At 43.6% G+C, this 72089-nt stretch overlaps 1 protein-coding gene and 1 pseudogene across 2 annotated transcripts; one reads left to right on the top strand and one right to left on the bottom strand.

Moving 5' to 3' along the window:
• Positions 1-805: 805 nt before the first annotated feature.
• CDC42 (cell division cycle 42) lies at positions 806-53663 on the bottom strand. 2 transcript variants are annotated; one of them, XM_049775067.1, is made up of 6 exons: positions 53577-53663; positions 23132-23280; positions 17821-17893; positions 8675-8784; positions 8357-8554; positions 806-1716 (listed from the first exon to the last, which is right to left on the bottom strand). In XM_049775067.1, exons 2-6 carry the CDS (start codon positions 23234-23236, stop codon positions 1627-1629), a joined length of 576 nt encoding a protein of 191 aa, XP_049631024.1. In that variant the 5' UTR covers positions 23237-23280; positions 53577-53663; the 3' UTR covers positions 806-1626. The 2 variants fall into 2 exon arrangements, with proteins under 2 accessions (XP_049631024.1, XP_049631023.1); XM_049775066.1 differs by lacking the exon at positions 806-1716 and adding an exon at positions 2351-3207.
• On the top strand, positions 19257-19350 carry LOC126012419 (uncharacterized; annotated as a pseudogene).
• Positions 53664-72089: the final 18426 nt, after the last annotated feature.

Below are 72089 nucleotides of genomic sequence, written 5' to 3' on the forward strand. Positions count from 1 at the left end.
CCTCAGGAGGCCTTGTGAAGGGTTTTTTGTTTAATACATCTGAGAAGAATGCATATACAAATAATCAAGACATGAGAAAGCATTTTTCAACAGTAGTAAGTCTACAAGAATTAGGATTGGGAAGATGGAAAAAATTATTGAGACATTTTTAAAAATTGAATATTGCAATCAAAATTAGCTGGTAAAACTATTAACACTTATTATAATAAAGAGACTTCAGAGGACTCTCTTCCTGGTGTTTTGTTTTGTATTTAATTAAACTAGAGCCCCAGTTGGCTATTCTAGGGTTCCTCAGAGGCAGAACAGAAATAAAGGATTCCTCTGACTGGTCCCCATGTTGTTAATTCTCCCTACCCCCACCCCATCTCTTGCTTCTTTTTTTTTTTTTTTTTTTTTTTTTTTTGGTTTTTGGGCCACACCCGGTAACGCTCAGGGGTTACTCCTGGCTATGCGCTCAGAAGTCGCTCCTGGCTTGGGGGACCATATGGGACGCCGGGGGATCGAACCGCGGTCCGTCTCCTAGGCTAGCGCAGGTAAGGCAGGCACCTTACCTCCAGCGCCACTGCCCGGCCCCATCTCTTGCTTCTTAATGAAGGTCTCCACCCTCATAACTTGGCAGAGGATGTGAATCATTGCAAGGACATCTGTCCTCTAACACCATCCTCATATATTTCCTCTATGAACCAGTTCTTTGCTTTGTTCCAGGAACACCGTATCATATACTATTAAACTGTTTATCTATGCTAAGTACAGAAGACAATGACTGACAAGGGAAAAATGCTTTTTTAATTATGTATTCAATCCATTTGGTGTATTTCAAAAGGTGCAATACTTTCCATTTATTAGCGAAGTTAGAAATTAACTTCAAGGAGGAAAAGAACGAAAACAAATGGCTAACAAATTTCCTTGAAAGTCACAGTCAACAGATAGTGCATCCTAGAAAAGAGGAGAGGCAAAACAGGTTCCACTTTCATGAGTTTCATCAAATACTGAACCTACTCAGGGGTGGAGAAAAAAGGCAACTTTCAAAAAGGAGTATGTTTATTAAACGAGTCATCTGCTATACTCCTTCCTAAGAGCACCAGGTGGGGAACATATTCTCTAAGCTAGACTTAGGAAGTAGAATGTGGAATCAATTCATCCTCTTCCCCTTAAGGGCTATCCAATGGTTACTGATTTTAAAAATAAAAATAAAAAGGACTAAATAAAAAGACCCCACATACACTCCCCCACCCCCCAAAAAAGAACAAAAACAAAAATAAAAATGACAATACTAGATGCCCCAGATAACTCTCCAGAGCAGCTTCGACAATTCGAATTAGTCTGTTACAGAGTCATCACAAGCATGCCTTGCTTTTAAACAAAAAATTTTTGAAACAACAAAAAAAACCTAGCACTGATCACTTTTCTGACAAATACACAATTACGCAAAATTAAGTAGTATTTGGAGGGGGAAAGGCCAGACCTATAGGCCTGGCCTGTCTTGCTTGAGTGTATGTGGGTAGGTGCAGGGCATTTGTCATTATTGCAAAAACGAATTTTAATTTTTAATCTTTAGTTTGATTTAAACATTTCTTTTAGCATGATGCCAACACCAGCTTTGCAGAAAGGACTCTGAAGAGATGTTCATAGCAGCACACACCTGCGGCTCTTCTTCGGTTCTGGGGGCTCCAGGGCAGCCAATATTGCTTCGTCAAATACATTCTTTAGGCCTTTCTGAAAAGGGGGCAAGGGGGAAAAAGAAAATGGGCAGTCTGATTTTCAGTATAACAAAGATGAATATTAAATTTTAAATATTCAAACATTTCCAAAGTTGGCAAAGAATGAAACATTATAAATAACCCTAAATCTCAATACGATCATCTGACTTCATCAAATTTTGTCCAGGTAGGGCAATGGAAGAATTCAGCACCTCAGGAACAGATGAGTAGATGCTCATGAATGAGTCCATGGTTCTTTGAGAAAGCAGTTTTGCAGACCAATGTATGTCACAAGGAGTAAAGAGGCACAGGTGCCTTTTGCTCACTCAATGAGTTTTATATTATGCTACTGAAAGTTTAAATTGAAAAAGAAAATAAAACATGTGAAGCTGCTCTGCAATTCAAAATGAAACCACTGAATATGAAACAGGACTAAGAAGACAGGTGCAGGAAATTAAGTCCTTATGGAAGGGGCAGCAAAGACGAGAAATAGAGTGGCTGCATCGAAGATAATCACTCTGAGCTCCCTTTAACCCACCAATTAGAACCTAGGGAACTTGAGGAAGCAAAAATGTAGCTTCCAAATACAAATGTAAAGCTAGAGCCAGTAAGTGCCAGTCAGTGCAATAGGAATAAAGCTCCATCAGGCATTTATACAAACAATTGTATATTTTTAATTTCAAAATTTGAAGGTAACCACAATTATGTTTCCCTCACAACAATAAAATCAGAAGCAGAAATATAAAGGTGGCAGCTTTACATCTCAAAATTAACAAACCTTAAGTCAACTGTTAAAATGGATGCTATTAAGATAATGTAATAAATGATCTCATAAAGCAGTAACAAATACATTAATCAATATCTTTCCCACCCCAGACAAATACTTCACTAAAGCACAGACAGCCAAAGCAATAATAGCAACACAAAGTTTCACTGCACAAAAGAATTCAGGAGAAGAATCCCCCTTCCCAATACACTCTACTAGCAGGTCACCCCTTTTCCCATAAAGTTTGTCATGCAATTACAATTAACAATTGATCATAAGAGCAAAATGATGTTTGTGTTATTTTCTCCATCTAGAACTAAGATCTAGATGTGTGAAACTCTTCTTTTCTATCAGAAAACAATCTTAATACCAGACCAAGTTCTCTTTTGCCATAGTATTCCAACCAAAAAGCCGAGCATCGGACAACTCAAGCAGTTAAAAGTTAAATAAATCCAACTTAACTACTAATCACAAAAAATGTTCTATTAAGATATTGCATTCTTGATTATAACTAATACATAGGTTGCTCTAAGGTGGAAAGTAAAAAACGCAGAGGCTTTCAAACAGGACAGTTTTATTCCTTTGTTTTAAACGATCTTTCTACAGTAGTGGGACAGGAAGCAGCAGCAAAGAAGGAAAGAAGAAAACAGTTTAGAATATACAGCACTTCCTTTTGGGTTGAGTTTCCGGAGGCTCGAGGGCAGCTAGGATAGCCTCATCAAACACATTCTTCAGACCTCTCTACAAGACAGAGGGGAGGAGAGAGAATAGCAGCCAGGTTAGAGGATTAGAAAGACTTGCAGATATAACAGCAGTCTGGATTAAATGGGCTGAATTCACAGAAGCAATGTCAATGAAAAACTGCCAGAAACTTCTATATTAAATCCATTATTAAGGAAATAGATAAGCAAACAGAAATTTCTTACCTAAAAATAAGTTTCCTCAACAACAACAAAAAAAATTTTTATGAAAATGCATTCCCTAACTTCTAAAACAGCATTTTTGTAATTCTACAGATATAATATTTTAATGAAAATGCCAGGAGAGGAAAAATATATATTTAAAGAGGGGAAGGGGAAGGGAGAGTTGAGGAGAGTTGAGTTCACCAAATATGGAATATATCAGTATTCCAAAGATTAAGTATAATATTTACATTCTGAAACAAATGTACAAAAATTTCACATTCCTGGGCTGGAGAAACTGCTACAATGGCTGAGTACCTGCTTGGCATGCTGTGGGTCTGGGTTTAATTCCCAATACAACATGGTCTCTCCAGGACTGTTAGGTGCAACCTCCTCAAACAGAGCCAGGAGTAGTTATTGAGCACTGTCAAGTCTGGGCTCAAACAATAAATATAAATAAATGCCAGGTTTCTTTCTGTGAATTCAGCCCCTGAATAACTGAAGGACACAAACAGCAAACTATCAAGCATGCTATAAGTTTCTAGACTTAACATCTGAGTAGGATTAATCAGGATTTTAGAGTGAACAGATTTCCCAAAGTATAAAGGCTCAATTAGAAAGTGTTAATTGTTCAACAGTACCAACAGGAATAAGTTTAAAGAGCAGACTCTAGAAACAGCTTACACTTCAGTTATTCAGCAATATTATTAGAACAAATAACTACCACCCAAGTCATGAGAAAAAGGATGGGTTCTGGAATGAGTTTCAGCAAGCAGTCAATGCTTTAAGATGTTTGCATGAATATCATAGCATAAAGCATAGAGTGAAAACAAAGAACTACCTATGAGGACTGATACAGATATACACATAAACTCAGTCAGAACTCGTATTAACCAGGTGAATTGGTAGTCCTGGAACCTTGGATGGTCTTACAGACTCAGCTAAGCTAAAGGCACCATTGACCAACCAAAGAATTCTAACTTTTATTTCAAAAGAGGGTGATAGGGATCAAACCCAGGGCCTCAAAAGTATAACAAATCTGTTCTACCCAGATATATCTACATATACTAGTAGAGCAGATATTTCCAGCCCCAAAAGGTTTGACATTCTTTCAGGTCCTTTTGATCCCAAGTACAAATTTTCTCAAAAGTCTCAGAACTCCAGAGCCAGGCTACCCCCTCCACACACACACACATTTTTTTTTTTCCCTTTCTTTACCTCACCAACAACAAAATCTGAAACCTGGCACAATTATACATGCCATTTTTCTTTTTTGTGTGTGTGGTTTTTGGGTCACACCCGGCAGTGCTCAGGGGGTAATTCCTGGCTCCAGGCTCAGAAATTGCTCCTGGCAGGCACGGGGGACCATATGGGACGCCAGGATTCGAACCAATGACCTCCTGCATGAAAGGCAAACGGCCTTACGTCCATGCTATCTCTCTGGCCCACATTCCATTTTTCTTTAAAAAAAAAGTTAAAAAATGAGGCCAGAAAGATAACACAGCAGGTCGGACATTTGCCTTGCATGTGGCCAACCTGGGTTTGATCCCTTGCATACCATATGGTCCTCCAAACCTGCCTAGAATAACCCGAGTGCTTCTGGGTGTGGCCCAAAAAACAAAACAACAAAAAGAAGTCAAAAGGTTTTTCTTCTTTTTATGTCTTTTATAACGTGTTAAACAAAATAAAACATCAATGTTCCTTTGAAATTCTTTCAGCATATCGTGGAGCAAAACACTGGAAGTCAAATAATATATAAAAGCAAGAATGAATGAAATAGGAAAATAAGAAAAAGGAGAAAAAGGAGGACACCAGAAACTAGTGCATCTCAAATTAAATTCTTGCTTATTAACAAAAATCAACTTATCTGAGTTAACAAGATTAATTTCTGCTTTACCCACACTGTCTAAATATATGCTGAGTTCTGTTCATAGGAGCTAAGAAACAGAATTTGGAGTCCCAACCATCTCAAATACAACCAGAAAACACAATTTCCTAACTTCTCTTTGGAGAAAAATTGTATTTGCTAATACCTTTTCAAACTCCCATTTTCTATAAAAATAATTTACTATAGGGCCAGAGAGACAGTACAGTGGTACGGCTTTTGCCTTGCACACAAGTAACCCAGGATAGACAGTAGTTGGGATCCCAGCGCCCCATATGGTCCCCTGAGCCTGCCAGGAGCAACTTTAAGCCCAGAGCCAGGAGTAACCCTGAGGGCTGCTCAGTGTGACCCCCCCCCCCAAAAAAAGATCATTTACTATATAAAACCATTAGCACTTAAAAATACTTATATGAGGGGCAGTACAACAGCACAATGGTAGGGCATTTGTTTGCATGTGGAGATTCGAGACAGACCCAGGTTCAATTCCTGGGATTCCCTATTGTCCCCTGAGCTTGCCACTAGTGACCCAAAAACCAAATCCCCACCCAAAAAAAAAAAAAAAAAAACCTTATATGGAAACATCCAATTCTTTAAATTAAGTTTTTAATTTCTTACAATTGGACCGAAAGGACAATCTGCCTCCATATCCCATATTTAGAGATAGTTATATGAAACTGATTTATATAGTTAGTTATAAAATGAAGCATGTAGCCTCCCCCAATGCATATATATAGACTCGCACACACAAGAACTTTATCCTGCGGTATCGAAACACACAGAAACAAGTAATTTATTTTTAAATATTTCATAGTTCTCTGTGTTAGAAGATACAATAAAAACTTCTGACCTTTTCTTTTTTGGGGGGGGGGGGGGAGGGTTTGGGTCACACCCAGCAGCGCTCAGAGGTTACTACTGGCTCTATGCTCAGAAATTGCTCCTTGAAGGCTCAGGGGACCATATGGGGTGCTGGGATTAGAACCACCGACCTTCTGTGTGCAAAGCAAATGCCTTTACCTCCATGCTATCTCTCCAGCCCCATTTTCTGACCTTTTTCCCCCCATCTTCTGACATTTTAAGCAACTTTTTTGTAGCAAAACTTTCAACAGCCAAGGAAAGTTAGTTTTGGGTTTTTTTTGGTTTTTTTTTTTTTTTTTTTTTTGGTTTTTTGGCCCACATCCGGTGACGCTCAGGGGTTACTCCTGGCTAATCCTTCAGAAATTGCTCCTGGCTTGGGGGACCATATGGGATGCCAGGGGATAGAACCATGGTCTGTCCTAGGCTGGCACGCACAAGGCAGATGCCTTACTAGGCTAGCACCACCGCTCTGGCCCCAAAAGCTAGATTTTGAAAATTATTTTGAAAAATAATGTTAGACCTTAAATCCACCTTTGAAGTATCTGGTTAACCAAGAGAGATACACAGAGGTTAAGATGTTTGCTCTGCATTTGGCCCAATCTCCTATACTGCACTAAGGACTCTGAGCAGCCTGAGTAGCCTGGAGCACAGTACCAAGAGTAGCCCTGAGCACCACCATGTAGGCTCAAATTTATTTTTATCTTTAATTATCTAATCTAGCACTAAATCAAGATGACTAACTTATATACAAGGCCCTACATACTAAATACTTTATAAAAGCATGCCATATAATTATGTCTACCATTTACCTTGTACTTAAAAATATGGATTTAGGGCCGGAGAGATAGCATGGAGGTAGGGCGTTTGCCTTACATGCAGAAGGACAGTGGTTCAAAACCGGCATCCCATATGGTCCCCGGCGCCTGCCAGGAGTGATTTCTGAGCATAGAGCCAGGAGTAACTCGAGTACTGCTGGGTGGGACCCAAAAGCCAGAAAACCAAAAAAAATAAAAATAAAAATAATAATAATAATAATAATAATATATATATATATATATATATATATATATATATGGATTTAAGGGCCAGAAAGACAGCACTACGGTAGGGCATTTGTCTTGCATGCAGATAGATGGTGGTTCAAATCCTGGTGTCCCATATGGTCCCCTGAACCTGCCAGGGGTGATTTCTGAGCACAGAGCCAGGAGTAACCCAACCCCTGAGCGCTGCCCGTGTGACAAAAAAAAAAAAAAAAAAAAAGAAAGAAAGAAAGAAAGAAAAAGCCTTAAGCACCACCTGATATGATGCAAAAACAAAAACAAAAATAAAGTAACAATATGGGTTTTTTTGAAGGTGAGATGGTGAAGGTCTATCGGTACATTATAATTCTTACTCTTAATACTCTAACACTGTTTTCTGTCCACAGAATAATGTTCTCCATCAAACTATAAGAATTCCAATAAATAAATGAGACAAAGAAAAAACTAATTAAGGAATGCCACCATAAAAACAAAGGAATAGGGGCCGGCAAGGTGGCGCTAGACGTAAGGTGCCTGCCTTGCAAGCGCTAGCCAAGGAAAGGACCACGGTTCGATCCCCGGCATCCCATATGGTCCCCCCAACCCAGGGGCAATTTCTGAGCCCTTAGCCAGGAGTAACCCCGAGCATCAAAAGGATGTGGCCCAAAAAAACAAAAACAAAACAAAACAAAAAAAAACAACAAAGGAATAAGTGTCATAATATAAGAAGCCTGCTTGAGATATATATAGGGCTCTCTGACATGAATGTTTAAATTGTGGAGATAAATTACCTATCTGCCACTGAATTAGCCCAAAATAATACCATCTCTCTGCCCCTCTTGAAACATTCCCCAAAAATTATAGCATCTAGTGTTATACAATTGAAAAATCAGAATATTTTGGGGAAAAATAAAACAAAAATAAGTTTAAGGAAAGGAGTGAGGGAATTGGGAATTCACATACTCTCATGAATATGTGCTAATCTAAAACTTTTCTATTTTCCTTCTATATAACACATGGAAGCTTACCAAGAAGTGCTTCACTTAAAATACTAATAATTTCCATAAAAGAGATTGCAAGCAAAGGGATATACATTACAAAGTTGATAGTAGCAGTAGTGTTTTTGGGCAGCTTTCCGGAGCACTGTGGACCTGTTAGAAATGATCTCTGAAACCGAAAAAATACACTATTCCATATAACAAAGGTAGGGGCTCCACATCAGTCCTCACCTGTGTGAGTGCAGAACACTCCACATACTTGACAGCTTTCAGGTCACGGGCCAGCTTTTCAGCAGTCTCTGGAGTAATAGGCTTCTGTTTGTTCTTGGCAAGTTTCTCAATAGTAGAGGGATCATCTCTAAGATCAATTTGGGTTCCAACAAGCAAGAAAGGAGTCTTTGGACAGTGGTGAGTTATCTCTGGCACCCACTAGGAAAAATAGATTTTTAAACATATACCTTTATTTTAAGCCACAAACCTCTAAAGTTATTTACAAGTCAACAGAAATTTAATAACCTTTTTCAGAGTAAAAACATAAGACAGACTCACCTTTTCTTTCACATTTTCAAATGAGGACGGAGAGACCACTGAAAAACAGACTAGAAATACATCTGTTTGTGGGTAACTCAGTGGCCGTAATCTATCATAATCCTCTTGTCCTAGAAAGAAAACAAATTGGAGAAATCAGCAGGGAAGGCAGGGATAGCACAGTGGATAAACTGCTTGCCTTACATGCAGCCAACCCAGGTTCAATCCCCAGGATAAAACAAAAAATTTAAAAAAAATTTGTTTTTGAATTTTGGGACAGGGGTTACTCCTGGCTCTGCATTCAGAAATCGTTCCTGGAAGGCTCAAGGGATCATATGGGATGCTGAGAATTGAACCAGGGTCCAAACAGGGTTGATGGTTCGTGCAAGGCAAACACTCTACCACTGTGCTATTGCTCCAGCTCAAAAAAATTTTTTTTAAATAATCAATGGGGCAGGAACAATAGTGCAGTGGGCAGGGCATTTGCCTTGCAAGCCAACTACCTTAAATTTGAATTCCCATATACCATATATACCCTAAACACTGCCCGAGCAGAGTGCAGAGCCAGGAGTAACAAACCCCAGAGTAGTGCCAAGTATGGCCCCAAAATAACTGCTGCTATATAGAAATAATTAATGATTGGGGACCAGAGCAATAGTACAGTGAATAGGGTGTGTGACACATTTGATTCCTGGCATCTCATATTGTATCACATGCCCTGCCACCCCCAACACTGCCAGGTGTACTCCTTAAGGGAGAGCTAAGAATAACCTTTGAGCACTGCCAGCTCTGGCCCAAAATGGGGAGAGGGCAAGGAGAGGATGTGAGGAGATCCACTTCATTCTAGGGCCCCAGAGTGATAGTAAAGTGTGTAGGGTGCTTGCTTTGCATGCTGTCACCATTGAGTATAGAGCCAGAAGTCAGTCCTGAGCTTTACTGGGAATGGCTCAAAGCAAACAAACAAAATCCTTGCATAAGCATAAATATACAACAAAAACTCTACATCAGAAGTATACAATAAAAACCTTTAAGACAGTACAGAAACTTAAGGTAAAGGGCTAAATCCAAATTAAGACTATAAAAAACTTAAAATCCAAGCTGGAGCAATCTAATACAGCGAGTAAGGTGCTTGCTTTACAGCTAACCCCAGTTTAGTTCCCAGAGCACTACTAGGAGCAATCCCAGAATACAGAGCCAGAAGAAAGTCCCAAGCATGACCATGTGTGGCCCAAACTCTTCTTATCCCAGTCCCCAAAATACATTAACCCTAACAAACGTTAGGTGCCTGGCAAAGAAATAGATTCATTTTTAATATAGTGAAATCAGGGAGCCCGGAGAGATAGCACAGCGGTGTTTGCCTCGCAAGCAGCCTATCCAGGACCAAAGGTGGTTGGTTCGAACCCCGGTGTCCCATATGGTCCCCCGTGCCTGCCAGGAGCTATTTCTGAGCAGACAGCCAGGAGTAACCCCTGAGCACCGCCGGCTGTGACCCAAAAACCAAAAAAAAAAAAAAAAAAAAATATATATATATATATATATAGTGAAATCAGTAATGATTAATATAATCTGTAATGAGCATCAAAATTGGATCCATGTCTAGATTCCTAAGTATCACCACTAAGAGATCTAAAAAATGTCAAATATGGGGCTGGACGGATAGCACAAATGTAGGGGTTAAAAAAAAAAAAGTAGGGGTTTTGCCTTGCATGGGCTGACCCAGGTTTGATCTCTGCCATCTCATGTGATCCCCCAAGCCTACCAGGAGTAACCTGAGCACCACTGGATGTGGCCCAAAAACAAACAAACAAAAAGAAAACTTATTGTACAACACAACCAACCTTCTATTCACATTGAATATTCACAAGAAACTATATAACCATTCTTTTATAATATCTAGTCTAGAGCAATAATAAGTCCATTTACATGTGATGAACAAGTCCTCCAAGAAATAAAAATATTTCTTCCTTCCAGGGGGGGAAAAATCAGAAGTAAAATTATTCATTTAACAAGAAAGAATATCCCAACTTGCTGCGTATGCTGCATGTAAGAAAATAAGAATAAATTCCTAGGATGAACATAACTCTTAATATTCAAATACAATTTACCAGCTAAAATTTAATCTCTAGGTGCACAAGTGCACACCAATCAGCACCAGAATACATAGTACCTCTTCTTTTGCTTTATGAGTTGTCTGTCTCCTTTTTTCTTCTCTCTTCTCTTTCCTTCTCCTCCCCCTCTCTCTCCCTCAATAAAACTGTTCACCTCATAAAAATGAAACAATTTAACCTCTAAATATCATGAACAGCTATTCTCAAGATAAAAGATAGCATTACTATTTATCATTCTTTAAAGTGTAATCAAATACATTTCACTCCATTAAAACTGGTTTTAGAGGGGGCTGGAGCAAGCAGTAAGGCGCCTGCCTTGCCTGTGCTAGCCTAGCATGGACACGATTCAATCCCCTGGCGTCCCATATGGTCCCCCATGCAGGAGCGATTTCTGAGCGCTTAGCTAGGAGTAACCCCTAAACATAACTGAGTGTGGCCTAAAAAACCAAAACCCCCTCAAAAAAGGGTTTTAGGAAATATTACTAAATTATATATACTGCAGGGGACTAGAGAGTAAGTAAAGCATGGTAGGGTACTTACTTGTCATGCACACAGCCAAACCGAGTTCAATTCCCAACAACCAGGATGTCCCCCAGCCCTCCAGGAATGATCCCTGAGCCAGTAACAAGCCCTAGACTCTGTTGGCTAGAACCCCCCCCCCCCAAAAAAAAAACTTATAGATCACAGCAACATATCAGCTCACTGCTTAAATTCTAACATTTGCTCCAAAAGCAAGTCTATTCCAAAAACAAAACACAAAAAATGTAGATACCTAGAAGATTCCTACCATTCATACCTCGCTAAGTAAAGAGTGTGCCTACGTAGTTAAAAATTTCTGTAAGGGGCATAATGAGAACTCACAAAATCAAAAAGCTCACCATAGATTGAAAGTTTAAAATGTTATATATGGGACCAGACCAATAGCATAGCAGGTAGAGCATCTGCCTTGAATGCGGCCAACTCCAGTTTAATCCTGGTTAAATCTCTGGTATCTCATAGCGTCCCCAAGTCTATCAAGGAGCAATTTCTGAGATCATAGCCTAGAGTAACCTTGAGCACTGCTGAATATGTCCCTGACCCCCAAAAGTTATAGATGTTAAATTTCCTCAATAGGATTAAGTACATAGTAGGTGAATAACCTGTGGCTCTTAAGAAATATATACTGGGGGGCTGGAGAGAGAACATGGGGGGAGGGCATTTGCCTTGCATGCTGAAGGACGGTGGTTCAAATCCCGATATCCCATATGGTCTCGCAAGCCTGCCAGGAGCAATTTCTGAGCAGAGAGCCCTGAGTGCTGATCCAAAAACCAAAAACCAATTTAAAAAAAGGAAAAAAAGAAATAAAATGAAAAGAAATATACTGGGAGGCTGGAGAGATAGCACAGCAGTAAGGCATTTGCATTGCAAGCAGCCGACCCAAGACCAAAGATGGTTGGAATCCAGGCAGGCATATGGTCTCCTATGCCTGCCAGGAGTGATTTATTTTTCTTTTCTTTTCTTTTCTCTGCCTTTCTTTCCCTCTCCTTTCTCTTCTTTCTCTTCTTTCTTTCTCTTTCCCTCTTCTTCCCCCCCCCCTTTGTTTTGTTTTGGGGTCACACCCGGTGATGCTCAGGGTTACTCCTGGCTTGAGAGACCATATGGGACGCCGGGGGATCGAACTACAATTCATACTAGCTAGTTAGTGTTTGCAAGGCAGACACCTTACTGCTAGCACCACCGCTCCGGCCCCCTAGGAGCAACTTCTGAGCAGAGAGCCAGGAGTAAACCCCGGAGTGCCACCAGGTGTGCCCCCCCCCCCACCAAAAAGAAATATATACTGGGTAGCTGGGGAGTTAGGACTAGGAATTCCATATTTCATTCTTGGTTCCATGTTGTAACTTGCACATTACTGAAAGTATTCTCCAGTACCACCAAAAAACCAAGAAATAAATTAAAATTAAAGTTCTAGAAAAGAAACATATCCTAGGACCTAGTTCAGGGATTTTAGAATGCTGCCCTGCAAGGATAGTGTTATGAGTTAAGTCCTGGGTGCTGCCATTTACGCTGAGCATGATCGTGGCAACAATACTGTCTGTACCTGGCAGCGTTGGTATCTTTAAGCCCCAGTAGCACTATTTTTGGCAATGTTAAAACCAAGTGTGTGAATAACACAGCTGAAAAATGATGTAAGCACCAGGGTCAGGAGATATAACTTCTGGCAAGAGCGGCAACAACACAGTAACCCCCAACGAGCATATATATATAAAACTATATATATACATATATATATCTAACTATATATATATATACATATAACTAAAGAGTACAACTCCTTGTCCCATAATGCATCACAACCAGGAGTGTGAACACCAAAATTAAATTGGGCGGATGGGGTCTGGAGCATTAATACGGCAGGTAAGGTGCTTGCCTTACACTCAGCCAACTTGAAACAATCCCCAGCATTCTCTATCGCTCCCCAAACCCACCAGGAGCGATCCCTGGTCATAGATCCAGGATCAACTCTTGAGCACAGCTGAATATGGCCAAAATAACAAAAATAGATGTGCTTGGGGGCCAGAGAGATAGCATGGAGCTAAGACATTTGCCTTGCATGCAGAAGGACAGTGGTTCAAATCCCGGCATCCCATACAGTCCCCCTGAGCCTGCCAGGAGCGATTTCTTTTTTGTTTGTTTGTTTTTTTGGGCCACACCTGTTTGATGCTCAGGAGTTACTCCTGGCTAAGCGCTCAGAAATTGCCCCTGGCTTGGGGGACCATATGGGACGCCGGGGTGATTGAACCGAGGTCCTTCCTTGGCTAGCACTTGCAAAGCAGACACCTTACCTCTAGTGCCACCTCACCAGCCCCGCCAGGAATGATTTCTGAGCATAGAGCCAGGAGTAAGGCCTGAGTACTGCTGGGTGTGACCCAAAAACAAAAAAACAAACAACAGCAACCAAAAAAAGATGTACTGTCCCCAAATACCACCCACCCAAGCACAACAAATTAAAGTGTAAAAGCCTCAGTTTGTGAGAGCCCCAGTTATCTAAACAGCAGCAAGAGGGATGGGAGAAAGGTAACAATAAGTCTCAAAGCCAAAGAAAGCCGAAAAACAAAGCAAAAACAAAAAAAACAATATTTAGAAATTCTGCTGCCCCAGAGTAAAGCAAGGAGAAAGAAACTGAGTGGAAGAGAAGAAACAAAAATATGAAAGGTTGGGGCAAAGAGACAGCAAAGCGGTAGGGCATTTGCCTTGCATGCAGCCGACCTGAGAGGGACCCGGTTTGATTCCAAGCATCCCAGCCTACCAGAGTAAGGGGTAACCCCTGAGCACCCCCAGGTGTGGCTCCAAAACAAACTAAAACAACAACAAAACCCCCATCTATTATGATAGAGATTGTTGTACTAGTTACCTATTTTCCAGGTTAAGGAACTGCCTTTCCTGTGGCTGGCCAGGCCTGGCTCAATCCCCAGAACTACATACTGGGGTCTCCCAGGCCCCCAATAAGAGTGATCTCTGACTAGGAAGTCAGAAAAACTGCACCCCCATCCACCACCGAAAAATAAAAGCCTGATTTATCATTAGAAAATCACTGATCTCCAGACCTGAATCCATTAAGTTCATTGAGAACATAGGCAGAACACTTCAAGACTTAGACCTCAAAGAAGTCTTCGATAATAGAATGCCAGTGGCAAGCTATAGCATCAGGGCAGAAGATATAGCATAGAGGTAAGGTGTTTGTCTTGCATGCAGAAGGACAGTGTTCGAATCCCAGCAATCCATATGGTCCCCTGAGCCTGCCAGGAGCTATTTCTTTTTTTTTTTTTTTTTTTTTTTGGGGGGGGGGTCACACCCATTTGATGCTCAGGAGTTACTCCTGGCTAAGCACTCAGAAATTGCCCCTGGCTTGGGGGGACCATATGGGACGCTGGGGGATCGAACCACGGTCCTTCCTTGGAGAGCACTTGCAAGGCAAACACCTTACCTCTAGCGCCACCTCACCGGCCCCCCAGGAGCTATTTCTGAGTGCAAAGCCAGGAGTAATTCCTGAGCACTGCCTGGTGTGCCCCCCCCCCAAAAGTTATAGCATCAAATTTAAATAAATGGGACTATATCAAACTAAAGTTTCTGTATGGCAAAAGAAACACAGGCTAAAATTAGAAGACAGCTGACTCACTGGGAGAAAATTTTTGCCTTCAACTCATCAGATAAAAACATCCTTTGATATCTAGGATATACAAAGAACTCACAAAGGTTAGCTCCACAGAACCTTAAAAAAAATCAAAAAATAGGGGCCGGGCGGTGGCGCTAAAGGTAAGGTGCCTGCCTTGCCTGCGCTAGCCTTGGACGGACCGCGGTTCGATCCCCCGGTGTCCCATATGGTCCCCCAAGCCAGGAGCAACTTCTGAGCACATAGCCAGGAGTAACCCCTGAGCGTTACTGGGTGTGGCCCAAAAACCAAAAAAAAAAAAAAAAAATCAAAAAATAGGGAGAGGAAATGAACAGATGCTTCTCTGAGGAAGGCCAACAGACACATGAAAAATATTCACCATCACTTATAATTAGGAAAATCCAAATCAAGACATCTTACACCAATAATGATGGCACATATCAAAAATAATGGAAACAATCTCTGTTGGCAGGGATGTGTTGAGAAAGGAACTTGCATCCACTGCTCTTGGGAATGGTGCCTGGTCCAAGCCCCAACAGAATGGAGTGTTCTCAGTAAACTCAAAATTGAGCTGCCATATAACCCACCAATCCTTCTCTTGGGTATCTATCCCCAGGACAAAAAAACATTCATCCAAAAGAATGTATGCACACCACTATTTATTGCAGCACTCAGTACAACAGCTAAGACAAAATCAACCTAGAGGGGTCCCCTGAGTTTGAATCCTGGCATCCCATATGAACCCCTGAGCCTGCCAGGATCAATTTCAGAGCATAGAGCCAGGAATAACCCCTGAGTGCTGCTGGGTGTGACCCAAAAAACAAAAAAACAAACAAACAAAAAGAACAAAAAAGAAAACATGACCTCTAAGGTTAACTATTTACAATTTTTTTGTTTGATCCTCCCAATTAAAACTGGAGAGGTCCTCAAAATAAGTAACACACTCCCTAGAGCAATAGGTAGAACCAGAAAAATTGTACAGAAAAGCAGGATAACATTTGCCTTACACACAGGAGACCAGTTCCATCCCCAGAACCACATATGATCTCTTGAGCACTGTAAGGAATGAACAGAGTCAGGAGTAAGGCTGTATACTACCAGGTGTAGTCCAAAAATGAAATAAATATATGTTTAAAAGAGTAATTTGTCAAAGAAGTGGGTGGTTGTAGCTCATAAGTATAGAATACGCCTTGCATTTCTAAGGTCCTGGGTTCAATCCACTGTGGGGATGTGGGATATGGCATTAAATGTCCCCTGATAGACATTAAGAGGGTAATTTATAAAAAGGATAAAGTTTAGAGGCCATAGAGATAGTACAAAGGTCAAGACAATAGCCTTGTATGCTGTCCTGTTTTATTTAATTCCTTGAACACTACCAGAAATGACATTTCAAGTCCCATCACCCCCCCCCCCCCAATAAAGCCCTGAGCAGCAATAAAAAAGGGCTGGAGAGAAAGTACAGTGAATAGGGCACTTGTTTTGCAAGTAGCCTACCTGGGTTTGATCTTTAGTAACCTTGGTGGGTTCCGAGCCCCACTAGGAATGATTCCAGGAGCAAAGCCAGAAGTAAGCCATGAGCCAGATGTGTCCCAAAATCCCTCCTCCCCAACAAAAAAGAGCCTGAAATATAGTACAGGGGTTAAAATTTAACCACGGATACCACATGTCCCTTCAAGCAGTTCCAGGAGTGATCCTTGAGCATCCCCTGTATGTATCCCATTCCAAAAGCACACATACCAAAAATATAAAAGTACAGAATTCCTACATGCTAGAAAAATGGCTTTCTGGAATCTTCCTTTGACTAATGATAAAGAAGTGTGAAGTCAGATATGCAGTCATTGTTATGGAGAGGAAGAGCTGGGGATATGGCTCAGTTGTAAAGTACATATCTTGCATATAAACTCAATTCCTAGCACACAAAAAAAATAAAAAATAAAATAAAGAGAGGCCAGAGAGACAGCACAGCAGTAGGGCATTTGCCTTGCATGCAGCCGATCCAGGACAGATGGTGGTTGAATCCGGCATCCCATATACCCCACACACACACCTGCCAGGAGTGATTTCTGAGCACAGAGCCAGGAGTAACCCCTGAGCTCTGCCAGTGGTGACCCAAAAACGAGAAAGGGTTTTGCTTTTTGGGCCACAGTGGGGATGAGACTTCAGGGGTTACTCCTGGCTCTGCTCTTAGAAATTTCTCCTGGCAGGGACCAAATAGGATGCAGAGGATTGAACTCATGTCAACCACAGGCAAGGTACATGCCCTACCTGCTGTGCTACTGCTCTGGCTCCCACAATATTAAGATTGTAAGCTACAAATTAGGGTGCCCTCAAATTATTTTCAGACAATCTGAAAAACTAGACACAATGTCAAGGTCATTAGCTATAACCTGGAGTGATCTTCAGTTGTTTTCTGATATAATGCAAAATATAACAAGCTATCTGGGGTTAGAAATATTAGTTCAGCAGGTAAGGAGCTTGCCTTGCAAGTAGTCAACCTCTAGGAGTAATTCCTATATTACAGAGCTCAGAGCTAGGTGTAACACCCCTAAAAATTATCAGGCATAACCTAAAACCAAAAAATAAGAAGTTAACTATCTATTATGACTATCCATACATGCATTATATAGACACACTTTATATAGCTTGTCTTAAATGCTATATTCTCTACTTAATTTCCTACCATCACACCACCCTCACTGGGTATTTCAAACTCCTAACTGCCGATCCAAATCTAAAATTATTACTTGGGTAAACATCAACCATGATAGCCAATCTTGCTAACTATTAAAGAAAAGAAAGTAGTTTGCTGATGTGCTAGTTTTCCAAAAGGTCAATAACAACAAATCAGACAACCTGTTAACTGTTATTAGTTACCAATCAAAATACTATAGAAAGTATAAAATTTTCACCTGCGGTATCAAAAAGTCCAAGAGTATATGGCTCTCCACCAATCATAACAGTGACTGCATAGTTGTCAAAAACCTAAAAACACAAAAATAAAACATTGTTAGTTTTCAGGGAGGTGGTCAAAATATGATGGGCCATCTCTTAAGAAACAGCACTGTTTCCTTTCTAAGACAACCCTCTACTAGTCACTGTTCCTTATATTTAACCATCTTGTCAACTAAAATTTACCATGTTGAGCTAAGAGGGTTTTTTTGTTTGTTTTGGTTTGGTTTGGTTTGGTTTTTGGGCCACACCCGGCAGTGCTCAGGGGTTACTCCTGGCTATCTGCTCAGAAATAGCTCCTGGCAGGCACGAGGGAGGACCATAAGGGTCACTGGGATTCATCCAACCACCTTAGGTCCTGGATCAGCTGCTGTGTTATCTATCTCTCCAGCCCCGAGCTAAGAGATTCTTTAGAAAAGTGGTATATGTTAATGCTACCTGCCCTACTCCATTAACCTGGGTAAAGTCACCGAAGGGTTAGAGATGTCCACAAGAGCAGAAACCCTTAAGTATATAAAAACAATTCTATTCAGGTTTACAAACTTAGAAATAGAACTGGATTTATAAATTTAACTCAACATTCAATCTGACTTGTTTTTGTTGTTATTGTTATTTGTTGGGGTTGTTTGTTTCTTGGGGCCCAACCCAGAGGTGCTCAAGGGTTACTTCTAGTTCTGCACTCAGAAATTACTCCCAGCAGACTCAGTTCTAAATGGGATGCAGGGGATCAAATCTGGGTTGGTTGTGAGCAAAGCAAATGCCCTACCTGCTATGCTATCACTTGGGCCCCATTCTAACTAATTTCTAAGTAATTCTTTTCTCACAGACAATTTTCTATCTATCTAAAATCAAAATCTTCTAAAACCACAATCATTGAATCAAGGTTCAAGATCTAAAGAGCCTTGTTTTTGCAAACAAGCCCATTAATTATTCCCCTCCCTCAAGGAGAATGTACTAGAAAAAGGGGGTGGATTATTTGTTAGGACTTCATGAATAAGACCCAAATGATAAGATATAAACTACATGATACAACATGTCTTATTATAGATGCTTTAATTGTATATAAACTCTCAAGGCACATGACAAATGTAATATATGCCATTAATCTTGTAGTAAGTTGTTTGTGGAAATGTGAGGTAATGGCAGGAAATGGAGAAAGACACAACACTAATTCATGGGTTCCTTTGGATTAATTTTAATTGAAAAAATAGGCATCCCATATGGTCATCCAGCTTGCCAGGGGCGATTTCTGAGTGCAGGTCCAGGAGTAACTCCTGAGCATTGCTGGATGTGGTCCAACAACCAACCAATCAATAAATAAAGTTAAAAAAAGAAAAAAGGAAGAAAATACTTTCCAACTAGGAAAAGGGTGCAACATTTAAGAAACAGCTGTATTGTGCTCGCTTCGGCAGTACACATACTAAAATTGGAACTAAAATTGGCCCCTGCGCAAGGATGACAGGCAAATTTGTGAAGTGTTCCATATTAAAAAAAAAGAAAAGAAACAGCTGTATTTAATCTTTCAGTTATCTAACACTTTCTTAGTAATATGCACATATTTCCTAGCTCATGTTTTAATGGGTTCTTGGAGGATTATTATTTGAATGTAAGGAAGAGTGGAAAAGGTTAAAGAAAATCGGTTCTCGATACTAAGAACAAGGAAATGTAAAGATGTAGGTAAACTTTCAAAATATGCTTATTTGTAAGACTTAATTCTCCCTTTTTAAGAGATCCACAAATATAAAACACCTTACAAAACATATACAAGCCCACCTTAAATACCTAATAACAAAAGCCATAAATAAAACAAGACTCATAAATCATGTTTTTAGTTTTTTGGTTTTGTTTTTGTTTGCTTTTTGGGCCACACCCTGTGATGCTCAGGGGTTACTCCTGGCTATGTGCTACTCAGAAATCGCTCTTGGCTCAGAGGACCTTAGGGGAGGGGATGCAGGGGGACAGAACCAAGGTCTGTCCTGGGTCAGCTGCGTACAAGGCAAACACCCTACTGCTGTGCTATGGCTCCAGCCCCTCATAAATCATGTTTTAGATTTAACTAAGGGGCCAGGGAGATAGTAAGCAGGTAAGGCATTTGCCTTGCAAACCCCAGCACCTTATTATACGATCTCCCAGACTCTGTCAGGAGTGATGTCTGAGCAGTCAGTCAGTCAGTCAGGCTTAAGCACTGACCACCACTAGGTATGGTCCTCAATATTTTTCCAATTCTTTTTTTTTTCCTTGGTCTTTGGGCCACACCCGGTCATGCATACTCAGAAATTACTCCTGCCATACTCAGGGGACATATGGGATGCCAGGAATTGAGCCCCATCCGTCCCATGCAAGGCAAGCAGATGCTGTGCTATCTAGCCAGCCCCTTTCAAATTCAAAAAAACTTTAATGGACTAGAGACAAAAATTCTGAATATCCTCTCTCTAAAATGTATCTGCATATGATCAGATCTCCCTTAGAGATTTTTTCACTTTACATTTTACAATTCTTTCCTCTTTCAAGAACCTTTTCTTTCTTCCCCTAGATAATTTTACCTGCCTTGGGAATAATGGCCAGTCAATTCCAATCCATGTAAATACCAGACTTTTAACTTGCATGCAATGCCCCTTAAATTATTAAGGAGCATTGTCTGGGGCCAGAGAGATAGTGTGGAGGTAGGGCACTTGCTTTTTTTTTTTTTTCCGGGCCACACTCGTTTGATGCTCAGAGGTTACTCCTGGCTAACCGCTCAGAAATTGCCCCTGGCTTGGGGGAACCATATGGGACACCTTTTTCCTTGGCTAGCACTTGCAAAGCACCTTATCTTTAGCGCCACCTCCACGGCCCAAAATGAGTTTAGTCATCTTTAGGGTTTTGTTTTTTTTTTTGACCGTCACGTGGCCTAGATTCCCCCATGACGTCATGGAAAACCAGAACCTTCTCGAGAGATTATAGATCCACTCTGAGATTATTCCAGAATTCTCAACAGGCAGGGCTGGGGAATCAAACTCGGGTCGGCAGTGTGCGAGGCAAACGCCCTCCCCTCCCCACCACACTACGCTCTAGGCCCGTTTTTTTTTTTTTTTTTCATTTATTAATTTATTTATTTTTGGGTTTTTTTGGGTCACACACGGCAGCGCTCAGGAGTTACTCCTGGCTCTATGCTCAGAAATCACCTCTGCCAGGCATAGGGGACCATATGGAATGCCGGGACCACCGTCCTTCTTCATGAAAGGCAAATGCCTGGGCCGGGCGGTGGCGCAAGAGGTAAGGTGCCTGCCTTGCCTGCGCTAGCCTTGGACGGACCGAGGTTCGATCCCCCGGTGTCCCATATGGTCCCCCAAGCCAGGAGCGACTTCTGAGCGCATAGCCAGGAGTAACCCCTGAGCGTTACCGGGTGTGGCCCAAAAACCAAAAAAAAAAAAGAAAGGCAAATGCCTTACCTCCATGCTATCTCTCCAGTCCCGGCATTTGCCTTTTATGCAGGAGGATGGTGGTTCAAATCCCAGCAACCCATATGGTCCCCCAAGCCTGCCAGGGGTGATTTCTGAGCAGAGAGCCAGGAGTAACCCCTGAGCGCTGCCGGGTGTGACCCAAACCCCCCCCCCCAAATGCTTATGTCTAAAGATTAATCTCGGGGTGGCGCAGTTGCGCTAGAGGTAAGGCATCTGCCTTGCAAGCGCTAGCCTAGAACAAACCACAGTTCAATCTCCTGGCATCACTTATGATCCCCCCACCAAGCCAGTAGTGATTTCTGAGCGCATAGCCAGGAGTAACCCCTGAGTGTCAACGGGTGTGGCCCCAAAACAAAAATATAAAGATTAATTTAAGGATTCAGACATTTTCCTCTTTTTTACTTCCAAAAACTAATCCCTAATTAAGTATATATAGGTGCTCCATAACAACTAACCGGGGTTGTAAGTAGTTGGCCAAGCCAACTCTTAACTCTCCTCTCACCACTAAATGGACACCCATGCTTAACATAATTATACCCCTGATTGGTCAATCAATAAAAAACAATTCACCCAAACAAGTCCTTTCACAAATGAATGTCACTTCAAATAACTCTCATCATTGTATTTGTTATTAATGTAATTATCTTTGTTATTCACATTTTCACTCTACTCTTCAAAGGAGCTGGTGAAAAGCATTGGTAGGAGAGGCTCCCTACAAAGGTTTCTTTTGGTGTTCACTTCAAAACAGGTAATCTCTTCCCAACTAAAAGCTAGTTTGGTAGGGGCAGGGAAGGTGGCGCTAGAGGTAAAGTGTTTGCCTTGCAAGTGCTACGGTAAGACCAGACCACGGTTCGATCCCCCGGCATCCCATATGGTTCCCCCAAGCCAGGAGCGACTTCTGAGCACATACCCAGGAGTAACCCATGAGCATCAAACAGGTGTGGCCCAAAAACCAAAAAAAAAAAGCTAGTTTGGCATTCCCCTATTACAAGGTAACTTTTTATGATTCTCTTTAATTAGCTAAGGAGAATAAGCAGAGACTTATTCTGAAGTTAAAGAATTTTTTCAAAAAATCCCAAAAGGAGCCCCTGACCGAGAGATAGCATGGAGGTAAGGCTTTCATGCAGAAGGTCATCGGTTCGAATCCCGGCATCCCATATGGTCGTCCCCCCCCCCCAGCCTGCCAGGAGCGATTTCTGAGCATAAAGCCAGGAGTAACCCCTGAGCACTGCCGGGTGTGACCCAAAAACAAAAAACAAAAACAAAAACAAAATCCCAAAAGACTTCCAAGCCCTCCTGATTAATCACTGGCCAAGATATTTAAAAAAGATGTTGCCCCATTCCAGGATGTATGATCTATTCTCCAAGAGACCATCACTCTTGAATCTTCTGGTACATAGAATCTTTTCTACCTCTTAGCACTTCCTGGAAACTCTTGTGTCACCCCTTCTGATGTTCAACTGATTTTTCAGCAGTTTAATTTTAAAGTATATAATTTACCCATGAAAAGTCAGTATCTTTAAAAACAGGAAAGGGGCTGGAGAGATAGCATGGAGGTAAGGCATTTGACTTTCATGCAGAAGGTAAGTGGTTCGAATCTCGGCATCCCATATGGTCCCCTGAGCCTGCCAGGTGTAACCCCTGAGCGCTGCCGGTTGTGACCCAAAAAAATCAAAAAAAAATAAAATTAAAAAAAAAAAAAAAAAAGAGGAAACAGGAAACAAAGGTAGACAACAGAAAATTTTCATTTTGCAGAGTTCCAAAAAGATTAAACTATAACATTTTACTAACAAATGTTAATATAAATGATAGGAATCTTTATACTTACCGTTGGTACATACTCAGATGGAAATTTGTTTGTTGTGTAGGAGATCAGGAGACATGTTTTACCAACAGCACCATCGCCCACAACAACACACTTAATTGTCTGCATTGCTGAAACAGTTTTATATCCACTGCTTTATTTTCAATGATGACCTGTAAAAGGAAGTTAAAGATATTTGTTTGTCCACCAGAGATAATACAAGTACTATCAATCTATGGTGCCCTGAGCCTGACTACATGTGGCCTGCAAAACAAAAACAAAAACAGATGTTCTTAGCACTTGCTTTTTTTTTTTCTTCAAGTAACAACAGTTTCACTCATTTTATTCAGGTGAGTAATAGAACTAGCACCCAAATATTACGGTTAAAAGAACTCATAATAAAAATAAATAAATTTTAAAAAATAATAAAAGAACCCATAAAGGGCCAGAGATAGTAGAGAGGTTAACATAAAGTTCTTGCTTTCAGTGTAGGCAACCCCCACAGCACTATGTGCTGCCAGGAATGACTCTAAACAGAATCAAGAGTATTAGTCCCAGAACAGTGCCAAGTGTAGCCCAAAAATAAAATAACCGATAGAAAGCCTTAAAAAAAAAAACCGTAACTCACCCAATATGTAATAAGTCAATTTTTTAAATTTCTGATCACTGGTCAAAATTTTTGACTTCTAAAGTGTCTTTGAGGGACCAGCAAGATAGCACAGGGGCAGGGTGTTTGCCTTGCAGGCAGCAGACCCGGGCTGGACCCAAGTTTGATTCCAGGGATCCCATATGGTCCCGAACCTGCCAGGAGTGATTTCTGAGAGCAGAGTCAAAAGTAACCCCTAAGCACCTCTGGGTGTGACCTAACAACCAAAAACAAAAGTGTCATTGAAAAATCCCAAGTAGGAACTAGGCTAATGTACTAGGACCAATCCCCAGAACAGGATCTCCCAAGCATCTCCAGAATTGGACACCTCTCCCAACTCCCAGCCAGCAATCCCCACAAAAGCATAAGTAGATAAAGCAGTTAGGTAAGGTTAAAAAAAAAAACAAAACATGCTAAATAATGTAATGTGGGGTCCTTAGAGATAGATAGTAATGCAGGTAAGGCACTTGCCTTGCATGTACCAAACAGGTGTTTGATCCCTAGTACTACATATGATCCCCAGAGGTTACCAAAAGCAATCTCAGCTCAGAGCCAAGATTAAAGCTTGGGCACAACCAGATGTAGCCTTAAAACAAAAAGTAATACAAGATGCAGTATATATATTTGTATAATAAAACTAAGAACTTATTTAAGAATAAATCATGGGGCCAGAGTGATAGCACAGCGGTAAGGCATTTGACTTGCACGAAGACGACCTGGGACAGGTCCAGGTTCGATCCCCGACATCCCATTATGATCCCTGAGCCTGCCAGGAGCGATTTCTCAGCACACAGCCAGGAGTAACCCCTGAAAACCAAAAGTGAATCCTATGAGGCATGGAACACTCATTTCAGTTATAGATACACAAGTGTGTATGTACAAGCAGCAGGATACCACCAGTATGTCTCTATCCTGAAGAATAACAAAGATCGGGGAGGTTATGATTATCAGTGGCTGTTTTAAATCTGAGTAGACTAAGTTACTAAATCAAATGCATAACATGGAGCTGGAGCTGTGGCACAGCAGTAGGGTGTTTGCCTTGCACGAGGCTGACCTAGTATGGACCACAGTTTGATCCCCCCAGCATCTCATGGTCCCCCAAACCAGGAGCTATTTCTGAACGCATAGCCAGGAATAACCCCTGAGAATCACAGGTGTGGCCAAAAAAAAAAAAAAAAAAAGGAAAAAAAGGCATAACATGACAGGTCAAGACTTATCATTTTATACTGAAATTTTTGTGCATGTACACAAGACAATTTATCAGTTGGGGGCCATAAAATCTCCTGGATATTCCAAGAGGGCCACAGATAAAAAGCATGTAAGTGGGAAGTAAGCCACAACAAAACTAGAACAACAAGGTAGGACAGAAAGGAAACGAGGTCAGAAGTGAGCCACAGTCTTCCACAGTCTTAAAGGACTGAGAAACAGTGTACTATATATACTGCCTTTTTTTTTTTTTTTTTTTTTTTTATGGTCCTGGGGCCAGAGCAATAGTATAGAAGGCAGGGCATTTGCTAAACCGGTTTCAATCCCCAGCTTCCCAGACTTGGTCTTCCAAGACCACCAGGAGTAATTCCTGAGCACAGAGCCATGAGTAACCACTGCACACAACCAGGTGTGGTACAAAAACTAGTAATAATTAGTTAATGGCCAAAGAGATTGTACAGGGGTTAAGGAGCCTGCCTTGGGGGTAGGGGAGAAAAAAAGATGCAGTACATATTTTGCCTTGCATTTAGCTGCCCTAGTCCTATCCCCAACACTGCCTAAGGGTTCCCAAACATTGCTGGAGGTCATCCTGAGCATAGAACCTGAAACAGACCATGTGTGTTCACTGGGTATAACCCAAAAAAACAAACATTTCACAATCTCAGAGCTGCAAACAAACTATAACAAACAAACAGCAGGATACCACCAATACGTCTCCACCTTGAAGATCTAAATAAAGGTCAGGGAAGCTACAGTTTTCAGCAGCTTAGAGTAGACTAAGTTAGTAATTCAAATGCACAGCATAACAAGTCAAACATTTTATACTGAAAAAAATTGATGACTTGAAGCACACAAACTTAAATAGATATAACTGATTTAGCTTCCCATACTCTACTTATCCTCCATTTTAAGAAAACATCAATCACAATGCAATGAAAATTTTCATTTCATTAATCCTAATATTCTTGGTTTCACATTTAAACATAAATAAAATCAGAATGTGCAATGGAAATGTGGCTCTGGTGAAGCATAAGTCTTGCATAAATGAGACCCAGGCTTGATCCAGACAGGCGTTACAAAAATTTTTTTAAATCAGAATAAAGCCAGGAGATTGTACAGCAGTTAGGAAGCATGTCTGATATACACCTAACCCATATCCCAGTCCCAACACAATAGAATCTCCTGAGCACTTTCCAGATGATCAAGATAACCTCCAACATTACAAGATCTGGGTAGCACTAAATCCTCAGGTCCTTGTATTCAACCACCAGCTCAACTGATCAAGAACCACAGGAGGAGTCCCTGGCCTCATGAGGACCATTTGAGAGTCCCCAAAATATATACTGCAAAATTAAATCAAAACATCTTTACTAAAGGTGTAAGGCAATCATTACCAGACATTTTTCCTTTAGTTTTATATCTACAAAATTGGGACAAATGATATCTCAGAGCAAATAAAATATTTTAATTTTTCTAGGAGAAAAGACACTACCCTCTATATTACCACTTAAGATAAAATTCTTGGGGTCAGAGTGATGGTACAGTGGAGTCAACCCGGGTTTCAATCCCCAGCATCCCATATGTAACCCCCCCCCAATCCTGCCCAGCCTGCCAGGAATGTAACCCTTGAGCGGTGTTAGGTGCAGTCCAAAAACAAACAAAAAAACATAAAATTCTTTTCTTTTTATAATCCTAAGGGATGATAATTTCTTGGTGGCTACAGGTAACACCTTATTAAATGTTAAATATGCAATGGAAGGGCTGTCCTGGGACAGATCCGGGTTCAATCCCTAGCACCCCATATGGTTCCCTAAGCCTGCCACCAGTGATTTCTGAACGCAGAGTAAGGAGTAACCTGAGTGCTTCGGGTGTGGCCCAAAAACAAAAACAAAAGAAACAAAGCAATGGAATCAGGCAGAGACAGTACAGCGGATAGAGCACTTATACACAAATTCTTCACAACACAATTCCAAATTTTCTGAAAGTTATTTCATCTTTTTTCTGGAAAAATAAATACAAAGTATTTCCAGTAGTATGATTGCTAGATAGATTTCACGTAAGAGAAATGTACTAGGGGCCGGAGGAATAGCATGGAGGTAGGGCGTTTGCCTTGCATGCAGAAGGACGTTGGTTCGAATCCCGGCATCCCATATGGCCCCCAGAGCCTGCCAGGAGCGATTTCTGAGCATAGAGCCAGGAGTGACTCCTGAGCGTAGCCGGGTATGACCCCCCCCCAAAAAAAAAACAAAGAAACAAAAAACAAAAACAAAAAAAAGAAATGTACTAGGCACACTATCTTTTTTTTTTTGGTTTTTGGGCCACACTCGGCGGAGCTCAGGGGTTACTCCTGGCTATCTGCTCAGAAATAGCTCCTGGCAGGCACGGAGGACCATATGGGACACCGGGATTCAAACCAACCACCTTAGGTCCTGGATCGGCTGCTTGCAAGGCAAACACCGCTGTGCTATCTCTCCGGGCCCTAGGCACACTAACTTATCATTAAACATTACTTTGAGGGGCCGGTGAGGTGGCGCTATAGGTAAGGTGTCTGCCATACAAGTGCTAGCCAAGGAAGGACCATGGTTCAATCCCCCATATGGTCGCCCCAAGCCAGGGGCAATTTCTGAGCACTTAGTCAGGAGCATCAAACAGGTGTGGGCCCCCCCCCCAAAAAAAAAAAAACCTTATTTTGAGAACTTTCAGAAAGTTGTTTCAGGGCCAGAGAAATAGAACAGCGGTAGTTTTTGCCTTGCATGCAGCCAATCCAGGACAGAAAGTTGTTTCATTAAAAGAAATAACAGTCCCCCAACCAATAAGGACTTTCTGTTTGCCCTCCTTGATAAGAAGAATATCCAAAATATCTAAGTTTAGGACATGAAATAACTCCCCTAACATAGAAGACAAGACAGCTGAATTTTAATCTTTGTTCAAAGCTTACAATCACCCTGACACTTTTTTCTTATTTGGTTTTTGGACCACACTGGAGGAGCTCAGGGTTACTCCTGGCTCTGCACTCAGAAATTACTCCTGAAGGTGTTTGGGGGACTATATGGGATGCCAAGAATCAAAACTGGGTTGGCCATGTGCAAAGCAAATGCCTTTTGCTATTGCTATTGCCCCAAATTTCTTAGTCTTGTTCTGCTTAAGTTTTCTTTTCTTTTTTTTTCTTTTTTTTTTTTTTGTTTTAGGGCCACACCCGGCGGTGCTCAGGGGTTACTCCTGGCTGTCTGCTCAGAAATAGCTCCTGGCAGGCATGGGGGACCATATGGGACACCGGGATTCGAACCAACCACCTTTGGTACTGGATCGGCTGCTTGCAAGGCAAACGCCACTGTGCTATCTCTCCGGGCCCCTGAGTTTTCTTGTTTATAAAGCAGAAGTATATCAAAGAGTCTATAGTTGTTATGAAAATTAAATAATAGGGCCCAGAGAGATAGCACAGCGGGGAGATGCTGCGTTTGCCTTGCAAGCAGCCGATCCAGGACCAAAGGTGGTTGGTTCGAATCCCGGTGTCCCATATGGTCCCCTGTGCCTGCCAGGAGCTATTTCTGAGCAGACAGCCAGGAGTAACCCTGAGCACCGCCAGGTGTGACCCAAAAACCAAAAAAAAAAAAAAAAAAAAGAAAAAGAAAAAAAAAAGAAAATTAAATAATAAGCTCAATCTTGGAGTCACTCATATCCTTCTACTCTGGCTAAGCAACTTTTTCCCTTTATTTTAATGCATAGACTTCACTCTGGAGTTGCCAACTTTTAGGATGTAGCTCCTTTCTTTTACTTCACTCTTTTTTTCCACCTTAACTCACCTCTGTTTCTCTATTTTCAAAGTATTTTACTTCACGAACATAGCCAGAGAAATAGTACAGCAGGTTGGGTGCTTGCCTTGCATACAGCCATTCCAGATTCAATTCCTGGAATTCCATGTTGTCTCCAAGCCCATCAGGAGTAATTCCTGAGGGCAGAGCAAGCAGCAGCCTGAATATGACCAGGTATGGCTCCAAAATAAAGTAAAACCAAAAAAAAAAGAAAGAAAGAAGTGTACACACACACACACACACACACACACAAACATACACACAATCTAGTTAAAAAGAACAAACTCAATATACATGAATTCTTCTAACCCAGTGTATCAATAATAACCAACTATTTTCATCCAGTGTGAAAAACTTGCACAAGACTTAAAAAGTTTCTTGCTTGTTTTGTTTTTGTGTTTTGAGGCCACACCTGTGGTGTTCAGGATTTATTCCTAGTTCTGGGAGAAAGAAGGGGAAAGAGGGAGAGAGAGGGGAAGGGAGAGGGAGAGAGAGAACACCAGGGATTGACCCCAGGGTCAAAACTTTTGCAAAATACAAAGAAAGCATAACAAAGACCCTCTTCCTTTCCCTACCTTCCAACACACTCAGAGTTCAACAGCCTGCCATATGCATTTTTTGTTTTGGAGCCAAACTGATGGTGTTTAGTGATTCCTCCTGTCTCGGTACTCAGGAATCACGACTCCTGGTAGGTCATATGCAGTGCCAGGAATCTAACCAGGGACTACTACCACGTGTAAGAAGACAAGAGCCCATACCCACTACACAATTTCTCCAGCTCCCAAATATTTCTTCATTGCCTCAAGAGTTCTGTATTATTCCTTTCATTACCTACACCATAGTCTCTAAAACAAGTTATTTAACTGGTGTTAACAAAATGCAAAAAGATCCTATAATATTAGCTTTAAGCCTCAAATTAAAAGTTTTTTCTAGTTTTGAATTATCACTAAGTGGCAAACTTCTGACAGTTGTTACAATCTAATCTTTTTTCTTCTTGAAATACAACCTCTAAATTAGCCATTCCAAAATTATCATCTCAGACTACCATTACTACAATTACCTAAAATGGGGTTGTTACAAACTCAGATCCCAGGACAGGGGCTGAGTCTGCCTTGTAAGCAGCCATTCAATCCTGGGAACTCATATAATCTCTGAGTTCTGCTAGGAGGACCCCTGATTTCAGGGGCAGAAGTTCTGAAGAGTGTGATCCAAAGTTTGAAAACAAAAAAACACCAGATCCACAGATCTTTATCCAAAATCTATTAAAACTGAACTCCTTGGAGCTAGAGTAATAATACAATAATAGGTAGGTCAATTGCCTTGCACACAGTTGACCAGGTTCAATTCTTGGGACCCCATATGATGGTCCCCTCAAGCACTCCAAGAAAGACCCCTGAGTGCACCACCAGGTGTGGCTCAAAAACCGGGTATGGAGGACAGAATCTGAACTCTCAATAAAACACAAAGGAGGGGCCGAAGAGATAGCATAGAGGCTATTCAGAAATACTTTACACCACCACCTCCACCCCACCACCACACCACCACCACCACCACCACCACCACCACCACCACCAAAAAGAAAAAAAGAAAGAAATACTTTAATTACTAGATACATCAAAAAGTGTTCCTTACTAATAATAGTAAACAAAAAATATAACAGTGTTAGCAGCAAACACTATACTCCTGACTATGTGATCAGAAATCGCTCCTGGCTTGGGGAACCATATGGGATGCCAGGGGATCAAACTGCACTCCGACCTAGGTTAGCGTGTGCAAGGCAGACTCCTTACTGCTTGCGCCACTGCTCCAGCTAGCCATGACTTTTCTAAATATATTACACATACTTCATACATTTCTCACTCCCACCTTACAAATAAGTGAAGCTCCCTAGTCTAAGATTAGTCAGTAATTAAATGTAAACAAAAGCAGTCTCTCAAATTACTGCTCTAAAATACTAACACTACTTTCTCTCCCCTAAAAAGTGAATAATAAAATAACAAGTATGATTACTGCAAGTAGGTAGATAAGAATATCCTGACAACTGCTGGCATTTAAAAAAAGAGGAAGTGGGCCTAGAGAGATAGCACAGCGGTGTTTGCCTTGCAAGCAGCCCATCCAGGACCTAAGATGGTTGGTTCGAATCCCGGTGTCCCATATGGTCCCCCGTGCCTGCCAGGAGCTATTTCTGAGCAGACAGCCAGGAGTAATCCCTGAGCACCACCGGGTGTGGCCCAAAAAAAAAAAAAAAAAAAAAAAAGAGGAAGCAAGAAGCATGAGCTAAATTCATTTCCTGTTTCTTCACAATGCAGAAGACTACAAAATTTTACTGGTAGAAAAGAAGCAAGAAGTGAAAATTAATAATATTAGTAAGAGTTCTCTTCCTTTTCTTTATACTGAGAAACCTTGCATTTCTTAGACTTCTGACCTAACAGCTCAGCAATCCATCAGGAAACTGAGGTTTCACTAAGAATAAATTTAGTAAGACTGTCTCTACCAGTCTGGCTAGGAGACATTAGGCAAGTTACTCTATGGTTCAGTATTCCCTTTGCTAAAAATGAAGTTAATACCTTCCTCGTAAGGTAAAATGTATAAAATTTAAAGAAGGTTTTATTCCGGGCCCAGAGAGATAGCACAGCGGTGTTTGCCTTGCAAGCAGCCGATCCAGTACCAAAGGTAGTTGGTTCGAATCCCGGTGTCCCATATGGTCCCCCGTGCCTGCCAGGAGCTATTTCTGAGCAGACAGCCAGGAGTAGCCCCTGAGCACTGCCGGGTGTAAACCAAAAAAAAAAAAGGTTTTATTCCAAGTCCATATTCTCTTTAACACATATTCTTCTCTTTCTCTCTCCATCTAAGTAAATTTCTTTCAATGGAAACTTTTGATGGGGGGCCAGAGCAATAGCACAGTGGATAGAATATGCCTTGCACACGGCTAACCTAGGTGCTATCCCCAGCATTCCATATGGTCCTCCAAGCCTCCCAGTAGTTTGATTTTTTTTTAGTTTGGTTTTGGGGCCATACCAGACAGCACTCAGGGGTTACTCCTAGCTCTGCACTCAGAAATCGTTCCTGACAGGCGTGGGGACCATATGGGATGCCAGGGATTGAACCCAGAACCGTCCCAGGTTGGCCATGTGCAAGGCAAATGCCCTACCACTGTGCTTTTACTCCGCCCCCCCCACCAGAGTAATTTCTAAGTGCACAGCCAGGCGCGTTGCCAGGTATGGCACAAACAAACGAAAACCACCTTTTGCTGGAGTTGCAGAAATGATACAGTGAGAAGGGTGTTTGACTTGCGTTTGACTTGCACACAACTGTCCCAGGATCAATCCCCAACATTCCATACAGTCCCCTAAGTATCACCAAGAATAATCTGAGGACCATCAGATATGGCCAAAAAAATTAAAGTTAATTAATAATTAAAATTATTTTGCAGGGGTAGAGTGATAGCACAGTAGTGGGGCATTTGACTTGCATGCAACCAATCCCCAGACAGACCCAGGTTCGATTTCCAGCATTCCAAATGGCCCCCCAAGCCTGCCAGGCGCAATTTCTGAGCACAGTGCCAGGAGTAACCCCTGAGCGCCAAAGGGGATGACCCCAGCCCAAAAATATTTTGCTTTACTTAAAAAAAAGCCTTGTGGAGGCCGGAGCAATAGCAGAGTGGTAGGGCATTTGATTTCCACACGGCCAACCCAGGACAGACCCTGTTTGAATCCTGGTTTCTCATATGGTCCCCGCTGCCAGAAGGACTTCTGAGCGCAGAGCCAGGAGTAACCCCTGAGCTATGCAGGGTGTGACTCAAAAACAAAATTAAAAAAAAAAACCACTGTGGCTACAAATGTAGCCAGAGAAATAGTACAATGGGAAGGCATTTGCCTTGCAGGTGGCTGACATGGTTTGATCCCTGGCAACACATCTGTCCTGAGCCTCACCAGGTGTAGTCCCACCAGAGTCAAGTCCCCAAGCCCCAAAATAAAGGAGGGGACACATAAAGAATTTACAGACTGGGGTTATAAATGTACAATTGGTAGGGCATGTGCATTCTTGTGACCAAAACAAGTTTGATCCCAGGCATCCCATTTGGTCCCTTGTGAATTGCCAGCCTGAGCACTGGGTGTGGTGAATCCCCTCCCCACAAAAAAAGAACTTTATAAAACAGTGCTTACCATACAGTAATGAATTGTTACTTTTGAATGATAAGAGACCTTTAAGTCAATAAGTTGTATTGTCTTTTTATTATGGGCCACACATGACAGATATTCATGAGTTGCTCAAAGTTTAGTGTTACTCAGGAGTCATTCCTGATGGTACTATGCAGCACTGTGATATATCCTAGACCTTTAGATGCAATGCCTGCACTCCAACCTTGTAAAATCTGGAACTAAGTCAATAAATTTTGAGGGGCTTTTTTATTCCCAGAGGAGGGGAATTGGGACCACACTTAGCAGTGCTCAAGGGCTCAGAATTCTGTACTCAAGACTGTATGGTGCCAATCATCAAACTGGGGGGGTCAGTCACCGGTATAACAAGCATCTTTGTACTCTCCACCAATCCCAGTCAATGTTAAGACTTTTGAGTTAGAAGAAGAAAAAAAAACCTTGGGGGGCGGAGTGATGATAGAGCAGCAGTATGGCATTTGCCTTGCACATGGCTGATCCAAGACAGACCTCAGTTCGATCCCCAGCATCCCATTTGGTCCCCCCCAAGCCAGGAGCAATTTCTGAGGGCATAGACAGGAGTAACCCCCTGAGTATCACCGGGTGTGGCCCAAAAACCAAAAAAGGAAAAAAACATATACTTAGTTTTTTTTTGGCTTGTTTTTTTCAGTTAGATCTGGTGGTGCTCAGGGCTTACCTTACACCTAGCTCCACACAAAGGGATCATTCCTGGTAGTGCTTACAAGGTCATATAGGGTGCTGATAACCAAATCCAGATCAGCCACTTATAAGAAAAGAACCCTGCTTGCTGTATTCTCCAGCCTATCAATTAAAAAAAAAAAAAAGACAAAAGAAAAAACAGCAACAATTCCAACTTCCTTAAAAAGTAGCACATAATTTTTCTTCATTTCAACAATGCTTACAGTACTCTTTATTATTACCACAAATGTCAATTTTAGCTCTCAGTATACAGGTGGTCATTTCAAAGTCAAGTTCTAATTTGATTAATTCTAGCCTTCAAGGAAGTTGCCAAATATTATTAATAATGCTATGTATTAGTATGTCCCAATGACCCAGATGAGAAAGAACAGATTAACTAGAGATTTTGATTTTGCTGTATAGTACCAGTTTCAACAATATGAAGGAAAGTAGGTCAAATATGATTATGTAACCTTTTTGTTAACTTCTGTTTAAAACATAACAAATTCTGGAGCTGGAGCAATAAGGCAAATGGGGCACTTGCCTTCCACACAACCAACCAGGGTTTGATCCTCAGAATCCAATAAAGTCCCCTTGCACTGCCAGGAGTAATTCTTAATGCAGTCAGGAGTAATTTCTGATCATTGCTGGGTATAGTGCCCCCACCCCATCCCTAAATAAAAACATCAAATATTCTGAGTCAGTCTGCTACAGAACTGAGTTTGCGAAGTCAATAAGAACCTAGAGGACCTAAATAAATGCTGCTGATCCCCAAGGTGACAGGTATAGCAATACTGTATTCCTAAAACAATAACAGTACTGGTGTGTACATAAAAAATTACATAAAGAATTAAAATTAATAAAAGACTAGTTAAAAATGGTGGGGAGATGATGTTAGAGTTAAGCACATGCTTTGCATTTGGGAGCGTGGGATTTGAGCCACTGCGGAAGGAGAGAGAACATGGAGGTAGGGTGTTTTGCCTTGCATGCAGAAGGACTGTAGTTCGAATCCCAGCATCCTATATGGTCCCCCAAGCCTGCCGGGAGCGATTCCTAAGCATAGAGCCAGGAGTAACCCCTGAGTGCTGCTAGGTGTGTGTGGGGGTTGGGAGAAGAGGGAGGGAGAGAGAGAGAGAGAGAGAGAGAGAGAGAGAGAGAGAGAGAGAGAGAGAGAGAGAGAGAGAGAGAGAGAGGGAAGGAGGGAGGGAAGGAGGGAGGGAGAGAGGGAGGGGGAGAGGGAGAGAAAGAGAGAGGGAAGGGGAGAGAGAGAAAGAGAGAGGGAAGGGGAGAGAGAGAAAGAGAGAGAGGGAGGGGGAGAGAAAGTGAGAGAGAGGGAGGGGGAGAGAGAGAGAGAGAGAGAGAGAGAGAGAGAGAGAGAGAGAGAGAGAGAGAGAGATAGCCACTGCATAGCACTCGGTATGGTCTAAGGAACTAAAAAACTGAAGACATCAAAATATTATGGAAGCTACATAGTGACAACTGCTGATCTGCTAAGCAGAGTGGGTAAAAATATTATTCTGGAAAAATGTCTGAATGCTTTTTGTTTGTCCTGGGTCCAGGTCCACATCTGGCTGTGCTTAGGACATAGTCCTGGCTCTGCACACAGGGATCACTCCTGGCAGCTTGGGACCATTTGGGATGCCAGGGATCAAACCTGGGCCAGTCTCTTGCAAGGCAAGCATCCTACCCACTATATTATGTTGTTTAATAATAAAGTTCATTTGTATCAGAACTTAGAATTGGGAATGGGTAACAAACTATAAAACATGATTTGGGGCCCAGAGAGATAACACAGCGAGCGGCGTTTGCCTTGCAAGCAGCCGATCCAGGACAGTTGATTTGAATCCGGGTGTCCCATATGGTCCCCCATGCCTGCCAGGAGCTATTTCTGAGCAGACAGCCAGGAGTAACCCCTGAGCACTGCCGGGTGTGGCCCAAAACCCAAAAAAAAAAAAAAACATGATTTGTCTAAAACTGTCAGCTATGTCTGTGGGATCTGCACTAACTCTGAGAGTGTTAGAATTTTATTGGCAGAAGTGGTGTCACAAAAAAACCAATATTCACCTCAGCTTAAAATGTACTAATTCAGGGGCCGGCGAGGTGGCGCTAGAGGTAAGGTGTCTTCCTTGCAAGCGCTAGCCAAGGAAGTACCATGGTTGGATCCCCCAGCTTCCCATATGGTCCCCCCAAGCCAGGGGCAATTTCTGAGCGCTTAGCCAGGAGTAACCCCTGAGCATCAAACAGGTGTGGCCCGAAAAAAAAAAAAAATACTAATGCAGGGGCCAGAGAAAGTATAGCAGGTAGGGCACCTGCCTTATACATGGTGACCCAAGATTCAGTCCACATATGGTCCAAGGAATCCTGCTAGGAATAATCCCTGCGTGCAGAGTCAGGAGTAGGCCCTAAGCACCACTTGATATGTACTGCCTCTCCCCCAAAAAAACACTCATGTGATTTTCATTTGAAATTCCCTTCCTCTGAAGTAGCTCCTACAAATCAAGAGAACAAGACTGCATTTCACAAGTCTTCCTTCTCTACCCAACAGAAGAGTTGGTCTGGTTGCATGATTAGACAGAATCAGCATTAATTTTCTCTCCTATCAAATCCTGTCAATGTTAGAGAATGCAGTTTATATCTCCTTTTGCTGTTAAGTTACATATTTTAGGCAAGACCTACTACCAGGTCAACCAGCACATTTCTCTAGGTCAAGTTGATTGATTTAATTTATGTTCCATCTGCTAAATGTCTATTCCAATAGGAATAAATTACTGAGGACCAGGCTAGATCAAGAAAAGTGGTAAGCAAGGAGATTCCTCAGTTAAAATATGTTAGTAAGGTGAAAAAGTGTATTATTAAATTATCTGCTTTAAATTAGTAAGGCTAATAACATTATTTGATTGATGGTTGAGGATTTTAATTTTGGAGAGAGAGGACCTCCCTTACACGAACAATGTGTACACTCTATCACTTGAATCACATCCCTTGGTGAGCCCCCCCAAATAGTTTTTAATTCAATCAATAAACACCTAAATGTTTCCCAAAAAAGTGTTCAGAAATTAGGGAGTATGCAATGATGTGAAAGAACACTAATATTTTGTTGTGTCTGAGGGCAATACCTAACAGTGCTCAGGGTTATTCCTGGCTCTGTACTTGGGAATTACTCCAGGCAGTGCTTGGGGACCATATGGTGTACTAGAGTTTATAAAACCCAGGTCAGCCACATGCAAGCAAATGCTCAGCCTGCTATACTATAACTCCAGCCCCTAAAACTCTTTTTATTAAAAGACAATGAAAATTGGGGCCGGAGAGATAGCATGGAGGTAAGGCGTTTGCCTCTCATGCAAAAGGTCATCGGTTCGAATCCCGGCGTCCCATATGGTCCCCCGTGCTCGCCAGGAGCGACTTCTGAGCATGGAGCCAGGAGTAACTCCTGAGCACTGCCGGGTGAGACCCAAAAACCAAAAAAAAAAAAAAAAAAGATAATGAAAATTACAATAGGATTTTTTTTTTACAATAGGATTTTTGCTCAAAATATTAAAGATGATGTGTGGCCGGAGATAGTATGGAGGTAATGCATTTGCTTTGCATGCAGAAGGTTAGTGGCTCGAATCCCGACATTATTTCTGAGTGTAAAGCCGTGTGTGTGTGTGTGTGTGTGTCTGAGTGTAAAGCCGTATGTGTGTGTGTGTGTGTGTCTGAGTGTAAAGCCGTGTGTGTGTGTGTGTGTGTGTGTGTGTGTGTGTGTGTGTGTGTGTGTGTGTGTGTGTGTGTGTGTGGCCGGAGATAGTATGGAGGTAATGCATTTGCTTTGCATGCAGAAGGTTAGTGGCTCGAATCCCGACATCCTATATCCTGGCACCCGAGCCTGCCAGGAGCAATTTCTGAGCCTTCATTAAACATTTCATCACTGGGGCTGGAGTGGTGGTGCAAGGGCATTTGCCTTGCACGTGCTGACCTAGGACAGATCATGGTTTGACCCCCAGCATCACATATGGTCCCGCAAGCCAGAGGCGATTTCTGAGTGCATAACCAGGAGTAACCCCTGAGCATCACCAGGTGTGGCCCAAAAACAAAATCAAAAAAAAAGAAAAACAAAACTTCAACACTGTTATATCCTCCAACGTCCATAGCAAAATATACATCCTCTTCAAACAATAATGCAAGTCGGATATGCACACAACTCAGAGCTGATGTTCTTGATACAGCAGGTAGGGTGCTTGCTTTGAATCCATATTATCCCCAAGCCATCAGAATCCCAGAGCCATCAGGAATGATCCCTGAGAGTAGAACCAGCAATAAATCCTGAGCATTTTCAAGTACATCCCCCAAAACAAACTGTAACAACTAAGAAGCATCATTTAGACACACATTCTTCCCAACATTAGAATATGGCACTCGTATGCAATTTGCAACTCATATCTCCTACTTAAGAAAGAAAATAGGGGGACCAGGAGATGGCTCAAAGGATAAAGAAGCACCATAAAAGCATAATGACCAGAGTTTGATTCCTGGTGTCAACCTATACACTAAGCACTGCAATCAATTTCCAGCAGTGCCACAACCAGGTAAGACTTGTGAGCACTACAAGAGGATCTAAACCTTCAACAAACACCATGATGTGAGGGGTGGGTAGCTCAGTGGGTAGGGTGCTTGCGATCCCCAACATCCCATATGGTCGGTTCTGAGACTGCCAGGAGTGATTTCTGAGTGTAGAACCAGGAGAAACCCCTAAGCGGTGCCTGGTGTGGCCCAAAAAAAAAAAAAAAATGTGAGCACTGAAGCCAGGAATCAGACCCAGCAAGTACCACTTGTAAGCAACACACTTAGTTTGGTGTCCATATTTTTGTTGTGGTGTTCACCAGAGCAAACTTGCAACTAAAAAGAGTGTATGTAGACTTTGGTGAGCATCACAACTCAAAATTTGTTAACACTAAACCAAGAATGTGTAAGAACTCCTAATTATCACAACATCAGCAGAGATAAGAGAATTGGATTTGGCCATTTTTACTTAATTAAGTGCAAAGATCTTCTCAAGCTCATACCAAAAAGGAGGTGAAGCTGAAACAATAGTACTTGCCTTTCAGTCAGCCTGGGTTCAATGCATGGCAGCCCATATGGTACCCAGAGTACCACCAGGAGTGATCCCTGAGCACAGACCAGCAGTTAGCCCTGAAAATAGCCAGGTACTGGGGGGCGGGGGAGAACCAGAAAATATAGTAAATGCATAGAGCTCAAAGGGCTGGAGCATATGCTTTTTATATGAGAGCCCTGAGGGCTCAATAGCCTGCACTTCAGGGAGAGATCACAGAGGGTAGGGCCATTTGCTTTGCTGAGGCCAAGGTCAAAAAGGGTTCGATCCTTGGCATCCCATATGGTCTTCTAAGAACCACCAGGAATAATTCCTGAGTGCAGAGCCAGGAGTAACCCTGGCCAAAATAAAAGAACAAAGTCATTCACTTTATAGTCCCTATGTACTCTGAAGCACTGTATCTGAAGCTGTACCCAAGTATTGTCACATTCCCAACACCCAAAAAAACAGATAAATTTCACTTCATTTATCCCAAACCTCAAATATGAATTTACTATAGCTGTAGCAAATTCTAAATCTCCCCTTGTTTTAGGGAGGACGGAAATGAGGTGGACAGTAGGTAAGACAACAGTAGGAAAGCAAAGTAGCTAAGCACATGCCTCCCATGTGTAAGCCCTGGGTTAGGTCCACACCAAAAAAAGTAAACAAGCTGGGTTAAACTGAGGAATAAAGTTCTCAACCAATCATAATCTATCCATCAAATCAGATGTCAGCTGCCAAATTCAACTTAAATTATATAATACAGTGTGGTGCTGATTTCAAAGTCTGTGCCTTTTAATTCATATAGTTATCTCCCTGAACCTTGGATATCCATAACCCTTTAATTCATCATATTTGTCTAACTTACAAAAAAAAAATTCCTAATTACTGCAGTTATCAATGTAATGGTACCTACCTTTAAGCCTTGGAATGTACCTTTTGTTTTGGCTTGTTTCATTGTTTTTTATTTCTGGGTTACACCTGGCAGTGCTCAGGACTCAACTTCTTTTTTTTTTTTTTTTTCCAGATTTTTTTCACCCAGCGGTGCTCAGGGGTTACTCCTGGCTGTCTGCTCAGAAATAGCTCCTGGCAGGCTCGGGGACCATATGGGACACCGGGATTCGAACCAACCACCTTTGGTCCTGGATCGGCTGCTTGCAAGGCAAACGCCGCTGTGCTATCTCTCCGGGCCCAGGACTCAACCTCTAGCTCTGAGCTCAGGATCACTTCTAGTGGACTCAGGGTGCTATATAAGGTGCTTGGAATCCAACCCTGGTTGGCCTCACACAGGCAAGAGCTGAGCCCTACCTGCTATGCTATCGCTCCAGTCCTCTTTATTCCCTCTTAAATCTGTTTTATACACCTCTTCATTTCATTCTCCATGCTGTCACTATACAACTCTCTATTTAACATAAAGGCAGCCAAGCATTGTCCTTCCTTCCAGTTCTTTTTATTTGCCAAGAGAGCTCTTACCCCTGCTTTTAGAAGTTCTGGCAGGTCAGGTTTGTGGTTCAGTAATAAAATGCATACCTTGCTCACAAGAGACCAGTTAATTTCCCAATACCAAGGGGAAAAATAAAGCTATGGCTTCTCATCTCCCAGATCTCTGCTCTAATACCTCAACTAAGCACACTATTCAATGAAATAAAACAGACCACTCCCTCCTATTACATTACCCTGTTTATTTTTGTTACAAGCAATAAGTCATAATAAGGAATCTCCATAAAGACAGGGTGAAACTTTCAATTATACATACTATTCTGGTTTTTTGGGTCATTGTTGGGAGGGAGAGGGGGCTTGCTCAGGAGATCGTGTGATACAGAGATCAAACTGCATCACAACATTTGAGTGACCCTACCCCCACCCCATCCTAAACATCCTTTTCTGTTTGGTGGTTCTGGGCCACACCTGGAGGTGCACAGGATTTACTCTGTCCAGGCTCTGCACTCAGAATCACTCTAGGCAGGGCTCAGGTGACTATATGGATTATAAGGGATAAAACCTCATAGGCCACATACAAGGCAAATGCCCTATCCATTTTACTATCACCCCAGGTCCCCAAACATATTTTTTTCTGGGATCACATCCTGCAATACTCAGGGGTAACATATGGATGACAGAAATCAAACCTAGTCTGCCAAAGTAAGTGCCTTACCCTCTGTACTATCTCTCCAGCTAAAAACTTGTATTTAACAGAGTTTACGCTTTCTGAAGAAAAATTTAAAAAAATCACGAAGCATATATTTCTTTAACTCCCTCCTAAGATAATGAGTATACCATATTTGCCAGCATGTAAGATGACTGGGCGTATAAGACGACCCCCTAAATTTTACAGTTAAAACATAGGTTTAGGCCTATATTCGCTGTATCAGACAGAAGTTCCTATGCTGCAACTGTATGTACCACAGTGAGCCAATCACAACAAGCAAAGGTTCAAAGGTTCTACTGTAATAGACTTCCTCTCTGACTCTGGCCAATCTGAGCAGGCTTTTGACAGTGTAGATTCGGGTCCAGAACACTGTCTAATTTGCATGCATAAAAAGCCTGCTTGGATTGGCTGAGTTAGAGAGACGGTCCTAGCAGCCTTGCAGTGATTGGTGCAGGATCGAGTTGGAAAATTCGTTTTGTGGCAATATTCAGACAATTTTCGTTTAGCGGCATATTGAAACATTTTTCGGAATATACTCGGCGTATAAGAGGACCCCTGATTTTTGGTTGACTTTTTTTTGTTTGTTTCAAAAGTCGTCTTATATGCCGGAAAATACGGTACATTAAAAACAATAATAAGGGGCCAGAGAGGTGGCCCTAGAGGTAAGGTGTCTGCCTTGCAAGCGCTAGCCAAGGAAGGATCGTGGTTTGATCCCCCAGCGTCCCATATGGTCCCCCAATCCAGGAGCGACTTCTGAGCGCTTAGCCAGGAGTAACCCCTGAGCATCAAACGAGTGTGGGCCCCCCCCCCAAAAAAAAACAATAATAAACTTTTCTGGGTCCGGAGAGATAGCATGGAGTTCAGGCATTTGCCTTTCATGCAGAAAGACGGTGGTTCGAATCCCGGCATCCCATATGGTCCCCTGTGCCTGCCAGGGGCGATTTCTGAGCACAGAGCCAGGAGTAACCTGAGTGCTGCCAGGTGTGACCCAAAAACCAAAAAAGAAGGGGTGGGGGGGGGGGGGAGAGATAGCATTGAGGTAGGTAGGGCCATTTGCCTTGCATGCAGAAGGACGGTCGTTCGAATCCCGGCATCCCATATGGTCCTCTGAGCCTGCCAGGAGCGATTTCTGAGCATAGAGCCAGGAGTAACCCCTGAGCATTTCCAGGTGTGACTCAAAAACAAAAACAAAAAAATTTTTATGGGCTGGAACGATAGCACAGTGGTAGGATGTCTGCCTTGCATGTGGCTGACAAAGGACAAACCTGTGGCCCAAAAACCAAATAAATAAATAAATAAATATAAAAAAATAAAAAGAATGAGGGGCCAGAGTGGTGGTGCAAGCAGTAGGGCCACCTGGTATGGTCCAAAAACAAACAAACAAAAGGAATAAACTTTTCTGTCATGTATTTTGTCTTTTGAGTCACACCCAGTGGCACTTAGGGGTTACTCCTGGCTCTGCACTCAGAAATTACTCCAGGCAGGCTCAAAGAACCACATGGAATGCCAGGAATCCTAGGTCCATCCTAGGTCGACTGTATGCAAGGCAAACGCCCTACCATTGTTATATTTCTCCAGCCCCTCTTTCAAGGCAAACACCCTACCTACTGCTGTTCTATCTCTCAGGCCCCTCTTTCATGTTTCCTCAGTCTAAGGCTCTCCCAACTAAGCTATTTCGGCCACTCTTTCATGTTTCTTAAAACCTCATTGACTAGGCTGGAGGAATAGTACAATGACCAAAATTAGTTCAATATCTGGCACCCTATATATGGTCCTGGCATTGCCAGAAGTGATCCTTGAACGTAGAGCCAGAAGTTTAGCCTGGAGCACCACTCATTGTGCCTTCCCCAGACCCCCACCAAAAAAAAAAAATTTATCTAAAGTATTATAAAAGCTTGGATTTTTATTTAACCTGTTACCCTCCTGCAGAGATCAAATCCAGGATCCTCACACATCAAGACAAAGTGGATTTTGCGCTACTGCTGAGCTAAATCTCAAACCCAAAAGAAAAAAAGGGGGGTTGTGATTTTGGGGACCATACCCAAGGGTGCTCATGGGGCTATTCCTGACTGTACTCAAGTGTTACTACTCCTGGTTGTACTTGAAAGATCGTATGTGATGCTGGAAATATAACCAAGGTTAAGGTTTGCCTTGCAAGTACCTTAACCCCAAAATTATCTCTCTAGTCATATTAGTTTTTAAAAAGTAAAATGGAAGGCCAAAAATAAAAAGATACAGAACATATCAGCCTCTGTATCTGAATTTTATTGTTTTGTTTTTGCAATGTCAGGGATCAAACCCAGAGCTGAGTGTTCAATATCAGTGTTTCTCAACCTTTTACCAATTGTGACAGACTTCTGACCTTTTTTCCTTCCCATGGCTACCATCTTACATGTTGTCCCCACTTCCACCACCACCCACATACACACAAAAAATCTCAGGCTATGCCCCCATAATGTTCTATAGCCTCCTTCAAATATTCTGGAGTCTCGTGAAAGGTGTAACTGTATGGGCACTACAGACAATGACCGGGATTGGACAAACTGGTTTGCCTGGAGCCTAGAAATGGTCTTCTGTCAGGAAACTTCAGGGGTAGGGTCTCCTTGTACTTAGGCCAAAGTTTTTCCTTTCCATGATCCCCATACTTTGGTGGGTCCATGCAAACGATAACTGCCACACTAACATTGTTTTTACAGTGCTCCTTTGACTCCAAACCTTAAAAAAAGTTGATGGTCACTATCACTAACAGGTATAAATAGCACAAACCTGAGAACAATCCATGTTAATTTATAAAATTGTGTCCTTGTGGTGTCTTATAAATAATGCACTGTATGCAGTACTGAGTAGTTGCTTCATGCTGATATATTTAATTTTGTGTGTATCCTGTAATTATGTCAATGTTTTCAGAGAACTTACTGTAAAGAACAAGATATACCTTTGATGTACTATACTAAGCATTGAATGTGTTTGAGTTTAGAAGGGTAATACTTCCTTATTAAAAAAAATAAAAATAAATAAATAAATATTCTGGAGTCTCAAAGTGGAGTCATAAAGCCCCAGCTGATAAATGCTGCTTTATATCCCAGCCCTTCTATATCTGAGACAAGGAATACATATATATTTACAGATGCAGAGGCCATCTAAAAGACAAAAGAAACCAAGGCAGTATGGAATAAGGCACTTTCATGTGGCAGACCCTGGCATTACATATGGTCCCTTGAGCACTGCCAGGAGTGACCCCTGGGCAAGAATCAGAAATAGACCCTGAGCACAGCCAAAGGAAGAAAGGCAATCAGAAGTAGGGCCAGAGAAATAGCTCAAAGAATTAGAGAATATGCTTTGCATGTATGTAAGAACCCTAAGTCCAAACCTCACTGCATGGTCCCCTGTAGGATCAACACCATGTCCCCACCTGCCCCACACAGTGTCCAGGCACCACGGATAAAGCTGTAATGGAAGGACCTAGGCTCAATGCTACATGACCCATCCTGAGCATCATCAGAAACAATACCTCTCCCACAGAACTGCTGCATGTGACCTCAACAACTATTAAAAACAGAGTCAGAGAGATAACTCCACAGGCTGGAAACACATACTTCGCACATAAAAGGCAGGAGTTGGATCCCTGACTCAGTGTAATATCCCAAGTACCAAGTCAAGTGGGTGGGCCTAAAACCAAAAATAAATCAATAAATTGGGGCTGAGAAACACATACAGTGGTTAGGGTGCATACCTAACATGTAGCCAAGCTGCATTAGATACCCAGCACGATATGGTTCCCCAATCATCAGAGGGCACAGCCCTGTAGGCCCCATAGTATTACCGTATGTATCCCTTAAGGTCCCCAGCATCACCAGAGAAGCCAGAGTATCCCCAGCACTTCAGGGCCTGAGTAGCATCACATCCTCAGACTCTAGGCCAAGAACAACTGGAGGAAAGAGGGAAAGAGGGAGGGAAAGAGGGGTGAGAACTGGTTTTGCCTTTGGATTTTGATCTTGGTTTTAGAAACACCCAGCAGTGCAGAGGAGTTGCCCTCCCTGCTCAGGGCTACTGACAGTATTTGGGAGTTCATATGGCACCAAGAACAATCCTCACTTCCCACATCAAGCACATTCTGCAGTCTTAAAAGATTTTTCTTGTTTTTGATTTTTGGTTGTTTGGGGAAGTAAAAGTAGGGGGGTTTTCTTGAAGGGACTTGGGGATCACACTTGGCATGCACCACTGAGTCAAATTTCTGGCCTTATTTATTCTACACTGAGCTAGGTTCAGGGAGAAAAGTTCAGAGGGCTAGAGCATATGTTTTTGATCCCTAGGGCTACATGGCATCCCAAAGAGGGAGTTGTAGCTCTGATGGCCTCCAGCACTACTGGGGAGGTACCCCAACTCAAAACAAAATCAGAACCAGAGTTTTCTTTTTTCTTTGTTTTTGGGCTATACCAGCAGTGTTTGGTATTATTCTTGGTTCTGAACTCAAGTATTATTCTTGTTGATGCTCAGGGGACATTATGTACTGCTGGAGATTGAGCATTTGTAAGGCAAATGACTGAATCCCTGTATTATCTTTGGCTTTATTTAATGTTTCATTTTTTTAAAAATTAATCTTTGGGTCCGGAACAATAGGACAGCCAGCCATTAGGAATTTGCCTTGCATGTGGCCAACCAGGGTTCTATCCCTGCTACCCCATTTGGTTCCCTCAAGCACCTCCATGAGGTGAGTAATTCCTGAGTACACAACCAGGAGCAACACCTGAACATCACTAGGTGCCCTCCCCCCCCCAAAAAAAAAAAAAATAACAGTCCATGTAAGATTATTTTGTTTGCGGGGAAGCCATACCCTGCAACACTCAAGAGACTACTCCTCATGGTTCTCAGGGTGTTATCACAAAGTGTAGGATATCAAATCGAGGGCTCCCCATGCAAAGCATGGCACTCCAAACCTTTGAGCTATCTCCCGGTCCCTCTTATCATTTTTTTTTCCTTTTTATTCCTCCCAGTTTGGGGGCCACATCCAAAAGTAGAAAGACTTTGCCTGGCTCTGTGCTCAGGAACGACTCTTGGTGGTGCTCAGGGGATGGGCCCACATAGTAGTACAGGAATATCAGCCACTTAAAATATGGTTTGCACTGGGGACAATGGTGGCAGGAAATGTGCACTCAAGGAATGGGTACTGGACACAGTATGACTGAAATATGATTATGAACAAATTTGCAACTCTGTAATTAATGACTATTCAATCTAAAAAAATTTTTTTTGGTTTTTGGGTCATACCCAGTGGTGCTCAGGGGTTACTCCTGGCTCTGCACTCAGAAATCACTCCTGGCAGGCTGGGGGACTGGATCAGCCTCATGCAAGGCAATCGCCCTACCGCTGTGGTATCACTCCAGCCCCCTAAAAATTTTTGTTTTTTAAGAAAAGAGTATTGGAGACAAAGGGATAGCACAGCGGGAGGGCATTTGCCGTGCATGCGGCCAACCCAGAACAAACCCGGTTCGATGGATAAATGGATGGATGGATGGATGGATGGCATGGTCTGCAAAAAAATCCATAAAAAATTAAATCTTTTAGTTTCCTGGATGGATGGATGGATGGATGGATGGATGGATGGATGGATGGATGGATGGATGGATGGATGGATGGATGGATGGCATGGTCTGCAAAAAAATCCATAAAAAATTAAATCTTTTAGTTTCCTGGGACCAACCTAGACAGGAATACAAGATCAGAAGTGAGCAGTGGTTCAAAAAGTGTTGAGAAAAATCCTCATTTAGAACGTCTGCCTTTGTTATCAAAAGGTGAAAAATTCAATCCCCAAGCCTGAATACAAATATATAACTCAGTACTATTTTGATGATTCTGTTGTTTGTTAACCCAGGGATGCAAGAACTTCTGGGCACCTGAGTCACATACGTGTAAGCATCGGAAATAAGGCACAACCCCTGCAGGCAATACAACTAGGAGAGATTCTTGGTAAGCCATGTGTATGAGCAAAGACCCCGGCCCAATGTGGGCAAACACCACAATTAAAAGGAGTGTGGCCCCTGGCAAACACCAGAACTAAATGAACTAATACCACAACCACATACGTCATCACAACAAAAACAAAAGAAAAGGTGGCAGAGGGGAGAACAATGTTTATCATGAATAAATTGATGAATTTGGCAAATCTTTATTCTGCATCTACAGTGATATTAATTTTTTTAAATGCAGAAAAAATTAGGGAAAGGTAAAAAGGAGCCAGAGGAATAGTAAAGTATGCAGGGCATTTGCTTTACATGCAGCTGACCCGAGTTTGATCCCCAACATTCCATAAGGTCCCACAAGCCTGCCAGGAATAATTCCTGAGCTCTGCCAGGTGTGGACCCCCCACCCACCCCTCAAAATAGAAAGAAAAACAAGAGAGCAGAAAGTGTACACCAGTGTAAGGGCATCTCCTAAGCAAGATTCCAGAGAAAAGTGGATTTTTTTTGCTTCTTAATTAGGGACATGTGGGGTCAGAGAAATGCTGCCAAATTTAGCTTCACATATAGTTCCCCCAGAGCCCACCAGGAGTGTTCCCTTAGTACAGAGTCAGTAGTTAAGACTAAGCACTGCTGACTATGACCAAAAAAAAAAAAAGAACTAGGGAGGTCGGGGCCAGAGAGATAGCAAGGAGGTAAGGCATTTGCCTTTCATGCAGAAGGTCATTGGTTCGAATCCCAGCATCCCATATGGTCCCCCGAGCCTGCCAGGAGTAACCCCTGAGTGCTGCAGGGTGTGACCCAAAACAAATTAAAAAAAAAAAAAAAAAAAAAAAAAACTAGGGGGATCAATGACCATCCTGCCTTGGGTTTGCTGCGGTGGAAGAGGTAGTTCCCACATTAGAAGGATGTAGAGTTCCTGGGTGACATAAGTTAAGTTACCTTTCAAGATGCCACCTTAAGAGGCAAATCTATTGCTTCTCTTTTGTTTCAGGTGGCCCAGTAAAGAGGGTACAGAAGCAGGGCAGAAGACTTGGAAAAGAGTGATTCCGCTTCTCTGTTCAGCCCACTTTGGCCACCAGCACTCAGGGTAATGCCTGATTGAATCAGAACTGGTAATGTCTGCCACAAGCACCTACAAGCATACAGGTTCATGCCTCAGCAGCCCCAGGAGGCAATTATCAAGCTGTGCCTGAAATCCATTTGTTCTGCAAGGTGTGGCAGATGATCCTTGCTATCCAATTTCTCAAGGAGCTGTGGACTAGGCGGCTGCAGAGAGGAATAGCTCTTTTCCAAAGTAGCACTAACCTCAGCATAGACATTCTGAAGTCTATTGCCTTTCCCTCACAGAAAAGAATTTCAGGAGTTGTTAGAATTTTTTTTTTCTTTTTTTGGTTTTTGGGTCACACCTGCCAGCACTCAGGGGTTCCTCCTGGCTCTACGCTCAGAAATCGCTCCTGGCAGGCCGGGGGATCATATGGAATGCCAGGATTCAAGCCACTGTCCTTCTGCATGCAAGGCAAATGCCCTACCTTCATGCTACCTCTCTGGCCCCAGAGTGATGAAAGTATAGCAAGTAGGGTGCCTGCCTTGCATATGGCTAACCCAGGTTTAATCCCCCACGATGCCCATATGTTCTCCCAAGTCCCACCAAGAGTGATCCTTAAGCCCAGAGCCAAATGTAAGCCCAATACTGCCAGTTATGGCCCAAAACCAAAAAATGAAAAAAATCTTCAGCATAATGGCAAATATTTAAAATTAGATTTTTTCTCTAATTTTTTGTATATGACCATAATACAAGAGTAAGGCACTTGCCTTGCATGCAGTTGACACTAGTTCAATCTGAGTGTGGCATCAGATATGGTCACCTGAGCACTGCCAGAAGTCACTCCTGAAGACAGAACCAGTAGTCCCTGAGCACCACTGTGTATGTCCCAAAATTTCCAATGATAAAATACAATAAAATTGGGAGCTTTGGGGCCACACCCAGCAGTGCTGAAGACTTAATCGGGTCTATACAGGAATCACTCGCTCTTGGTGTTGCTTCAAGAAACCATATGTGGTGCTGGAAATAAAACCCACGCTAGTTGCATGCACAAGCACCCTACCCACTGTACTATCTCTCCAGCTGCCCAAATTGGATTTTTAGGGTTTGGGGTTTCTTGGGGGGAGGGGAGTCTGTTTTGGGGACTACATCCAGCAATGTTCAGGGCATATTCCTGACTCTATGCTTAGGGGACCATAAGTTTTATCAGGTATCGAACTCTAATCAGCCTTGTGCAAGACAAGCACCTTACCCACTGAATTAATTATCTGTTTGTTTTTTTTTTCTTATTTGGTTTTTGGGTCACACCTGGCAGCGCTCAAGGGTTACTCCTGTCTCTGCACTCAGAAATTGCTCCTGGCAGGCTCGGGGGACTATACGGGATTCTGGGAATTGAACTCAGATACTTCCTGGGTCGGCCACATGGAATATGAACGCCGTATGACTGTGCTATCTCTCTGGCCCCATCTCTAAAATTTTATAAATTTTCAAATTAAAATAGAACTGCATTTTGGCGGTAAAGATATGTTTTATTTCATGGTATAAACTGTTTGAGGATAACATCCCAGAGGGAACTACTGAGGAAGTTTTGACAGTCAGCACTTATAATAGCAGCAGTGGCAGCCATAGCTGAAATCACAAGTAATGAAAACCACTGTAGCAAAAATATTTTGGGCTGAGGGATGAGCAACTAAAAGTAGAAACTGGTAATGGACAAAAAGCATAATATAAGCAGGAATCTGATACTGTTGAGTAAAGAGGGAGACTGTCAAAAAGGAGCTGCTATTTGCAAACAAAAAAAGAGAGAAGGAAGGAAACAAGTTTTCAAGTACAAATAACCTTAGGGGTCTAAGAACTGGTCATCAAAATAGATCTTTCTAAGCAGTAGTAAAGTGTTCAAATAGTACAGGTACAGAATATAGTGGACTAAATTGATGGGTATGGTCAAGCAATAAGATTAGTTTTCATCACTTCAACTCAAAAGTAGGCTGACCAAGGGCCAGAGTGATAGTACAGCGGTAAAGTGCTTGTCTTGCACGAGGCCAACTTGGATTCAATCCCCATCATTCCAATATAGTCTCCTAAGCCTGCCAACAATGATTCCTGAACACAAAACCAGGAGTAACTCTAAGCACCATCATCAGTGTAGCCCAAAAACAAAAATGAAACAAAATAAAAGTAGGCTGACCAGAAGGTTCAGAAAATACACTAGCCTATGTAACCTACAAAAGGAGAAACTGTTAACAACCCTCAATAATTATCTTAAGAAAATACTTCTTGGAGCCAGAGTGACAGCACACTGGTAGGGCATTTGCCTTGCATGCTGCCAACCCAGGACGGACCCGGGTTCGATCCCTGGCATCCTATGTGGTCCTGGAGCCTACCAGGAGCAATTTCTAAGCACAGAGCCAGGAGTAACCCCTGAGCACTGTTGGGTTTAAAAAGAAAAAGAGGGGCTGGAAAGATCGCATGGAGGCAAGGCGCTTGCTTGGTGTGACCCAAAAACCAAAAAAAGGGGGGGGCCATTGCCAGGTGTGACCCCCCCAAAAAAACAAAAACAAACAAACAAAAAAGCACATGGGGGCTTGTGCCGACCTGTATTCAATCCCCAGCATCCCATAAGGTCCCCCAAGCCTGCCAGGAGCAATTTCTGAGCTCAGAGCCAGGAATAACCCCTAAGCATCACTGCCCACCCCCACAAAAAAAAAGCAAATAGTGATCACTTTCCAAAACTCTATCACTACTACCTGCAGAATGGCTCAGTAAGTAGTTTTCCAAATGTGACAGCTCTTGGGGCAGATAGTTTAGCAGATACAGTGCTTGCCTTGCACGTAGTCAACCTGGATTTGATGCCTGGCATCCCATATGGTCCCCGGAGCACTGCCAGAAGTGATTCCTGAGTACAGAGCCAGGAGTATCTTAAGCATGGCTGTAGCCCAAAATTAAATATAAACAAAGGTTCCTGGATAAGTCAAAACATATCTGGAAGTGTTTTTTTAATAAACATAAAATTTCTAGTAAAAAAAAAAGCCGTAATAATTTTTTTCATGCAGCTGTTCCTGCTTCAAATCGTAGGCACTACAAATGATCACACCACCACCTCCAGGGGTAGCCCAAAACAAAATAAAACAAAAAAGACCCTCACTAATTTGAGTAGGCGTGCATATAAAAATGAATCCCAGGATAGCTCTCTGGCACAAGATCTCTTAAGCACTGACCTGGGAGCAGCCCCTGAATACTAGCATATAACCCATAAAACTATAACAAAACAAAATAATCTCATTATCTGATTTTGACCAATGACGCTATAATATTTGACAGGCTCAAAAAATAGTAAGTTTAACAGCAATGCTATATGTTATTCTATGAAAACACTGTAAGAGAATATGATGTGCTTCGGGTCTTGAATCAAAGGCTGCAAAAGAGTTCATTTTTAATATTTAGCTAACTACCACCATCCATATTTCTGCCTCAGTCCAAAAACTAGTCTACATCTTAAAAGTGAAAATGACATTACACTAAAAGGATTCAGAAATAAAGCAGTAGACAGTGTGCCATTTTTAAGGTTAGTGCCATTTTTAAACTCTTAAAACCGAGGCCAGATTATGGCACATCCAAGTAATACACCTATCAATCTTCTCCATACCCACACTACAAAGAGCTGGTTTAAACCTACCACTTCTTTCAAGTATGTCTTCCCAAGCACTCTGTTCTCTCAGAATAAAAACAGGAAGCCTTTCTCCAACACGACACCCTTCATACAAGGAATTATATACTACGAGATCTCATTCACTTTTCAGCACTGTCCCTTTTCTCTGACACTGTTAATTCTCCCACCCCATAAGGGATATATATATATAAAGTCGAAATGTGCCAAACATCTGGGGAACCTTGTGATGTGATTCCCAAGTCCGAAAACGTTACTCAGGAGTGGGAGAGTGGGGGTAAGGGGGGGTGAGAATTCCAAAACACAGTCTCTTAATTCCAAAAGTTCATGTGTCTGTCAAGCATCAGGTGTGACATAAAACTGATTTTGCCACACCCTTACCCACGAAAGGAGCACATGAGTCGATTCAAGGGAGGAGTCCGCGTCGGGTCAGGCAGGTCAGAAGGAAAAAGTTAACACGTTGGGGTGGGGAGGAAAGTCCTTTCGGGAGGCCAAAGACATGCTCCCCTCCGCAAAATGAAGTTTTTAATTCCACTGGAGGTGTGATGGTCGGCATGGCTCCTGAAAGTCCCCGCCTGCGCCAAGGGGCTCTGGGCTCACTCTTGAGTCTCTGAGTACCAGCTAATTGCACCTTGCCTACGACTTCAGGCGGATATTTGAAAGACACCGGGCTTGGCTTTAAAAAATAAAAAAGCACCTCTCAGAATGGGACACCCCAGGGAAAAGCCTGGAGCAGGCAGGCAGGCAGGCAGGCAGGCATGCCAAGGGTGGGCTGAGACTGCGAGAGAAATCTAGTCCTCTGACTTGTAGGAGTTAAACAAGACTCTCACCCTTGGATTGCGATGACGTCATGTATGTTCCACACTGCATTTCTCTTGCATTTCAAGGGGAGGGGAAGAGAGAAAAAAAAGAAAGAAAAACCCAAAAGAGAGGCCGAAGGAGAGATTAGCACGGAGGTAAGGCATTCATTTGCCTTGCATGCAGAAGGACGGGTGATTCGAATCTGGGCATCCATCCCACCCCGACCACCCCTCAGGGTCAGGAGCAATTTCTGAGCGTGGAGCCACGAGGAACCCCTGAGCGCTACGGGTGGGACCCAAAATCCAAGAAATAAAGACATAAAAACCCAAACGAACAAAGGAAAGAAAAAGCCCTCCCGCCCCCAAAAATAAAAAGAATAAAAAAAAGAGGAATTGCAAGCTCGAGTCGGGAGGTGCTGGGGTAACTCCCCGAGAGAGAGAGAGAGAGAGAGAGGCCGGGCGCGAACGGAAGTGGCTCTGGGCTGGCTGGGGCTGCGGGCAGGTAGGCCGGGTCCGAGGGGACGCCCTAGGCGGGCTGCCCGGCGAGGGTCGGGCCGGGCCGGGCCGCCGCCGCTTCCCCCGGCGCCCCAGTCCGCTCCCCTCCCCCAGGCGGCCGCAAGATGTCCGCGGGGAAGCAGGAAGTCGCCGGGGCTCGACGAGCCGGGCAGGGCAGGGCGGGCAGGGCGGGCAGGGCGAGGAGGGGAGCCCCGGGCCGCCCACTCGCAGCCCCAAGCGGCCCGGGGCCTGCAGCGAGGCGCCCGGCTCCGAGGACCGGGCCGGGCCGGGCCGAACCGGGGCGAGGGGAACGCCAGCCGGGCCGGCGGGATGGGTGTGCCTGCTGCCTGCTGCCGGCCTGCCTGCCTGCCTCCTTCCTTCCTTCCTCCTCCCTCCCTTCCCTTCCTTCCGCCGCAGCCCGGTGACAGCCCGATCGCCCCGATCGCCCGGCCCGCCCTCCCTCCGCGGCGACGCGACCCCGGCGGGACGTCCCGACCCGACCGACCCGCACGGCCGAGCGGCCCCTGGCTCAGCGCGCCCGGCCGGCTGCGACGCCCCCAGGACCCCGACCCGGAGCCGCGCGAGCCCTCCTGCTCGGCGCCTCCCCGCGCGCGCTCAGGTTGCCACCCCGAAGAGCGCACCGGCGGGGCGTCCCGCCGGCCGTAAGGGAAAGCGGGGGGATCCCGCCACGGACACGGGACCCTTAAGCGGGGCAGCCGCGCCCGCGCCCCCGCCAGGAGCCTCGCTCGCCCCGGGCCCCGCACTCACCTCAGCTTCTCGGCCGGGGCGTTGGCAGCACTGCGCGGGGTCTCCTCGCCTGCCGGACAGGGGCCTGCGCCTGACGTCAGCACGCAGGCGCGCACGGCAGGCAGCCCGCGGAAGTGGGCGTGGCCGGCAGGAGGCGGGGCTCGAAGCTCTCTCCACCTTCTCCGCCTCTCCGGCTCGGCCTGGTTCTCCTACTGCGCAAGCGCAGATCGGTGCGGTTGAGTTTGGGGGGGCCTGCTGAGGTCTGCCTTTTTTTTTGTGTGAAGGGCTGCGTTTGCGATGATTCTGTTAGCTGTCCTTTTGCAAAGCGTTTCTGTTAACATTTCTCCGGTTACTTGCCACCTGATGAAACTAAATAGCATTTTTATTTTGTAGAGGCACTTTTTAAAGTCAGTGACTTCTTCCAGGATCTCTGCAAGAGGTGGGAGAGACAGCTCCGAGGGTTGAGCAAAAGCACCTGCTCTGTAGGCAGGAGGCCCAAGTGTGATCCTTGGCACTACACTGTCCTTCAGCTACACTCGGGATGAGCCCTTAAACGCGGCTTGGCTGTGACCCAAAAACAAACAAAAAACCCAAAGTCTCTCGCTGCAAGTACATGGTCTCCTCCCCAGACCTGTAATCATTTAGCCATCAGTTCTGTGGATCTTTGTTTTCAAGACTTCTTCCCCAATACAAGAAGACCTTGACTTGCTACTTAGCCTACTTGCTTCCCCTTCAATAGGCCTTTAGTTGACTTTCAGCCCTAAAATGTCAACAACTTCTGATCAATAGCATCTTCACAACACCTGATTGCCATCCCCCACACTGTAAGCTTCAAAAAACAGGAATCGCTATTCTTCATTACTTATTCACTGTGTTATAGAAAAATAGTGTTCCCAGCGATAGGGGAAGTAGACAGAGGGCCTCAGAGCCACACTTGGTGCTACTTCAGGGTTACTGGCTCTGTACTGAGAGAAGGGGAAGGGTCACACTGAAATTACTCATTTACTGGGGATCCAATCAGGCTCTTATCACTCAGCTCTTTAAGCTATCTCTTATGACCTAGAGGAAATTCCTCTGTTTATTGAGGCTTGGCGTAGAAAGGGATTTGCAGAAGACTCTTAGCCAGTAAGGGGCAAATAATGTAAGTCTAAAGTGGTCCATTTGACCACTATGCTGTGGTACTAATCTTGAGGCTTACTGTAGTGAAATCAGAAGATAAGCTTCAGTTGTAGCTCTGAATGATAACTAGTAAAATGTTTACATTTTCATCAAAATATGGGTGTGCCTTTCCAGATAGATACACATCCACACATATTTATCAAATTATTACAAAAAAATTGATCTGCCTTTTTCTTTCAAAGCCATATTGTGACCTGCTCTGTTGTGGTTTGCTCTTCAGCCCCTGTTCTCCCTTGAACATGCTTGTCTTTTTGCTTGCTTGATCTTTCAAGTTCATGTTCTCTCTTGAACACTACTTCTCTTCTCCCTCCCTGCATCTTTCAAAGTAAGTTTCGATTAAAACCACACACATCCAAAAAAAAAAAAGGGGCCGGGTAGGTGGCGCTGGAAGTAAGGTGTGCCTGCCTTGCAAGTGCTAGCCAAGGAAGGACCGCGGTTCGATCCCCCGGCGTCCCATATGGTCCACCCAAGCCAGGGGCGACTTCTGAGCACATAGCCAGGAGTGACCCCTGAGCGTCAAACGGGTGTGGCCCAAAAACCAAAAAAAAAAAAAAAAAAAAAAAACCACACACACACACACACACACACACACACACACACACACTGTTAGCTGGGAAGATGGTTCATAGGGCTGGAGGCCTAAGCTTCATCTGTGGCACTGCCTGATCCCTCTCAGCATCACAGGAAGTAACTCCCTGTTACAAACACTTGAGCACCACAGGGTGTGTCCCCTTCCCCTCCACCCCCACTTTCCACAGAAAGAAAGAAATACATTGTAAACAAACATCTACTCATGTTAAATACAGCATGATTTTGGAAGTCTGTATGTAAGCCTGCTATATGGGCATCATAATATTTGTTCTATCAAGTCACTGTTCTTGGAATTTAACTAAATTTAGAACTATTGTAAATTTTTTACTATTTAAATAATGTAAAATCTTAGTTTCTTATACTTGAGGAAAAACTGGTTGAGAATTGTCCCTCTACAAAACTAGTTAGCTGTAACCTTTCCTTCATCCTATCTCAGAACCCCATTAATGTCTCCAGACAATGCCTGCCCTTTCCGTCAGCCGTAATATCTTGATGGGGTGTCACCCAACTGCTTGACTTTTCCTGCCTTTATTCTGAGAACAAGGATTCACTTAGTGCTTGTCTATTATGCTGTCAGATGTTTGTCAAAACTACCCTGCTTTTCTCTGCCCAAAACGTTATATAGTATTACCTCCTAGTCTCATTCTATCCTTTCTCTTGCTGCTTGTCCAGAAGCTAGACTTTTAGAATCTCCTCCTCACTATCCTAATGGACACAGCTGTCTCAGAGTCTCCTCCTCTTCTTGCTAGTTTGACCAGCCAGGTGCCCAGCATATCCTTCTATGGGAGCAGCAACTCTCCCAATTGCAATCCATGTGCCTTTGTTTGTTTGTTTGTTTGTTTTGGGACCACATATGACCAGTGCTCAAGACTTACTCCTAGCTCTACATTCCAAGATCATTCCTAATGGGGCTCAGGGGAGCATATGTGATACTGTGTATTGAACTCATCTCCGCAACTTGCAAGGCAAGGGCCTTCCCACTGTACTTTGGCTCTGCCCCTCACTTCAAGTGCCTTTTTTGGGGGGTGGGGCCATACCCGACTGTGCTCAGGGGTTACTCCTGGCTCTGCGCTAAGAAGTCACTCCTGGCGCTAAGAAGTCACTCCTGGGGAACCATATAGGATGCTAGGAGTCAAACCCGGTCCATCCTGGGTCGTCCACATGCAAGGCAGGTGCCCTACTACTGTGCTATCACTCTAGGCTCCTCTATGTGCCTTTAAAGGAGATTAATGGCTCTAATTGCAAAGAAGAACAGTCAGTGGGAGCATTTTAGAGAGGCCTCTGGCCACAGTATTTCAGCCATGGGCATTTGTTCCAATCTGAACAAATGAGATTCAATTCTGGGACAGTCAATTAGAATCATCTAATTGACTGTAATCGTGGCATCAAGGATGCCACCTTTCCACTGTGAGGAGAGAGGCTTCCTGAGACTTGAGACTGTGACAAAGGAAGAAACAGAGCTAAGAGATGTAAACAGAGAAACCTAGCCCCATTTGCATTGTTTAAACTTGTGCTCAATCTTGAGTCAACCTTCACTCACACCAGTAAGTCTGCCTTACTGTCTGAGCCAGTACCAGAAACTGCAAGGCTCTTGAATAAATTACTCCAACTCCAAATCCCCAACCACTCTTCCCTGGAACTTGCCACTATTCTCTGGTAGATGACCCCCAAATCTCAATCTCTTCCAGCCCATTTCAAGATATCCAGTTATTCATAAGTTCCATTAAGCACCACAGAAATCACCTTCCAGTGCTCCCTTGCTACTAGTTTGGCAATGCAGTGCTTTTCTTTGGTGTTTATTTAGACCCAAGGGCAGGTGAGTTTTGTATGCATCTTCATGCCCTTCCCAGTGCTTTTCAGTGCCTTAAATACAAAGAGCACTTTGGTGTTGGCTAAAGGCAAGAAGATTCAAAACTGTACTCTCTACTTAAATACACTAGTATCATAATTTCCCAGGGACCTGCCATCATTTACTGAGGAAGATGAGGGTCTATATTAAAGAAGTTCCCTTTGGGTTGGAGAATTGACTCAAAATACTGGTTTGAATGAGGAAGCCCTGGATCCTAATCACAGAGCCACATGGTCACATGAACACTGCTGGCAGAAATGGCCCAGAACACCACTGCATGTGTCTTAACTCTCCCATCTCCCCCAAAACAGACTTCCTTTGTGATCCTTAGTTTTTGGATTTTTATTATATTACAAAATGCTAATTTAAAACTTTCCAGGTAATTTAGATGTGACAGAACTATAAAGAAAAGCAAGGATGTGGTAATTATTATAAAAATCCACAGGGGGAGACCAGAACGATAGCACAGCGGGTAGGGGCATTTGCCTTGCACATGTCTGACCCAGGTTCAATCCCTGAGCGCCACCGGGTGTGGCCCAAAAAAAACAAATAAAGAAAAGAAGAAGAAGAAGGAGAAGTCTCTCTGTTGTTCAGCATCCTTCTGTCACTTTCTGCCAACTCATGAATCTTATCCTGGAGCTGGGCCTTCCTAGAGGCTGGAGAGTGAAACTGATCCAACCTGTTTCCTGCTTGCCTTTTCTCCAGTTGGCTCAAACTAGCCTCTTCATCTCTGGTGGAGATAACGTAGGTCTATGAAGGAGGGTGAATGATGGAAAAGAAGAGAGAATGGTCTAAAAATAACTGAGCAACTCCTATCTTAGCCAGAAGGATTTATAAAGTAAGGACTCTACCATGTGCATATAGCACATTGATGAAGTTGTTTGTTTTTTTGTTCTGTTTTGTTTTTGTTTGGGGACTATACCCAGTGGTGCTCAGGGGTTACTCCTGGCTCTGCATTCAGGAATCACTGCCAGTAGGCTCAAGGAACCATCCTATGCCAGAGATGGAACCCAGGTTGGCTAAATGCAAGCCAAAGGCCCTACCCACTGTATTAACTAGCTCAGGCCCATGCTGATGAGGTTTTATCTTGAAATCAATCAAAGGAGTTGAGGAGATGTTTCAAAAGACTGTTGAACATGCGTAGGTGCAGGAACTCTGGATTCAATATAGTACTGCTAGGTCTCCCTTATCATTGCTGGGAGTGACTCCCAAATTCTGAGCTAGGATAAACCAGAGAACTGCTTGGTGTTCCAAAGTCAAAAACATTTTTTTTCTTTTACTTTATTTAAAGAAAATGCTTCACATAGATGACAAAGTTGACCTAATACATTTGTTTCCTGATAATTGAAAGCAGTTATTTAAAACATAGAAATAAAGGGGGCCGGAGAGATAGCATGGATGTAAGGCGTTAGCCTTGCATGAAGAAAAACGGTGGTTTGAATCCTGGCATCCCATATAGTCCCCTGAGCCTGCCAGGAGCGACTTCTGAGCGTAGAGCCAAGAGGAACCTGAGCGCTGCTGGATGTGACCTAAAAACAAAACAAAACAAAAAAAATATTTTTATGCATATAATTTATTTAGGCACCATGGTTACAAACATGTTCGTCATTGGGTTTTCTTTTATTTTGGGGGTGGATGGGTATTTTCTGGGGTTTTTGGGGTTTTTTGGTTTTTTCTTTTGGTTTTTGGGTCACACCTGGCAGCACTCAAGGGTTACTCCTGACTCTGCACTCAGAAATCGCTCCTGGCAGGCACAGGAACCATACGGGATGCCAAGATTTGAACCACATCTGTCCTGGATCGGCTGTGTGCATGGTGAATGCCCTACCACTGTGCTATCTCTCAGGCCCCTAGGGTGGGGTTCTTTTAAAATAAAGAAAGGGAAAAAAGGGCCCAGAGAGATAGCACAGCGGTGTTTGCCTTGCAAGCAGCTGATCCAGGACCAAAGGTGGTTGGTTCGAATCCCGGTGTCCCATATGGTCCCCCGTGCCTGCCAGGAGCGATTTCTGAGCAGACAGCCAGGAGTAACCCCTGAGCACTGCCGGGTGTGACCCAAAAAACCAAAAAAAAAAAAAAAAAGAAAAAAAGAAAAGAAAGGAAAAAAAATGTACAGGGGCTGGAGCAATAGAACAGTGAATAGGGTGTTTGCCTTACATGTTACCAATTGGGTTTGATTCCCCCAAGTCTTCCAAGAGTAACTTCTGAATGTAGAGTCAAGAATAATCCCTGAGCATTGCCAGGTATGGCCCAAAAACAAAAAAAAAAGAAAAAAAAGTACAGTAGCAAGCACATTTGTGAAAGTTATTGATCTACAATCAAATCACTAATACAATGTCAAGAGATTAAGTAAACTCTTGTTGTCAGCTGTCCATTCTGTTAAATTGGTGTGTGCCTATAGGAATGACAGTATCAAACAAATAAAGTTGTCCAGAAATTTAAAGTACTATAACTGGGGCCAGAGAGATAGCACAGCAGTAGGGCATTTGCCTTGCACGCGACCGACCGGGACAGACCCGGGTTCAATCCCCGGCATTGCATATATGGTTCCCCGAGCTTTCCAGGAGCAATTTCTGAGCACAGAGCTGGGAGTAACCCCTGAGTGCTGCCAGATGTGGCTCAAAAAAGAAATCCAAAGTACTATAACTGATAATGCAACTTTTAGGTCTGTATAGAGTTGCCAGACCTCCTAAAAGATAGAAGATATGGGGAGGGTGCCTGCATTTGTTCCAAGAAGTACTGCACTCACTTCAAAGACCAATATACCTGAAGTTTGGTCAGATACCTGACAGGAATGTTAGAGGGGTCATGAGGCAGGGCTATCGGGAAAACAGTGATTCTGGGTGATAGACGCAGCAAGCACGGCTTCAGCAGGCCTGGCCCTCCTTCTCCTCCTAAGATGACAGTTTTCTGCTGCGTGGGCTAATTTGTCCATGATCTTTCACAGCTTGGTTTACATCTCATTTGAGAAAAGAGTGAGTTTATGGAGCTGGCCGAGTTTGAACATGGCAACTGCACTGTGGGCCTAATTGAAACCAAAATTATTTTTAAATAGAAAAAGAAAACAGGGGCTGGAGAGGTGGCGCTAGAGGTAAGGTGTTTGCCTTGCAAGCACTAGCCAAGGAAGGCCCGCGGTTCGATCCCCTGGCGTCCCATATGGTCCCCCCTAGCCAGGGGCGATTTCTGAGCCCTTAGTCAGGAGTAACCCCTGAACATCAAATGGGTGTGGCCAAAAAAAAAAAAAACCAAACAAAAAAAGAAAAAGGAAAACAGACCAGAAAAAGTACAGCAAGTAGGGTGCTTGCTTTGCACACAGCCAACCTGAGTCTCACTACTGCTTGTCACATGCCTGCTCCTTTCTCTCTTGCAGAGCTATGTTCAAAGTGATCTGCCTTTTGTCCTTTTTATTTTTAATCACTATCCAAAATGGTTGCAGCTCCTTATTAGTTTTATCTGTTTCCTCCCATCAAAAATGAAATATTGGAACTAGAGTGATAGCACAGTGGGTAGGGTATTTGCATTGCATGTGGCCAAACCAGGTTCAATCCCCAGCATTCCATATGGTCCCCCAAGCACCATCAGGAGTGATTCCTGAGTGCAGAGCCAGTAGTAAACCCGGAGCACAAATGGGTGTGGCCTAAAAGTAAACTAACAACAAAAACACACATTCAAACAAAAAAGTAAAATCAGGGACATTTTTTGCCATCATAATCTCAAGACTGTAGGACACTTCAATAAATATCTGTTGAGGTGCTGGAGTGATAGTACAGAGGGAAGGGCATTTGTCTTGCACATATTAAATCCAGGCTCAATCCTCGGCATCCCTATATGGTCCCAAGCACCACCAGGCATAGTCCAAAACCAAAATTACTTTATTGTTTTTGTTTGTTTACTATACTGGGTAAAGTGCTTGTATGTGGCATACCTAGGTTCAATCCCTAATAAGACATAAGGTACCCAAGGAGCAAAGATCCCTGAATAGAGAGTCAGAAATAGACCCTAGGGCTGGAGCAGTGGCACAAGCAGTAGGGCGTTTGCCTTGCACGTGCTAACCTAGCATGGACTACAGTTCATTCCCCTGGTATCCCATATGGTCTCCCAAGCCAGAAGCGATTTCTGAGTGCATAGCCAGGAGTAACCCTGAGTGTCACCAAGTGTGGCCCAAAAACAAAACAAAAAGAAAATCAATAAAGGGAGGGAGGTGGGTGGGCAGATATCTGGTTTCCGGTTTCCCCTTTGATTCTGGAGGTAAGCTCTTGCCAGGTATGGGGTTTGGGGAAGCCCCAAACCTGAGGCCTTCTCCCTAGCCTGGGGAGTGCTGGGAGGCTTGGCAGGTCCCCAGCCGTCTCCCACTTTCTCCCCTGAACTCCAGGCCTTCCTGGGTGCCAGCTCAGATGGCCAGAAGTGGGTTCAGGTGGACTCAGGGTCCTCAGGCTTCCCCCCTCCCTCCGTACTCCAGGGGGGAGGTGCATGGGGAGGAGGGCAGGCAGATATCTGGCTTCCAGTTTCCTCTGATTCTGGATGCCAGCTCTTACCAGGTATGGGGTTTGGGGAGACCCAATGCCGGAGGCCTTCTCCCTAGCTTTGGGAGTGCTGGGAGGCTTGAGAGGCCCCCAGTCTTCCCCCTTTTTCTCCCCTATACTCTAGGCCCTCCTGTGTGCCGGCCCAGATGGCCAGAAGTGGGTTCAGGTGGACTCTTAGCAGTCCTCAGGCTTCCCCCCTCCCTCCATACTCTGGGGAGGAGGGCCAGCAAATATCTTGCTTCCAGTTTCCTCTCTGATTCTGGAGGCCAGCTCTTGTCAGGTGTGGGGTTTGGGGAGGCCCCAAGCCGGAGGCCTTCTCCCTCGGCTGGGGAGTGCTGGGAGGCTTGGCAGGCCCCTAGCCATCCCCCCTTTCTCCCCTGGATTCCATGCCTTCCCTGGGCACTGGTCCAGGTGGACTCTATAGGGGTCATCAGGCTTTCCCAATACCTCTTCCTACACTAATGGGAATGTGCTTTGGGAGGAGAGCAGGCTGTTGCAGCACTGTTGGGATATATATATATATATATATATATATAGCACTGTTTATGTTGGGACAGTCACTGAAAATTTTTTTCTTTGGTCTCCATTTCCAAAACCATGCGGGGGCTAGTGCCCCATGCATACAATATATATTGATAGTATTATATGCATATAATTTATATATGCATAATATCCATCTTGTATTGTGACCTTGATACTGCCCTACAAAGCTCATTTCTAATTATTTACTGCCTCAGTCCCAACCATTATTTCCCCCCATTTACCCATGTAAGTGCAGCTCATGACCTGAAGCTCACCACATAGAGTGATGAGAGCAGTTAGAGCAAAAACTACACTGAAAACTATCATAACAATGTGAATGAATGAGGGAAATAGAAAGCCTGTCTTGAGTACAGGTGTGGATGGGGTGGGGAGGAGGGATGTCTGGGAAATTGGTGGTGGTAATCTTGCACTGATGAAGGGGGGTGTTCTTTATATGACTGTAATCATACAATTACAATCATGTTTGTAATCACGGTGTTTAAATAAAGATTTAAAAAATGCAGAAATATGGGCCTGGAGAGATAGCACAGCGGTGTTTGCCTTGCAAGCAGCCAATGCAGGACCAAAGGTGGTTGGTTCGAATCCCGGTGTCCCATATGGTCCCCCATGCCTGCCAGGAGCTATTTCTGAGCAGACAGCCAGGAGTAACCCCTGAGCAACGCCGGGTGTGACCCAAAAAAAAAAAAAAATGCAGAAATATGTAGTAAAACAAAGTAATCTGTGACCCAAGATCCAATGAAAAGGCAGAAGCCCCTATTTAAAAGTTAAGAAATAAAATATAAAATAAAATAAAATATAAAAATAAAAAGAGGAAATTGCCCCTAGACACTGCTGGGTATAGCCCAAGAAAGAAAATAAAGCCCTACAGGGTAAATAATAATTAAAATAGACTCTATTTGTACAGGTATAAACAAAAATCTAAAAAAATAAAAAAAGCATTTACAAAAATATACCTAACGTTAAATGCTACCAATGTTCCATGCATTGCTTTAAGTACTAAATATTATGTTGCTTTAAATTCCCAAGAATATAAAAACTACCATCGGGGCCGGGAGGTTGGCGCTAGAGGTAAGGTGTCTGCCTTGCAAGCGCTAGCGTAGGACAGACCATGGTTCAATTCCCCGGCGTCCCATATGGTCCCCCCAAGCCAGGGGTGATTTCTGAGCGCATAGCCAGGAGTAACCCCTGAGCATCAAACGGGTGTGGCCCAAAGACCAAAATAAATAAATAAAAATAAAAACTACCATCTTCGGGGGTCAGAGATAGCATGGAAGTAGGGCATTTGCCTTGCATGCAGAAGGACGGTGGTTCAAATCCCGGCATCGCATAGGGTCCCCCAAGCCTGCCAGGAGCGATTTCTGAGCATAGAGCCAGGAGTAAACCCTGAGCGCTGCTGGGTGTGACCCAAAAACTAAAAAACAAAAACAAAAACAAAAAAACAACAACAAAAAACTACCATCTTCAACAAAAACTGGTAAGAAGAGATTACACCTGATCAAAGGCATGTAACTGGTAGGTGGAGTAGCTGGAATTCAAACCCAGAGTTGATTGGGCAAAGTTTCCCTATGGAGCAAGGTTTGATCTGAGTCTCGTCTAGAAAACTTGCATGGGCTGGCCATGCTAGGGAGGGGCATGCTGTGTCTTGGCAGAAAGAACAGGCTTGTCCAGGTATACAGACAGAAAGGCAAGAAACTCGGGATGATGTGGTCAGGAACAAAAAGCAAAGCCTATATGCTTGGGTTTCACCAGGTTCAGAAACACAGGTAGGGTGTTTGCCTTGCACACAGTTGACCCAGGACAGACCTGGGTTTGATTCCTGGCATCCCATATGGTCTCCTAAGCTTGCCAAGACAGATTTCTGAGCGCAGAGCCAGGAGAAACCCCTGAGCACCACTGGGTGTGCCCCCACCCCCAAATAAAAAGAAAAAAACAGGCAGCAATGCACTAGCATAAGAGAATTCATAATTGGGGGATATGGTGAGGAAAGAACAGGAAAGAAACTTCTGAGATGCTGTCGAAATTATTCAAGAAATACTTATAGAGCCAGAGCAGCAATAGTTCCAGGGGGTTGGGTGTTTGCCTCACATTCGGTGGACTGGGTTCTATCCCCGGCATCCCACGTGGCCCCCTGAGCCAAAAGTGATTCCTGAAAGCAGACCCAGAAGTAATGCCTGAGTGCTGCTGGTTGTGGCCCCAAAACCAAAAAATAAAAACTAGAAAAAGAAGTGATTATAAAGGTATATCCTCTGTCTCTGTGTAGAGTCATGTACCTAATGAAGACTGGTACAGTTTAATGACTTTGAAGTCATTAAAGTTCTAGACACTAATAGCAGTAGTATCAATTCAAAAAGCAAAAACATTTGTGATTTTTGGAAGGTGTGTAGAATTTCTGCAGATCTTGATAAGGGTGTTTGGTGCCAGCAGAAAAGACTATCAAAGAGAAGAGGGACAGGGAATGGGGAAATAACAGGATTTTATGAATCTAAATGAGAGGAGAAAATGAAAGTGAGGGGCTCAGAGGACTCCTCCTCTAACAAGTCAATTCGGGCCCCACGGAACTTCTTAACTGTTTTTGTATTTTTGATGGTGCTGTCTGTGCTGGGGAAGATTCAGAAAGAAGACAGGTGGGGAACTGAAGCTCAGAGAGGCTGACTGACTAGTCTAAGATTACATGCTTTGCGTGGTAAACCCTAAAGTTAGCTTCAGCAGAAACCTCACTGTGGCCCTCAGCAGGGCTTCAAAACAGAAACCGTGGCCCCAAGTGGAGGCGGAGTTTGGGACCAGAGGAAGTGCTGGGGGGCCCTGGCTGCCAGGGCGATGCAAGCAGCTTGCTGCCCCAGAAACACACCCAGTTTGCAATCACCATTCTGGGAAGTCAGGTAGTTGCTAGGCACCCGAGGGCCTTTGAGCTTGCCAGCAGAGCCAGTCTGGAACAGTTCTCCTCACCTCACTGCAAGGTGGAGAGCAGAATGAAAAAAGAAGCGGGTATCAAAGAGAGATTGGGGTGAAGCCCTCCCCCACCCAGTCTCTTATTTTGAAGAGACTATCATTTACTCTTTGATCCGCAGCCCTCACACCAAAATGAGCCACCTCAAGCACTGGCCAGCTTAGGATATTATACTTACCGTTGCCCCACTGGCTCCAGTTATTTATTAGAAGGTACTGCTTTAAATCAGAGAGGAACCATCTACCTACCACAAAAGTCAAGCTACTCCTTGAGAATCAGTGCTGGCCAGGCCCTGTTTTGGAGACTGAGTACATGGATTGACTGAGCCTATCTTCATGGAGTCCTTAGTCTGCCTGGGGACACAAACTGTATCAATTTGGACTTTGTATTTACTCTTTTTTTTTTTTTTTTTTTTTTTTTTTGGTTTTTGGGCCACACCCTGTGATGCTCAGGGGTTACTCCTGGCTATGCGCTCAGAAGTTGCTCCTGGCTTCTTGGGGGACCATATGGGACGCCGGGGGATCGAACCGCGGTCCGTCCTAGGCTAGCGCAGGCAAGGCAGGCACCTTACCTCCAGCGCCACCGCCCGGCCCCTGTATTTACTCTTGCACATGTCTTGGGGACACTGCTCTACAGTGTAATACTTAGATCAGGGCCTGGCATGCTGAAGATACATATAATTATGGAGTGAACGAGGAGTGAGAAAAAAAGTTTAGGTGTTCAGAGGGAGGCTTCAGAAGCTGATTTAAGGTCAAATCACAGACACCCCCAAGAGGTCATGGTACCTACTTGTGTGGATAAGAATGACTGGGGCAGAGGAAGCAGTGGCAAGATAGTGCACCCAGTAGGACTCCTGGCCTTGCATGCAGCTGACCTGATTTTAGTCCCTACAGCACATATGATCCTCCCCACCATACCCCAGTTCTCCCAGGAGAGATCCCTGGGCACTGAGCCAGAATAAGCACAGATAGGATTGGTCCCCAAACCAAAAACGAAACAAATTTAGAAACAAAACAACAACTAATAAAAGGGACCTAATGGATATCTTTGAGACTACATGTGCCTGCCTTGTAAATAATACAAAGCTATGAATTAGGTCAGTATTTCCCAAAGTGAACATAACCATACCACAGGCAACAGATGGAGGACGCATTTTTTTTAGAGGGTAGAGTAGCCTTAGGTAAGGGGGGGGGGTGGCACTTTCTCTTTGTTTACTTAAAGTAGTAGGTTTTTAGGAGAAACTGAATGCATGTTTGTGGTTTTTTGTTTGTTTGTTTTTGTTTTTTTGAGCTACACCCAGCGGTGCTCAGGGGTTTACTCCTGGCTTTTAGATCAGAAATAACTCCTGAAAAAGAAAAAAGAAAAAAAAAGAAGAAAAAGAAATAAACAAAAGAAAAGGAAAAAAGAAAAACAAAAGGAAAAAAAAAAGGAAGAAAAAAGAAATAACTCGGGCCCAGAGAGATAGCACAGCGGCGTTTGCCTTGCAAGCAGCCAATTCAGGACCAAAGGTGGTTGGTTCAAATACCGGTGTCCCGTATGGTCCCCCGTGCCTGCCAGGAGCTATTTCTGAGCAGACAGCCAGGAGTAAGCCCTGAGCCGGGTGTGGCCCAAAAACAAAAAACAAAAAACAAAACAAAACAAAAAAAAGAAATAACTCCTGGCAGACTCTGGGGACTATATGGGATACTGGGGATTAAATCTGGGTCTGTCTAGGGTCGACTGCATGCAAGACAAATGTCTTACCACTGTGCTATCTCTCTGGCCTGCATGTGTGATTTTTTTATTTTGTATTTTGTTTTGAGGCCATACCCAATGGTCCTTAGGGCTTACTCCTAGCTCTGTGCTCAGGGATCACTCCTGGCAGGGCTCTGGGGACCACATCGGATACTGATGAACCCAGGATAGGCAAGTTTCCTACCAGTACACTATCTCTATATTCCTACTGAGAATTTTTGTTCATTTGTTCTGTTTTGTTCCTGAAAAGGGGCTAGTATGGGCGAGATAGTATAGTGGGTAAGGCGCTTGCCTTGTATGCAGCTGTCTGGAGTTTGATCCCTGGCATCCTATACCCCAAGTACCTCCAGAAGTGATTCCTGAGTGCAGAGCCAGGAGTGACTCCTGAGCATCACCAGATGTGTCACCCCACAAAAGAAGAAGGGGTGTGCATGTGGCTGGTAGGCCAGGTATGTTTGGAAGTCTATGAGTTGGAATCTCAGTGCTGCTCACATGTGTAGAGTATGATCCCAGGGGCTCTGTAGTCTGAGAACCTCAATGTCACAACAATGTGTGTGATCTGGGGCACACTATTGGGTATGTGCAAACACCACAACTGAAGTATATGACCCTGGCAAGCCTCCAGGTTGTAAGTGAGCATAGCCATGTGAGACACAACCCCCATCACTGTTGCAGCAAAGGGAATGAGAGGGAAAAGAATGAAAGGGAGTAGGCTGGTAAAGATGCAGGGGGGTGGGGTGAGCGTAGGGAAGGGTATTCAAGCAAAGGGAAAATGTCCAACAAATGCATGGCAGTGGGTGAAAAGAAAAAGCAAATCGTCAAGTCATTGTCAAGAGCATTGCACACAACTGTCTATGGCAACTAACCACACGATACCTTTGAGAAGGGCCGTTGCACTTCAATTTCATGATCATCATCACCATCTTTAAATATTTTTGTTTGGGGGCTGGAGAGAGAGCACAGCGGTAGGGCATTTGCCTTGCATGCAGCCAATCCAGGACAGACGGTGTTTCAAATCCTGGCATTTCATATGATCCCCCGTGCCTGCTAGGAGCGATTTCTGAGCACAGAGCCAGGAGTAACCTCTGAGCACCGCCATGTGTGACCCAAAAAAACAAAACAAAAAATATTTATTTTTGTTTTTTTTTTTTAGGCCATGCCCATCAATACTCAAGGATTAGATAACTGTGCTCAGAAGTTAGTCCTGATGGTGTTCAGTGGATTATATGGGATGCTGGGGATTGGGCCAGGGTTAGCTGGATGCAAGGCCAACAAATACCCTGACTACTGTACGATTCTCAAGTCCCATGGGTGGACTCTTTTGTATCTATTTGCTTATTTTTTAACTTCTTGGTAGTATAGACAGCCACCAGGGTTACATACCTGGCATAGTTCAAGGGATCATGCAATGCTGGGAGGAACTTAATCTGTGGTTATCCATGCCAGGCCTACAAGTCAGTCTTTTGAGCTATCTCCCTGACTTACCATCACCATGAGTTTTTGTGGGGGTGGGGAAATGGAGAGGGAAGTTTGAGGCCGTATCTAGAAATACTCACAGGCTTCTGGTTCTGTGTTCAGAAAAGAAAAATACCTAGAACTGGGGGTATCAACCACATGTGAATAAAGAATATTTATCTCTGTATGATCTTTTCTTTGTGGCAGGGGCAGAAGAGCCACACCTGATGATGCTCAGGGTATACTTCTGACTGTGCTCAGGAATCACTCCTGGACCGGAGCAATAGCACAGTGGTAGGGCATTTGCCTTGCATGCAGCCAAAGCTGCAAACCAGGATGGACCCTGGTTTCATTGCTGGCATCCCATATGGTCCCATGAGCCTGCCAGGAGCAATTTCTGAGCATAGAGCCAAGAGTAACCTCTGAATGCTGCCGTGTGTGACCCAAACCCCTCCCCTCTAATAAAAGGAATCACTCCTGGCAGGCTCCAGAAACCATATGGGATGTCAAGGATTGAACTCAGGAAAACCATATGCAAAGCAAGCATCTCCTACCTGCTGTATTATCTCTTAGGCCCCAGTGTATGATCTCTTTTGCCTTAATTAGAGTGAACTCCTTTACTATTGGTTTGTTTGGGGGCCACACCCATCAGTGCTCAGGGATCTGTGCTCAGGGCTCTGTGCTCAGGGATCTCTCCTGGTGGGACTCAGGGATATGGAATGCCAGGAACCAAATCTAGGACAATCATATGCAAGGCAAGCACCTTCCCAGCTGTACTATCATTGTGGCTACAAGAAGTCTGGCACACAGCCAATCTGGGTTGGATACTGGGCGTGCAACACAAATGGTTTCCACAGCACTTCTAGGAATGATCCCTGAGAAAAGTGCCAGGAATAAACTCTGAGCACCTCTAGGTGTAACCAAAAAACAAATAAATGAGGGGCCGGAGAGGTAGCATGGAGGTAAGGCATTTGCCTTGCATGCAGAAAGTTGGTGGTTTGAATCCCAGCATCCCATATGGTTCCCCGAGCCTGCCAGGAGTGATTTCTGAGCAGAGAGCCAGGAGTAACTCCTGAGCCCTGCCGGGTGTGACCCAAAAACAAACAAACAAATGAGCAAAAGTCATAAGAAACACTGCTCTAGATTCACAAAAGAAATATTGATAGGGCCATGGAACTAGCTCAAAAAGTTGAGTGCACCATTAAGTGTAAGAGGCCTGGGCTTGATCCCCAGCAATAAGTCAGGAATAGCCCTGCAAAGCACGCGCGCGCACGCGCACACACACACAAAGCTACTGATAGACATTGGCTGTAGATGAGTCAAGCTGACAGTGGGGAAAGCACAGACTGGATATCAGGGAGTATTAGCAGAGATAGGGAGTTACTGGATTTTCAAATGCCCATAGCTAAGAACTTGAATCATTGAAACTCTTTTTCTTGAGGGAAACGGGCATAATAGATGGCGCTTAGGGTTTATTCCTGATTCTGTACTCGAATTAGTCCTGGCAGGCTTGAGGGACCATATGCGGTGCCAGGAATAAACCCTGGGTTGTCTTTGTGCAAGGCAAATGCCCTACTTCCTATATTGTCACTCCAGGCCCTTGAAACTCTTTAATGTTTAAGCTGTTGCTTCATTGTGAGGGCATGGGCGTGGAGTCAGATAAAAGGAAGATGAATTCAGCCTCTTGTTGTGCTGATTTGGTTTGGAGCCAGGAATCTCATTTACTTCCATGGGAAAGAACTAGTACCACATGCTTGTTGAGTATTGTCTGATTTCAGAATGGGGGGAAGGGTGAGTCTTGACTCTGTCACTTACTTGTCTACAATGTTTTTGATGCTTTGGGAATTTTACTACCTAAATTATTTTCATTTTCCCCCTTTTTAAAGTTTTTTTGATTTTGAGTCACATCCAGAGATGCTCTGGAGTTATTCCTGGCTCACATGTAGGAATTACTCCAATTACTCCTGAATGTACTTGGCAGACCATATGGGATGCCAAGGATTGAATCAGGGTCAGTCACATGCAAGGCAAGCAACCTACTCACTGTACTATCACTTTGACCCCACTACCTGAATTCTCTGCCTTCCTTCCCCCCCCCCCCGCCCACCAATATAAAGGTTTTTGGAAAGTAGAAGGACATGAAAAGAAACTCCCTAGCCAGGGAAGAACTTAGTATAGGACTAAATTCTCTACCTTTTATTTTATTTAAATTTTTTGGTTTTGGGGCCACACTTGATGATGCTCAGGGGTTACTCATGGCTATGCACTCAGAAATCGCTCCTAGCTTGGGGGACCATATGGGATACCGGGATATCGAACCGTGATCCGTCCTAGGCTAGCACAGGCAAGGCAGATGCCTTACCATTTGCACCACCACTCCGGCCCCTGCCTTTCATTTTTACAGGAAAATTGAACATGGGTCTGCCATGTGCAAGGAAATTGTCTTATATGCTGTACTATCTCTCTGAATGTGTTAATGAAGAGCTGGAGCAATAGTACAGTGGATAGAGCTCTTGCCTTGCAATCAGCTGAATGCGGGTTCAATTCCTAACACCCTTCCAGTCCTGCCAGGAATGATCCATAAGCAGAGAGCCAAAGGTGAGCTCTCAGCATAACCCTGTCTGTGGACCAAAAACTAAAACAAAAAACTATTACTGAGAAGAGAATCTTTAAATTTTATTTTTATTGTTCAGAGATAACTTGACCGACTAAGCATATCCTTTCCCTACAGGACCCCAGTTTAAATACATTAGTTTGGCACCACATGGTTCCCAAGTACTCCTAATCACAGAGCACAGAACTAGAAGTAGTTTCTGTAACTGCTGATGTGACTCAAAACAAAATTTCTTTTATGCCTATTATATATTATTGGATTTTTTTCTATCCATGCATACAAATACTTGTTTTACTTTTTTAAATTTTTTTATTTTTTGGGTCACACCCGGCAGCGCTCAGGGGTTACTCCTGGCTCTATGCTCAGAAATCGCTCCTGGTGGGGCCGGCGCGGTGGCGCTCGATCCCCCGGCGTCCCATATGGTCCCCCAAGCCAGGAGCGACTTCTGCGCACATAGCCAGGAGTAACCCCTGAGCATCACCGGGTGTTGCCCAAAAACAAAAACAAACAAAGAAAAAAAAAAGGAAATTGCTCCTGGCAGGCTCAGGGGGCCATATGGGATGCCAGGATTCGAACCACCGTCCTTCTGCGTGCAAGGCAAACGCCCTACCTCTATGCTATCTCTCTGGCCTGTTTTACCTTAAAAGAATGGTAATGGGTGGGGGCAGCTAGGAAAAGATCAGTGGTAGAGCACCGAATTTACAAGCATGAGGATAGTGAGGCAGCATATTTAATCTCCAGCACTGCCTAGGTGGGATACTAGCAACTTCCTGTTTGAGGATACACTTCCACCTTGAAATGTAAACAAGCCCTGGCATAGGACCATCAAGCCTGTGTGAGCACCACAACTAAAAGTAAATAAGGGCCGGAGAGATAGCACAGCAAGTAGATCCTTTGTCTTGCATGAGACCGACCCAGGATGGATGGTGGTTCGATTCCCGGCATACCAAATTGTCCCCCAAGCCTGCCAGGAGTGATTTCTGAACACAGAGCCAGAAATAACCACTGAGTGTCGCTAGATGTGGCCCAAAAACAAAACAAAAAAGAGTAAATAAGACTTCTAGCAAGTGTCACACCTAAAAGTATGCAAGCACAACAGATG

The sequence above is a fragment of the Suncus etruscus genome, chromosome 6, assembly GCF_024139225.1.
Source record: "Suncus etruscus isolate mSunEtr1 chromosome 6, mSunEtr1.pri.cur, whole genome shotgun sequence".
NCBI classification, from domain to species: domain Eukaryota; kingdom Metazoa; phylum Chordata; class Mammalia; order Eulipotyphla; family Soricidae; genus Suncus; species Suncus etruscus.

Coding starts and splice junctions, on each gene's coding strand:
- CDC42 (XM_049775067.1), bottom strand. CDS start 23,236: ATGCAGACAATTAAGTGTGTTGTTGTGGGCGATGGTGCTGTTGGTAAA. Junction 8,555..8,674: donor TTGAAAATGTGAAAGAAAAG/GTGAGTCTGTCT, acceptor TATTTTTCCTAG/TGGGTGCCAGAGATAACTCA. Junction 1,717..8,356: donor AGTGTTCTGCACTCACACAG/GTGAGGACTGAT, acceptor CCCCCTTTTCAG/AAAGGCCTAAAGAATGTATT.